The sequence below is a fragment of the Lagenorhynchus albirostris genome, chromosome 6 (genome assembly GCF_949774975.1).
Source record: "Lagenorhynchus albirostris chromosome 6, mLagAlb1.1, whole genome shotgun sequence".
NCBI lineage: Eukaryota > Metazoa > Chordata > Mammalia > Artiodactyla > Delphinidae > Lagenorhynchus > Lagenorhynchus albirostris.
In genome coordinates, this window is record NC_083100.1 from 84,504,592 (window position 1) to 84,576,680 (window position 72,089).

The window sequence follows — 72,089 nt, forward strand, 5'->3', positions numbered from 1 at the left end:
CTAAGTTTAGTCAGTCTACTGAAAACAACCCCAATTGTCTAACGGTTTATAGATGATTTAGTAAGGAAAAGTTCAGAAGAAAGATCTTAAATGTGACATAAGTTTTGTTGACAGCCTAGAATACCAATATGACAATTATATTAGTATAGAACTAGTCATAAATTCTAACATTTATGTCCTAAAACTTTTGTCTTTACATAAGATTTTAAATATATAGTCATAAAATACAAATAAAAAGTTTGGAATTTTAAAAAAGTATCTTAGATCTATTAAGTGCAAATGAATTTTAAAATGTACTTACAAGGTATAACAACACAGTGTCCCAAAATCATGATATCTATGTATACATAAAAGCCTTTTCAGTCGTTTTAAATAAACTTCAGGAATGTTTTCCAATTCTCAGCGAGGCAAGCATTCCAATTTTCTGCAATATTAGCAGGGGTAACTAATGATGCCTAATTTTTGCCTGTAGTATTTCCTTCAATCTGCTTGTGCACTTTCAGTTTCTCTGGCAGCAGAAGCATTTGTAAATTTTCTGGTCACTAAGCACTCAAGTACAATTGTAAGTGATCAGCTTGCAATTGGCCAGCAAGGAGAAAATATAGAAAAAAGAATGCTTGCACATATTTATAAATAAATGTCCATAAAAATCTTGAAAGCTGTATGTGCATGAAATGTTTGTTCTGTCTACTACCTTATTTTATCTAAAAAAGCTAGATGTTTATTGGAGAGAATATATTTCTTTAGTTTAGAAAAATAAAATCACAGATTTTGAAGGAGCTTTATTATATTCTGTGTTTGAGAAACATCTTACTCTCAATGATTGCCCCATTTCCCATTTATATTTATTTATTTTTGATAAAAAGTGCTATTTAAATTACAGTAAAATACAAAATGGTATCTTCTCATTATCTACCTTACAAGTCAAATATTTCAAATAATACATATCATAGATTAAAATGATCTTTCCAAACCTTGATATTTTTGTAATATATTTATCAACACAGCAGAGATGATATGAAAGTGAAGTTTTAATGAGAATACATCCAACATTTAGAACTTCAAGAAATTAAACGTTTACACAGAGAATATTTAGTAGAAGTAAAACTGTGCCATATTTTAAACTCAAGAAAAGCTGATATGAATTCATTTTAAACATCATAGTCACACCAAATTAAATCATTGCCTAGAACCTTCACAGTACCTTTTGGTTAGGCTGCACAGGGAAAGGTTCAATTCCACCAAGACAGCCTTGTCACAGGGCAACTGAGATATCATTCATAGAAACAAGCTTCCCAGAGAGTGGCTGTCATCATTCCCTGCACTGCATACCCAGTGCCGAAAAAAGTAGTAAAACATGCAGACTCAGGAACCTCAAACTGAAGGATCCCCTAAGATAGTCAAAGAGTTCGTGCTGTGAATGAATGAATGAGTGAATGAGAGATGTTGTTTCTGGATAATTCACAGATCAGCTTTTATCCAGACTCCTTAACACTTCAAAGATGACATACCATGTGCATGCTTAGCTCATGTGTGTGTTTGTCACTTGCATTTGAATCTTGTTCAACTGATAAATCGTGAGGGTGCATTATTCAGCTGAGAGGATCTCTAAACACATAGGGCTTTGGTGAAACTGAGGTGCCAAATTAGCTTTAAAAATATCTTACATTATCGCTTAATTTTATGTTTTCATTGAAGCCCAGTCGTGCTGGCTGCCATTCAATAGGCTACAGAAATCTGATAGATGATGAATACAGGGATATTACAAATGAATGAAAACTTGCCAACTAAAAGGAAACACGCTGGTTATTTTTACCTAAACAGAGTACAAATGTCCTTTTTAGCTTCCTGTTACTAAAAATCACACACCCTGATTCACAAACTCTTCTTTCATATTTTCAGGATATTTTAAATGATAATCTTAATGTGACAGAGACAAAACAGAGCCTCAGAGAGCATAGAATGTCCTTGGTGTTATTTAGAAAGAGTGTCTTCACTAGGCAGCAGAGAGACCCCTCTGGGAGCACAACTAGGCCAGCAGAAGGTGCCTTTAGAAGAAAATACATGTGCCACTTTCCTGAGTCAGGGGCTGTCCTGCTCCAAGATCTGGCAGGTGGAGCATGGTCTAGTATGGATTTCAAACCTCCTTTGCTCCCTCTGCCTGGAGAATTTTCTGCCACACAAAAGCTGCACAACTGTAAAAGGTGGTCCTAAATAAAAATAATTAACATCTTTGCAACTGCTTGCCAATTTCTGCCTTCTAATAATAATCTTTGTGGTGCCTAGTTCTGAGTCCTGAAAGAAAATTGGAAAGGTTAAATTGATTAACATTAGAAAGACAAGGTAAATCCAGGGAAAAAAGAGAAAGGGAAAAAATTTATCTTGAAGGAAAGGGCCCAAAGATATAAAAAGAGTGTGAGGGAAGAGAAAGGGGAGTAAGATGGAAAAACCATTGAGTCTCATCAAGAAACACATGACATCATCAAAGTGGGATAATTTGCCAAGGACTATGTGCAGAGGTGTGGTTGGAGTGTAGGGAAACCACAAGGAATCGATACAAGAATGCAGTGCTAACAGCCTCAGGGATGCTGTTTGCCCCTGGACCTGAGGGGAAGAAGTAGAGTTCAGAGTCCAGGACCTCAGGCTGCTTGAAGAAGGAGAGAAACTTCTGTCAATGGATCAGCCTTAGTGTTTATTCAAGGTGACCTTACAGGGAGGGAGCCAGGAAAGACAAAAATAACCTCACTCCCCTCCTGCCCACTGGTCACCTGAGATGCCTTCTCATTGGCCCAACCCAACAAAAGCCAGAGAACAAGGGATTCCCACCCGTTAGCCTTGTAAGTTAAGAGCAGGCTGGAGTAAGGCTGAAGTGGACAAATATCTCATGGGTCTAAAGCTTGTTTGTTTGTTTATTTTTTTTGTAAGAGGGTTGAAAGGTAGAGGGAGAATGGGGGCATTGCCATCCTGTGAGACATTGTGAGGAACTAAATGAAGAGACTTTTTAGGATCTATCACTGTCAGGTGTATGATTCTTCCCTTAGTTATCTACTGCTGCCTAACAAATTACCTCAAAACACAGCAGCTTAAAACAGCAGATGTTTAACTTTTTTCTCTTTCACTCTTTTTTTAATTGAAGTATAGTTGCTGTAAAATATTATATGTTAATAGGTGTGCAATATAGTGATGCACAATTTTTAAAGGTTATACTCCATTTATAGTTATTATAAAATACTGACTATATTGTATGTTGTACAGTATATCCTTGTAGCTTATTTTACACCTAGTATTTTATACCTTTTAATCTGCTACCCCATACTGCCCCTCTCCCCTTCCCTTTCCTCACTGGTACCACAAGTTTGTTCTCAGTATCTGTGAGTCGGCTTCTTTTTTGTTATATTCATTAGTTTGTTGTGTTTTTTAGATTCTACATGTAAGTGATATCATACAGTATTTTCCTTTTTCTCTCTAACTTATTTCACTTAGCATAATGCCCTCCAAGTCCATCCATGTTGCTGCAAATGGCAAAGTTTCATTCTTTTTTTATGGCTGAGTAGTATTCTGTTGTATGTATGTATATATATATGTGTATATATATATATATATATATATATATATATATATATATATATATATATATATATATATATATATCACATCTTCTTTATCCATGCATCTGTTGATGGACACTTAGGTTGCTTCCATATCTTGGCTATTGTAAATTATGTAACAGTAGATGTTTATTATCTTACAGTTTCTATGGCCACAAATTCTGCTTGGCTTATCTGGGTGCCTCTGCTTACTGTCTCTCACAAGGCTGCACTGAAGCATGGGCATGTGCTTCAGTTACCCCAAGACTTGACATCTGCTGTCTAGCTCACTCAGGTGGCTGTGGGCAGACCTCTGAAGATCCATTTCTAAGGTGACTCACGTAGCCATTCATGGGACTTAGGTTCTTGCTGGCTGTTGTCTGGAGACATCAATTTTTGATGGATGGAAGTTTCTAGAGGGCTACTCACAACATAGCAGCAGCTGGTGTCCCTCAGAGTAAGGGCTAAGAGAAAGGGACAGAGGGAGACAGCAAGAAACAGACAGATCAGGTCTTTTTGTAAGCTAATTTCATAGGTGACATTCCATTAGTTTTTTATGGAATTTTTTTATTGAGATAATTGTAGTCACGTGCAGTTGTAAGAAATTATATAGAAAGATCCCATGGGCCCTTTGTCCAGTTTCCCCCAGTGGTAACATCTTGCAAAACTACAGTAAAATATCACATCCTGGATATTGACATTGACATAATCCATAGATCTTACTCAGATTTCTCCAGTTTCACTTGTATTTTGTTGCATATGTAGTTAATTCCAGACAATTTTATGACATGTGTACGTTTGTGTAACCACCACCATAGCAAGATACTGAACAGTTTCATCCACACAATTATTTCTTATTTTGCTCTTTTATAATCATACCCACTTCTTTCTCCCCATTCTACTCTGCCCCTAGCTCCTGGCACCCACTAATCTGTTCTCCATTTCTGTAATTGTGTCATTTCAAAATTATTATATAAATGGAAGATTCAGTATGCAGCCTTTTGGGACTGACTTTTTTCACTCAATAAAATTCTCTGGAGATTCATCAAGCAGTATGTATCAATAGTTTGTTCCTGTTTCTTGCTGACTTGTATTCCAGGGAAGGTGTGTAACACTGTTTGTTTAATTATCAACCTTTTGAAGGACATGTAGGCTAATGTCAGATTTTTACTATTATGAATAAAGCTGCTACAAACGTTTGTGTACATGTTGTTGTGTGATAATAAGTTCTTATTTCTCTGGGATGCATGCCTAGTGGTGCAATTTCTGGTTAATTGCATGCTTAGTCTTATAAGAAATATCCCAACATTTTTGCAGTATTCTTTTTGTTAGAAGTGAGTTGCTAGATCTACCCACACTCAGAGGGAATTTATGACAAAAATGCATGCATAGCAGGAGGCACGGATCAGTGGGGGTCATTTTAGAGGTTGCCTAATACCTATCCTTGCTACCCCTTCAAGGTGTTTGAAGTTGTGTCTGTGTTTCTCTCATATATGAAACCTTTTTATAAAATAGCCTTAAGGTGAAATCAAGCAGACCCAGATCGATTCAGGTTTGTGAAAATGCTTTGGGGAATTCTCCAATATTTCTGAATTTGATACTTCAGCTTACTCTTCTGCCTTTTGATTAGCAAAAGACTTAATTTGGGTCTATTTAAATATGGGATAGGTCTGTGCCTGGCTAAAAAGATCACACACATTAAATTGCTATGAAAGCTTCAAGATGAGAGCTGGGCTTTGGGGAGAGACAAACTTACTTCCCTTTCTTAATCTGACTCCTCTTCCAACCTACACCAAGTCTTTCTGTCCAGGTTAGCAATTTGAATCACACCATCGCTCTGCAGCTGCCATCTGCCCCAGGCAGCATCTTCTGTCCCACCCTGGTCATCCTGGAGAGGACTTGAAACAGCGATTCCACACTTGTCTCCCACACCAATTTCTCTGATGATTTGGAGAACTTAAGTGCATAAGCACGGAGTGACGGTAAGGGCTTTTTTGTGCCTAATTCTGAATAAGGAAGATTAGTAAAAATTGAGTCAAATTGTTGTCACTCATAATGTGTACAACATAAATATTAATCTAAATATCACAATCAAAAATGTCCAAACAATATTATGCAATTGAGCCCAACATCTTAATAATATTCTTAACTTTTTAAAAGAGATACATTAAGAATAAATTTAGAAACAAATATTAACCTTAAATGTGAACATTCTATTCCAAACGAAGATGTGACTGGAAATAGTTATTTCTGTCTGTTAATTTCTCTCTTGCTTAACATCACTATTGGTAAGTTCTCTTCAACCCTCATCATTCCCCACTCTATTCCTCACAGTGAAGGTCCACTGCTAAATCTTCCATAGAATGCATCCTATAGCACATCCTATTCATTGATCTAATCCATCTTACTTTTATCACACTCTGATTTTTTATTTTTATTTTATATTGGAGTATAGTTGATTAACAATGTTGTGCTAGTTTCAGGTATCACATCTTGCTTTTGACTCCTGTTTCTCTGCTGATTAGCCTCAAAGTCACCTTATATTCAGACCATGGCCTCAGACATCAATGTAGTAAAAAATAGTGGAGTGGACATAACTCAAAATAAGGCAGGACAGGTAATCACAGCAAGTCCTGGGAAGTTAGAAAAAAGTCAGGTACAATCCCATTTACAGTTCAGACATCATGATTTTTATTTTCTCTAATCTACCATCCTTTTATGCTGCTAGGTCTTTATATACATGTTTCCTTCTGCTTAAATATTCTTCTGCCCATGTTCACTTTGCTAAGTCTTTTCTGGTCACTATTCAAACATACTTTCATGAGAAGCCATTCCTTGATCATCCAGACCAGGTTAGATACCTGGACATACACTTCCATAGCTCTTTGTCATGGCCGTTTGCAACATAAATCATCATTCTGAGCTCATGTCTAATGCCAGCTTCCCCACTAGCTTGTAAATCCTGGGGAGATAGGTAAAATATTGTTTTTATTTACTACTGTATCTCTACATTCAGCACAGTTACTGAATCATATTGAGTGTTCAATAAATAAATTTTAGGTGGTTAATCGTGTCTGAGTTATTCAGTGATAAAAGCCAATGAATTTCTCATAAAACAGGCAGAATTCCAAGCAAGAACCCTGTCAGGATGAGTAGATCTAAGAATGAGTAGCAGGAATCCAGTCACAAGCACTAAGATTCAAAAACATGTCTCTAAACACTAAGAAAATTGCACCAGGGAGAGAAAGATCTCTGTCACAGAGGGACCATGGCACTGGGTACCCCTGTGCAATGTACAAGGGTACATTGTATGTGTCAAGTTCCTAAAAAATGGAATGTAAGACATGAACTTAATTTCAAATAGTCTTAAGCCTAGTTAGAGGAACTGCATATTCCAAACAAAAATAAGGTTTGTTTGATGCTGAGACATCATATTTTTTTCCACCTATGAACCAGATTTATTCCAGAGACCAAGCCAGTTTTGTGACTGAAGTTGAGACGTTAGTGAGACAACTCTGGGGATTGAAAGATTGTGTGCAAAGACGTCTAAGCTCACCACGATCTTTCCTATTATAATCAATCATTCTTCAAGCCCCTCTTATTGCACAAAGAGATAACTAAGGAATAGCTTCTTGGAGAATCTCAAAACTTACCCTCCCTTGGGATTTAATGTCTACAATTCACTTTTCACTATATCTCCAAAATTTTTCAGTTATGTGTGCATCATACATAAACTTTAATGCTTTCTTTTTCATCTGAGAGTATAAATGTTCATCAAAGTTATTTTTTTTTAGTTTGTCAATCTCTCAGATAGGTGTATACAACCACCCATACATGAGACAGTGGTGCTAGATGAATTATGCAACTGTGTACGAAGGATAGCTTACTGGAGATGTTAAAGATAATGTGAAACAAATACTATTTTCCTATCTTTCGGGAGAAGGGTGTCCATTATAACTGGTACGAAGCATCTAAGCACTCCATGGAAGCCTCATTGACATTCCCCAACTAAACTACTTTAACTTCAAAGTTTTCTTGTTGTTAGAATCAACTACATTACCTTGATACATTTCATTTCCTTTTCCAAAGCATCTTAAGTTAAAAGAACAAAAAGAGGAAGTGAATTTCTATCTACCCGACTAGACCAATAGAGACTAGATAGAAGTTCAATAAAACCATTATGGTTTTTGTAATAAGATTAAATCAGCCCTTGATTTAAGTACACAAGGCACTTTTTGCCAAATTATATTAGGCCCTTGGCAATTGCCACCATATTAAAGGAAAGGTTATTATTGAAGGCTATTTTCCCATATTACAAACGCTACGCTTTGATGAACCCTAAGTGCTGCAAAATATCTCAATGGACGTCTTCGAGAAATGAGTCACTTTTCTGATGCTAGGATAGTTGGTTATCAATTTTCCTGTAAGTTTTATACATGGTTGCTAATTTTCCAAACTGCAACACTGACAAACTAACCCTATTCTAGCTACAATAATTTCCTAAATATTAGGCAGGCCCCTTTCCCTCAGAGTCCTCCATTAGCTGGGCATTACTCTTTTTTTCAAGCATTGTATCTATGTTCTGTGGAATCTAGATTTTTCCCCTAAATAAGAAAAATTTAATATTTATTACTATTTATTTAATAATAAATCTTCTTATATATGGAACATATATATTTTATCTACTAGTGTCTGTTCTTATTTCTATAAATAGAATCATTGTACTTTAAAATTGTGAACCATTACATTCACATCATCTGATGTATGATAAGTAAAAAATAAAATCCATGTTCATTGAAAACTTCATGTATATCAATAGCATTATGACTTTAATGAGGTAGTAGTATATTTTTTAAAAACCTTACTTTTATTTCTGGGGAAAAATAATACTAAGTTATTATTAGTATTGAATAGTTACTTCACTGTTTATTACCTGTTAATTACAATTTGCATATAGAATCAAACTTTTCAATGACAAAAATGTCTAATTTTAAAAGGAAAGATTTTGAAAAATTGGCTATCATAAAAATTTTATTTTTGATCAAATGTATATTTTCTCTATGTACCAATACCTCAAAATATTAATTAATCAATTAATATTAATTAATTGAACTGAAAACATATGCTGGTATGAATGACGTTTAAAGCAATACTATATTTTTAATGTTTCAGTTATTTTAATTAGTGTTCTGTGTTAGAAATTTAGGGCACCAATTTGTGAGGATAATCTTCATTTGTAAGAGAGAACACTGAACGCAGATAATCATGGAGCTGGGAACAGCTATGACTGTTGGCATACTTTGAGAGTCCAGAGCTTTCCGATGAATATTGCACTGCTCTGTAACCTGGTAATTTTTTCTCTGTGTCAAGAATCTCATCTTGGTGACTGGGCTTATGTAGCTCCTTCCTGAAGTAGGCATCAATGCAATGTTTGGGTATTTTCATTTCAATTTTGGTGGAGGGGGCAATGACAAATTTCTTTTGTGTTCAGCATAGAGAAACTAACCAGAGATTCAATTACAAGTAGGAAGCTGCTTCAGGAAAGCCACATTTTTGCTTCTGCGGTGACCAGTAGAGTTGATCTGTAAATGACACTATCTCTAAGTTTTCTCACATGGTAACAAAAGGGCTTTTTTCAGTGGCTCAACAGCTTTTCAGTCACCTCTTCAGTAGGATAATAACTAGATATATTGCCAAGTTTGAACACTTGGGTGCCACCATTCTTCTTACCAGCAACTGGCTTGTGACAGTAGCAAGAACCATCTCCTTTTGCCTCTCAATGTTGGATTTAACTGCCGAACTTTTCCTCTTGCACATGGCTTTCCTTGGATGGGGAATGCCTGCAGATACCTCTGACTAAGACAGAATTTCAGCTGTAGTGGGTTTCCCTTTCTTGGGCATTTTTGCCATGTGATTTTTCTTCTTAACCTTGCCACTGGCATCACCCTTCCTTTGCTTTTTCCTCCTTAATGTCTGGGTTTCCAGCTTTATTTTACCACCATCTTGCATGACAGGAGAGCACAATACAATTTTTAAGAGTCTTTTTCATCTTACAATTCTAAATAATTAGAATTTTAAATAGTAATATCGATACAATGGTTTCCATCTAGTTTTATTTTTCTTAGTAAAAAATAGAAGTTAAAAATATTTCATTTGGTGAAATCTTGACTCTTAGATCCATTCACTTTATATTATGTTACTGCTATGCAGTCAATCTCACATTTCCCCATATGGCTATACCTATACATATGACAAAATCCAATGTAAGGAAAGGAAAGAGTGAAAAAAAGGGGGGGCGGTGGGAGAGTCTAAAAACTAGAACCAGAGATTTTTCATCACCTTTAGTTAATGCTAATGCATTTCTTACAATTCAAATCATTAAAATTCCTAACAGTGTTTTCTGGAACCAACAGTTGTGAGCGTACTGTCAGCACTGCAAGCAAACATTCAATGTGAGTTTCTATTTTAATAGAAATCTTGATATGCTCTGTATCATAAACATGCTACATAAAATAAATGGGATTTTCTAGAGTTCCTTTTTTCTCTCTATAATAAACAGGAGTACCAATGAATGATGGAGTTGAATACCCTGCTATTTATTTCTATGTTGCAGAAAACATAGAAAGGGCATCAAAAATAACTAGTGTTTATAGTACTTGGAAAGTTTGTGATGGAATTACACATTGTAAAATTAGCTAATTGACAAAGTTGTTATAACACTGAGTTTGCATTTTATATATTTTAAGTACAAACACAAAAATGAAACTACATATATGAGATAGTCATGAGAATGGTATTTATACCTGCTATTTAATATAACTGAATGTCTTTTTTCTCCATATGTGGTATTTTTAATGCTCTTTACTAGTATATATTCATAAGGTTTCAGGTACAGAACTATATAATTAGTATTTTAGCTAACTGAGAAATATTACACAGGTACTTTATTAATCATTTTAAGCAAACCGAGGATAAGACATTTGTCATTCATTGTTGCATTGATATGTATACTAAACCTTCACACACATATGTGAATAAATAACTGCTTTTCAAAGAATTAAAGTAAATATTAAAAAATTCTTAACACCAAAAATATAAAAAATAAAGGTTGGTATTTATCTTATGATTCAGAAGATTCTACTAAATTTCAATTTTAGGCAAATACATGATATCATGGGAAAGGTATTTCAAAAAATTCTTGTTATCAACTCGTTTATATGGTATTTGCTTCTTTCTTGAGACTCTAGGATTCAAAAATTATTCCAGTTTTAATTTAGTTTAAGAGTCATGAGGGAAAGGGCAGTCATTTTTATTTTGGATTCCCAGTTCTGTAAACTTTACCTCTAATGCAATCCAAAAGATCCTCAAAGATGTCATCTGGTTCATTTATTGATAAGGCTTGTAAGGTACAGAGGCCTGTAACCCATAGACCCTGAAGAAAGACAACATGGCACAATGAAAAGAGCTGGGACCTTTAAGCATAGGTGCAAATCTTTGCCCTGACACTTATTAGGCATGTGAATTTGTGCAGGTTATTCAACCATAAAGGTGCCAAATCAGCCTCATCCCTGACCCATTTTGTTCCGGATGGTTATACAGAATGATAGAATGTGTGCAAACATCTCCACTTAGTGCTAAGCTCATTGTTGTCAAGCCCAAGTCTTATTCATTTTTCCATAAGCCATATTTCTTACTCAAGGGATGTGTGGATATTATAGAAGAGATGAAGTGGAATTCACCAGTTGTAAAAGGAGATCACTGTAGAAAAATGACAATGAAGAAGAGTCAGTAGATAATACTTAGACTACTTCATGAAGAGCAAACAACTCAGAAGTATGGGCTAGTGGTGCTAGCTTTATAGTCTCCCTGGGCCAAATGAATCACACCCTCATGAGATAGATTTCTCCTGGGAAACATTTTTAGTGACACATCATGCTCCACCTTAAATTTATTCTGTTAAAAAAGAAATCTCATATCTAACACATCTAGTTTAAGGTTTGAGCTCTGCAGCATATATTTTAAACAGAGAAAGCCATTCTCCAAAGTCCTAACACAGTTTTCATCATTAAAAAGGCACATCTTCAGGGCTTCCCTGGTGGCGCAGTGGTTGAGAGTCCATCTGCCGATGCAGGGGACACAGGTTCGTGCCCCGGTCCGGGAAGATCCCACGTGCCTCGGAGCGGTTAGGCCCGTTAGCCATGGCCGCTGAGCCTGCGCGTCTGGAGCCTGTGCTCCGCAACGGGAGAAGCCACAACAGTGAGAGGCCCGCGTACAGGAAAAAAAAAAAAAAAAAGGCACATCTTCAGTAAAATTACAATAACAGTAGCAGTAGCCTTATCTGTTCTCTGCCAGGTAAACAGCAATAATATTCTAAAAGCAATCTCTTAAAAATAGTTCTAATCCTTGCTGACTTACATGACAAATATTTCTTTGAATGGAATTACAGTTTGGGGAATAGAGGCAGAATGAAGGAAAAAAATCCGCTCTAATATACTTATACAGACCTGAATCTCAGAAACAGTGGCTGACTGTGGCAAAAGTTTGACTCAAGAGTATTGCTATGTGCTTTCTTTTTTCCAAATGCTGCAAATAAGGCAAACGGCTTTCATACAGCAGAGCCAAAACTACAGAGTAAAATACAGCAGAGACCAAAAATTTATATTAAGTTCTTCATTCCATTCGTTGGGAAGTTGAAGCAGTAGTCAAAAAGACATTCTAGGATTTGTTCATCTCCTTATATGTGAGCTTAGTCTAGAAGTTAAGTCTAATCACAATTAAATTGGTGTAGACTTTCTATCTTGAAAATAATCTAGCAAGATGAAAGCAATAAAAATATACATTGGGTTTGCAGTTGGATTCTGCCCATGATAGAGTTATAAGACAGATTTATGTATTTAAGCCATTAATAACATGAGCTATCAATAAGAAAGTCACTGTATTGAACTCAAAGCATTATCATGTTTGACAGAAATGTTTTCTTAAATCTTAGGTGCATTATTTTTCAGGTCATTTGGTCCCTTTTAGAAAACTACAACTTATCACCACTATGTTTAACAATCGAGTGAATTGTCATATTTCTAAATAATGTACATATTTTAGGCATCATGCTGTCATTTTGATAAAGTCATTTTACTTGGGAAAAGAGTTACTATTTTTCATGCATCACAGTTTGCTTCCGAGGGTCATTTCAGTTTCTTTTAATTGTACTTAAATGTTTCTGCCCCTTTCCCCTTGGTGTTTGTTAGTTACTTTTAATGTGATTTCAGAATTGTAAATGGCTCAACATATTGGTAAGTGAATTTTTGAGGGTTTTTTTTTTCCCCCATCTAGATCAGTGAAGTAAACAGGGTGAAAGTAGAGAGTGGCATTTCTTCCTAACAGGTTTTCATTAAAGGAGGTAGTGAGTTAATGCAAATTTTTCCTGAGAGCATAGTTTATAGAATATGCATTTCATCAATACTATTAACTTATTTGTGCTTTAACTAATGTTTTCTTAAGATCCATGTAGGTTTTTCCAGCATGATGCTTTTACTACTATTATTTGCACTGCTATTAGGATCAGGGAAAGCTAGCTAAAGATTTCCATTACCATTTTATGGGTGGTAAACGCAAATGTTAACAGGGGCTAGGAAGGTATGTAAGGGGCAAAAATGGCTCACTGTCAAAGAATAAGAAATAATAGGGACTGAGAGAAGAAGTCTCATCCAAAGGGATCAGCTGTTACTCAGTCTTGACCTATAAGAGTCACCCATCAGGTCGACCAGAATATGTCTCTGGGCCAACTTCAGCCTGCAGGCTATCAATCTGTAACCGTTATTTTAGAGATCAATTTGTTGAGGGTTAAGTAACATAAACCGAACTAGGCTGGTGTTTGTGGGGAGGTCGAAGCTTAGGAAGATGAACTCTCGCATCGATGGCTGGCTTCATGGGTGCACAATCTGGGTCGTTGGAGGAAGCCCCACATATAGAGGGCCCATGCTTGGTTCAGTGGTCTGTTGTGTGGTCTTGAAATTCTTATTACTTTTGAACAAGGGGCACCCCAGATTCATTTAAAACAGGGTGCAGTAGATTACATGGTTGGTCCTGATCTTGTTCAAGGAAATATTTGAAGCACTTTTCTCCTGAATGAGTGACTATACCTCTCTGCAAACTTCATTAACTATTGGGGAGTGTTAGAAATGGAGGGATTACTATGCTATTGTCAATCTGCTCAGCTTATTTCTTTTGTGGATTTGAATATACTGGTTGCCTTCTCCCCATGACTCTCTGTATTCTGTATTACTTACCTGCAAAAAGAAGGCAAGTCGTCTGATTCATCACAGAAAGAGACTAAGGTAGAAAATCAGTAGTTCTAGCTTTAAAATTACTTGATTGGCTAAAAGGTTTAAGGATTTCCCAAAGATAGACCATCAGCTTCCTTTCTTTCTTTGAATTAAATATAAAAAAATTAAAAAGATTAAAAAAATATTTTAACCCCAATGATATTGACAAACATGGTTTTCACCCCTCTTAGTTGTTTCTTATTTGTATGTGGAATATATTATCACTTAAATTTGTCATTAGAATTGGCCATTACTAGTGATTTACACCTAATATCTGATTTTAGAGTCAGTCATCTCTCTGAAACAGAGTCAAGTACAGCACAGACTTCTCTGGCGTTCACTAAAAAGCCATCTAACCTTTTTGTAGATCCCTAGACACCTGTAATCCACCAATTTCCAGCTCATAGAAAAAAAAGGTATGAGCATTTAACTTTGAATCTTGGGAGCAGAACTCTTAGCTGGATTAATTTATTTTTCTTACCCATCAACGTTTTAGATTTATATCCACTTTCCTGTTATATTTGATGCCAACCCACATTCCTCTGTTGTGGTGCAGGTATGACTAAGTACTGTCTCGTTCCGCTGAATCGAGCTTCATTTGTCTTGGGTTCTACAGGCTGGCTGCATACATGACAGCACACAGTGACAGTAATTTGCACTGATCTGCCCCCACTGCTAGTCCTGCTGCTACAAATAGCAATTGATTATTATGCTGTAGTGTTATTGACTGTCACTATGAACACAAGATTTATTTCATTTTTAAAGTAACTTGCTGAAGATTTGTTTAGTATAAAAGCAAGACAAGGAAATATTCATTTCTAAGAATTATTTGCAGTCACAAATGTAACTTTAAATCCTGGTCATGAAACATTTACTTTAAATCATAGTAAACAAAAACTTTATTGTGGTATTTATTTTAGTGTAATGTAAATAAATAATTTCCAAAAGCCATGAGAAAATCAGTATAAAACTGAAATATTTTTCCTATCCCCAATTTCAGAAGAGATACACACAGAAAATGACTAGATACCTTTTCATCTTTTGTTTTTTTCCTTATCGGTAAATGCTTTCTCTGTTCAAAAAAAGTTGGAATCCTATTTCATACACATTTATTTCTTGACCTATCTGCTATTCTGAAGGTCTCAGTTCTTCCAGGACCCTATAGTATCTCACCCTTTTTACTCTTCTCTCCCCACAAACTGACCAGAAAAGGTTCTTGTGTTTACAACTACAATTATGCAGATTTGTGGAGTTAATATTTATTGAGTGCATTGGTGACCGATATATCTTAATTTGTAAATGTGTCCCTTCCTAAACTGCATATTAAACTTTCTCTATTCTTTGAAGCACATTATTAGGTAGCAAAACTGATTTCTTTTATTATGCTGTGGCATCATTAATCTTATGTCTTAACTACACCCGCAAGTATACTATTTCTGTCTGAAACTAAAAATTTGAGTTGTATGTAACACAAAGTTTAGAAAACAAAAATAGAAAGAGAACTACAGAAAACCTCAAAGACCTAACCGTCTAGTATCTCTCTGCTCTCTGAAAGGCACTCTGGGGCAAGTACAGTTCATTATTGAATGGGCCTGTGAGAACTTCAACATTCCTGAGTGGAATAACCAATGGATGGGTTCTTACAGTTTGGGATAATAGAAGAGTTTTAGAGATCCTGTCTTGCCATTTAATTTGAATTCCTTTGGTACTTTTTTCCCAAGTATTTTATTTTATTAAAAAATAAATAGAAATTCTTTTATCTGATCAGAGGTAACTGGAAAGAAATGCTTAAATTCAATATCTTTTTGAAAGGTAATCTATTCCCAGGTCTGAACTATACTGTTACTGGGGTGGCTTAGCTATTTGTGGTTAGAAAGTGATTTCACCTTCTATTTTGAGATTCCCCAGCATCCATAAATCTGCCAAATGCAATTTTAAAAGCATATTTGTGCTAAAATTGCTGTTATTGCTAGATAATTTAACTTTATACTAACAAAGGAAGAAAAGTACGTACAGGAATTACAGAACAGAAACAGGGATAGTCAGTCCTATGCTTTGTTTCAGATTTGGTTTAGATTTTAACATTTTTCCACATTCGACAGTACTCAAAACCTGTTTATGGGACTGGTGCAGTGGTTAAGCATCCGCCTGCCAATGCAGGGAACACGGGTTCGAGCCCTGGTCCAGGAAGATCCCACATGCTGCGGAGCAACTAAGCCTGTACGCCACAACTACTGAGGCTGTGCTCTGGAGCCCACGAGCCACAACTACTGAAGCCCGTGCGCCTAGAGCCCATGCTCCACAACAAGAGGAACCACGGCAATGAGAAGCCCACGCACTGCAACAAAGAGTAGCCCCTGCTAGCCTCAACTAGAGAAAGCCTGCGCACAGCAACGAAGACCCAACACAGCCAAAAATAAAATAAATAAATAATTAAACAAACAAAAAGAAAGAAATATCTTCTAAAAAAAAAAAAAACCTGCTTAGAAGTACGTAGATGTAAACCATAAATGGGTAGTACGAATTGTGTATTTTGGGTAAACTAAGGCTGTCAGATATTAGTAAAGGGAATTTCCACCAATATTTAAATAATTAGAACTCTCATTGGTTGAAGGAAAGTGGACAGCTTTTCCAAGGCAGCCACTGAGGCAACGGAAGTCTAGAATAGTTATCTTTCAAAAGTTATATATATATGTATATGTGTGTGTGTGTGTATATATATATATATATATATATATACATATATATATTCACGTGTGAAAAGCAAATGACAGTTACTATTCATTTCACAGCCATGACATAATTCAAATTAATGCTAAACAGCTATGTATTTATCAATTAGCATTATTTTCCCATCCCTCTCTGACTCCCTGTATTGTTGTAATTCCATCAAATAGTCATTTGCTTTTTTATGGTAATAATCCCTTCACATTCTTTCCTTTCATCTGTACCCTTGTGTGCTATTTGTGTTCTGCTAAATCCCTCTTATAGAGGCCTATGTGTTCCAAGAGCTTGATGAATAATTGGAAATGTTTTATCCCTGAGCTTCAAAAAAGTGCTAGAAATAATTATAAGCAAACATCTTCTGTAGTGTCCTGTATCAATCCAATCCCTGCTTTATGCTGTTTGTACTTTAGATAGAGAAGGAAACAGCGAGATCTTGGTTACCAGCTCTTGCAGCATAAAGGGGACAGATGTTTCAGTTTCCATCTTTTTTTCTTCTGTCTTCTCTGTTCTTTCTGGCAGCTTGGGCTGTTCACTACAATACGTTCCACAGTTAGTCAAGCCTGTAATCTCACAAGGTACAATTAATTATTGATCAATCAAAATGAAATTCATAATCCTTTTGGCAACTTGTGCTGTACTTGAACTTCTCTCATGCCCATAAAATAGCTTAATGGTCTACAGTATAATGAATATGAAGGATATGAACTGATGTTCAAAGAAGCAGGAAAATCCTACCTTTCTTGCTTGTGCCAATTCAGGATTATTCTTCACCACGTACTACATACTGCTAAGTTTTCTTCAACAAATCAGCTAAAGATTCAAGCCTTCCCCCATCCCCATCCTGACCTCAGATGGAGAGCTTTCATATCTTCTCCAAGAATTTGATTCCATTTAAGATATTTACTTAATGTTTGAATGTATATTTTCTATTCTTTAGTTTTTTCTACATAAACCAATTTAGTCAGATAATAAGGTAGCTCTCATGAGCCATACAGTTGTTTTCAGTACCACAATGTACTGTTTCCTCTGAACAGGCAGTTTACCTACATTAAAAATGAGGTACTTCATTTTCATCTGAAAATACAGATTAAAGGGGAAAAAATCCCCAAACCCTGGTAGCTTACATATGATGTATATGCAGAAGGATATTACAGCTGATTTCTAGCCACCTATTCATTCAAAACTTATTGAGAGCCTCCTATGTGCAAAAGGTCTTGCTCTGAGGGATACACAGAGAGTAAGATGGAGACTGGCCTAGAGACTGGCCTAGACTCCTAGAGAGTCTGGGAACTAAGCATTGTCATAGTACCTAATGACAAAGTCTTCAGTGGAAGGATTTTGGCTCTAGGGAGTAGAGGAGCTGAGGAGAAAAATATAATTTTTTAGTACATGGGTAACCAAGCTCATACATTTGCTATCAGAATGGTATCTTCCTCTAAGAAACACATTCATGCTACAACCCAGACAACCTTCAGTCCATCTGGGTATTGTGTGCTTAGTGCCCCACCAACCACTGTGTTTGCAGTACTGGCTTGCTACCTACCAAGATGAGCTTCCTTTCTACAGGCTTTGTATGATGTGAGGCTGGGTCGGTGAATGAAGATGACTGCTGTACCCACAGCTGATAGGTTCCTTTAACTTCCCAACTTTGCTTCCATCTGGGTAGCTCAGTTCTAGGGCTATCTCTTGTTTCCCATGAGATTTCAGTGTGCAGTTTTGCCTTGTTACAAACACTATTAAGTAAACAGAAACCCAAAAGATTTAAGAGAACCTGAGTAACATTCTAATCCTCATAGACAAGAGAGGCTAGTCCAGATATTCACTAAAGTAACCACACTTCTAGGTGAAAGTGTGTAGAGCCATAGAAAGATGTAAAGACATAATGCTTCAAATAGAAAGACCATTTGTGATTGGGGGAATCAGGGAAGGTTTTCATATTTCATGGCCAGTTGAGCTGGACCTCATAGGACAGGTCGTTTTCATCCAATGCAGATTGACTGGGGATAAGCAGTTGGTAAGCAAGATGGAAGGAACCCTTGAACAAAGGTCAGTGACAGGAAATATGGCCATGTTATTTAGTGTTTATTTGCTTTGATTGTATGTCTACCAGGCAACCTGTTCTTAAGGTTGTTGATGCACTTGATAAGTACACAAATTAAGTGAGTTTGAGACCGAACATTTCCAAGTGGTAAAACAGTTCACTTTCAGAGTGCTTCTCAGTTATTTTCTACAAGGTACCATATCCTCTCCACTCAGAACTGGATCCTTCATGTCCTGTTCCTGCCTCTGCTTCCCATGGACCTATGAGGGTGTTGCTGCCCCAGAGACACCCACTGAGATGTTGAGGGGGAATGCACAGCCCCTCTCTTCACCACACAACCTAAATGAAAAGCAGGCTCTCCCCTGGAATCGTCACAGAAAAACAGAAGTTAATTTGCCAGTCTTCCCAACTTTTCTCCTGGTTTGAAGATAACAATAGGGAAGAACAGCAGGATAACACTGCTTCCTTTTTGGTTGCCCTCACAGCTGTACCTTACATTCATCCTTGGGGATCTTTACATGGCATGAGTTTGCCCGGATCCCAGTCTTTCTCAAGGTCACAGAACAGCCCAGCACCTCAACCAGGAGACTTCTAGTGTATCTTAACCTTGGCATCTGGATGAGCTTCCAGAGACCCGATTGCCTCTCCAACAGTCTAGGACAAAACTTCAGTTTGATCTCAGCCTAGGATGCCTGAAATGCTCCTAGAGATACTCTTTATCTGCTGACAGAGGCATTTGCTCCCAGCGAGAAAATCAGGTTACAATGTCAATGTCCAACCTGAAATAGATTTACTATGAGCTAAGGAAACCTAAGATTTTAAGGCATCTTTCAAGACTTCCTACGTGATTTTATGCTTGTGGTTTTGTATCTTTTTTTCTTAAAGAATCCCCCCTCACAAATGGTATGAGTTTCAGGCACCACAAAACCTAGATCTGACTCTCCTTCCAATACTAGAGTTTTAGAGTTTTTCATCTGAAGTTACATCACCCGTGAGACCTTCCCAGTCCCAGGCTAGAGCAAGCTCCCAACTCTCACCCAACCCTTTTCCATGTCCCACCTCCATCCTGTGGTGAGACTCTTTTCTCATATCCTTTCTCCTGTAGAGTTGACCCTCCATATCTGTGGATGCAGAACCTGCAGACATGGAGGTCCAACTGTACTACATCCTTTTATATAAAGGACTTGAGCATCCATGGATTTTGGTCACCACGGAGGATCCCGGAACCAATCCCCTGCAGATACCAGGGACGACTGTACTGTTTTCAGTTTGTTATTACCTACAGGATGTGATCAACAAGAACATAGACACAGACACACCATACACACATCGCCAGGATCTCGTTGATGTATAACAAACTGTTTAAATGCACAGAGAAAATATTCTTTGGAAATAAATATTTATTGTTTTGGCAAGGTTGGTGAAAAGGGAAGTAACCTGATCAGAACAAAGTTTTAGCAAAATTAACCACAGCATACGTCATGTCAGGAGGGCAGATCAAGAACACATGCCCCAATTTTTTTTTCAGCCCAGATCCCTCTGGGCCCTTAAGAACAAGTTTCCATGACTTGGGGGGTCACGGAAACTCTTTACATGATATAGCAGCAGCATCTTCACTGATGACTTCAGCCCTAGGCTGTAGAAGGATGAGTGCTCTGAATCCGAATTCAGATTCTGGAAAATAAAAGCTGAACTTGGGGAACTTCTTCCCTCTCATGAATTGCAGTGGACATCTTTCCCCCAAGATTCCACACCCTGATGAACTGAAAAGCAGAACACACACTCTTTTCCTAATGTGTACTACTTAGATTTTCAATGGACTCATCAAAGCTCCTAGGGCTGTTCTGAAAGTGTCTGGGTCTCTCTGTTCCCAAATCCCTAGTGAAACTGGCCTCCAAGATGTATTTAAAGTCTGCATACCATGGAGATCTTTCTTCAGTGAGAAGTACCCGGTGTTGTGGAAAGACCTTGAGCTCTAGACTTGACACATCTGCCTTTGACTGAGGGTGACTAAACTCTTGGCCTCTGTCTCCTCATCTCCAACCCTCCTCACAGCATTGTTAGGGAGATTAACTGAAATGTTATACCTAAAACACTTGATACTCAGTAAATACTCACTAAATGGTGGCTACTTCTATTAAGTTCTAAAACAATTTGGAAAACGTCATGCCTGAGAATCTTTGCTTTAGTTCAACTGAGTTATAATTTTCTTGCTTGGGGTTCCCTGATTATAAATGTGAAAAAGTTTAAATGAGTATGTATGTGAAAATTACTGTGTTACAAACTGATTTTTACCTGATATCATATCATATCATTTCTCTCTAAATGTAGAAAAAGTCTCTACTCTATATAATATATTGACCAGGATCTGGAAAAAGCTCTTTAGGAATAATTAATTTTAAAATCTGTATTAAATATATTTGTGCACATGCTTATAAAAATCACAATTCAAAACATTAAATATGTATATAAATATATACTTTCTCTCTCTTCAGAGGCAACCACACAACTTTAACCATTTCATAAGAGTGAGGGAGTCATCACAGAAGATAGCAAAATGTACAGAACTACGTTTTCAGCATCTTAATATTTCCTGACATTGAGAACATTATACAGAAATGTAAGTAGAAATGACAGTCCGATACTTGTAACTTTAGAAATGAGATACAGAAAATACAATTATTATGAGAGAACAGGATGGTATTTTGGGGAGGAATTGCATTTCCCTCCAACTCGTCCCACATAAAATTTGTCATTTCACAATGAAAACCTGTTGCTCTAATACAGGGGTCTACAGACTTTTTCTGCAAAGGACCAGGTAGCAAATGTTTAGGTTTTGCCGGCCAGATGGTCTCTGCTACACAACAAAGCTGCCAGATTTGGCTCAGGGTCTTTAGTTTGCCAAGCACTTTTCTAAAGTAACATATGACAAAGGAAGAACACAAAGCAAGGATAAAAGAACCTGAAGGAGGAGATGATAAAGTTATAGACAGAGAGGTATTGCAAAAAAAGAGGACAGTGGTAGTACAGAATGGAGTTCATGCTCTTTATCCATTCATTCCTATCACTCTATGGCAGAAGACTTCCATCTCAGGGTATAACGCTGGGTATATTGATGCCAGGTAACTTGCTTTATTAGGAATTTACATTTCACGGGATAGAATATATTATTTCCAAACCCCAGGGTTTTGATACTTAAAGTAGTCTGAAGTTATTCAAATTGCCTCATCTACTCCTAGGAGTTTCAGTTCAACCCTGACTACCAAGATCCCAGCAACTGACCTCTGAGAAAATTCCATGTTTCAGAGGAGAGATAAATAAGCATTTTATCCCAGCCCCTTTCCCAGTCAGCATAACGACACCACCACAAACTCCATGAATCTAGCATAAAGAGACACATTTGCTGCTTAATGCTACTTAGTTTGTGTTATTTAAATCTGGAGCCTGAGCTTTGTGAACTCATGATGGAACAACTTTGGCAAATAGAAAAGTAAACTTTGCTTCAGTGGAAGATTAGTCCGGAGGCCCAGTGGACATTTCACAGCAGTAAAATCCATGCAAAATGAATTTGGGCAAGAATAGTCTGTCTAAGATATCAATTTGCCCAAAAAATATATTTATAGACTATTATTACATCTAGGGGAAAAAAGCACTAGATTGAAAGTGTAAAATTTCATTGATAAAAATGATCCATTCTCAAATGTCAACCAACATTAACAGGGAGAATTTGACACTTTTAAATAAAAAATGATGCGTAAATTACACAAGGAATCTATGGAGACACCTTCAGTTCTTATTTTCTCCTCTATCCTGCTCTAAAACATGCAATAAATCTTTTTCAATTGGAGAGGTTTAATCTGTATATATAAGGAGACTTAAGAGGCACTGCCTTTTCTTCCTGGGCGCCTGTGTGCAGGGCTTTTTTCAGATATTGATTTTGAAAGTGATACCACACCAGAAGGTACATTGATATGGTGTCAGGTAAAAGAAAACGGCCAAGAATACTTGCAGTCTAATCAAACCTCTGTCCAAGCCCCACACTCTGATGAAATCCAATCAATAAAGACGATTAAATGACACATACAGAGTCACCAATATTAAATACACTCCATTTCCTGTACAAGAGATTGATGACACAAAGTGGACAAGATAAAACTTGACTCTGCAGGTTTATTTACATGGTCTGTGCTGTATATAAATGTGAGTATGAAATTTTGACTCAGTCACTATTTGCCTTACAAATTAAGGTGCCAACTGGGCATCTACAAACCACCTGTGTTGGATAGACTATGAAGGGCAGCAAATCATAGAGGGTATGATTCGACAATAATCATTTGGAGGAGACTAGTATTTATTTTAACATCTGGTATTTGGTTTTATGATGGAAGAGACACAGGAGACAAGGAAATAATAAGACTAACAATAAAAATAGGTATGATTTATTGAGAGTTTGCTATGAGCCAGCCAATATGCTAATTGCTTTACAATTATTATCTCATCTACAAATATCATCTCACTATATTTTCAGGGTTGAGGAAACTAAGATTAAGATGCGTTCAGTGGTAGAGAAGTGGGAGGGAGAGATGAAAATTGAACTCAGCATTGCCTGACTCCAAAGGCAGCCTCTCCAACAGCATGACCCAAATCCATTGCTAATTGTGACTATGATCTTGGGAAACCTATCTATGTCCGTTTCACTGTAGTCTTCTTCTTCTGTAAAGTGGGAGTCTTGAACTAACTAACCTAAAGTGTCTCTCTTGATCTAAATGTCTAAGAATTGGTGGTTGCACCATGCCTGACTGCTAGGTATTTATAAATTGTGAATAATATCACCTAATCAAAATTGCTCATTTATTGCTCATTGTTAAGAAAGGGTATGTTTTCAAGGGTCGCAAATTTTTTGCTCCTTATTTTAAGAGGGATGACACACTAAGAAAGTAAGAAAAAATATTTGGAGACAAGGCTTAGTTCACTGGATTCAGTAGTATTTTTGAACTTTCTGCCAAGGGAACCCTTTAGTGGCTTGGCATGGTGGAGATTACGGGAGAAGCTGGCTAGTTCCAACTACCAAGTACTTCTCCTTAGACTCAGGCAGTGGGCCTCAGCATTTTTTCTCATCAGATTATATCGCTTTTGAAAAACAAAATCATTGTGCTCTCAATTTAATCAAGCTCTGAAAAGTAAATTAAATATACACACGTCATCATTTTAAAATATTTTACAAAACACATATATGGCTTACCATGTGCCAGATACTATTTGAAATGCTTTATAAATATTAATGTATTTCTCGCTCATAACAACCCATGGGGTAGGTACTTTTACATTACCCCCATTTGTTTGTTTGTTTGTTTGGCCGCATCACGAGGCTTGTAAAATCTTAGTTCCCCCACCAGGGATTAAACCCCACCAGACATTGAACCTGGGCCCTCAGCAGTGAAAGCTCAGAGTCCTAACTACTGGACCGCCAGGGAATTCCCAACATTATCCCCATTTTGTAGATGCAGAAATTAAGGCAGGGAGAAGTCAGTAGCCCATGTAAAGGCATCCAGATGAATGGACGTACAGAACCAGGATTTGAACTGAGGCATCCGACTCTAGAGAACTTACCCGTAGCCATTAGGCTCAGCTGTTCGTGCTGTGCTTAGGAAGAAGTTTTATAAAGAAGGTAAACATTTTTAAAGGTGTTTACAAGAAGTAAAATAAAAAGCCTTTTATGCTATTGAAAGGTATGGTAGGAAGGCAGTAAACCTATAGAAAGTATTTCCCTTGAAGAAGGTCAGACTAAATTCACTCTAGAGAAAGGACAGGAACAGATATGGCCACAAATTCAATTCACGCAAATCCCCAGACAGCTGACAGGCAATTATGAGTTTTGACTACTTTTACCACTACTGACATTTTTGACACATAAGCGAGTATTGGGAAGTATTTCACCAGAATTCAAAATATCAGGCAAAACTTCTGGACAGTGACTTCTTTAAGAAAAATCTTATTCACTGATCATTCTCAGAGTAATATATTTTTTATGTTTTTAAGAGCAAGAATAAGAATGAAAAATATCTGCTCGCTTAACTTAGTAACCTGATTCTATCAATAGTTAATTCCTGCCCTTTGCCTAAGAGGCATCATGGCCACCAGCCTCACCTATGTCATAGTTACTTTTTTGTCTGCCCTTTTTTTTGGTCTCTTTTCCCCCTGGAAGGTAATCTCACTGATTTCCTTTGTCTAGTTATGCAAAATAGCAAATGTCAAAGCTTGGAAACTGGTAATTTGGCAATTTTAGACAATCACCTCATAACCACGTTTTAGTACACCTTTGAAGCAGGAGAAGTTCAAAGGCTTTGAAAAGACAACTTTTGCTTTGCCTGTTACTATGAGTCATTTGAAGTAATTGGTCTTGTCTGATGTATGTTTTGAACTGAGGAAGTAGAGCTTTATTACCACAATCAGATACAGGTTTTTAGCCGAGGAAGTGGAGTTTTCCTCACAGATGTAGATGAATGCTTGATAAGGCAGAAAACAGACAGATGTGCCTCTATGCACAAGGGAAGAGGTGTGGAGAAGGAACCAAATAAAACAGTTGAGAAAATTCCATGAAGCTACGGTAAAGTGCTTTTGGAAGCCGTCCCAGTTAGGAAATTTCTCACAAGCAAGCAACTCATAATTTAGACGCAGACTTTAGACTTTAATTTTGATACCTACCCAAACCTACCTATTATCCTCATTATGTTAAAAGTGGGTCAGTGATTTGCACATAAGTAAACTGGGTAAAGGAAAATCATCTTCTTAAAAGAATATTAACTAATCTTTTTACTTCTCTTTTACAAATATGGCTCCCAAAGTCAGCTTTGCTTCATTAGGTTTTTTTACAGTGAAGACTGATGTTTCAGAAGCTATCTCATGAAAAATAAATGGCAAAATGTTCAACTCCAGAGAATATACCCATTTATGTTAATTTCTTTTGGCACCTTCCTTCAATAACATTTGTTAATGGTTTTCCATGTGTGTATATGTGTGTAAATAAAGGAAGAAGACCAAAAATAAAACAAACAAAAAAAAAAAACTGAAGCAAATATACATACACACAAACATTTCAAACAGAAAGAAAAGAAAGTTTAGTTATCTTTTTAAATATTTCTCATAAAACATTAGGTCAACAAATATTTATTGAATGCTTACAGTGGGTCAGACACTGGGCCAGAAAATAGAATACATAGATTATCACAATCCCTTTCTCAAGGAGTTTACAATCTAGCAGGCAAAAGGACAAAATGGCATGTATAATAATAAGCAAAAGTCATCAAAGGGAAGCATGCACAGGAGAGAGCAGACTATGGCTTCCTGAAAAAAGTTAGTTAACTACTTGGATCTTAATGAAGTCAGTGCCGCGGCATGGACTTTCCAGGAAAAGGAAATAGTCTATGCTAAGGTACAGAAACATGAAAGGGTATAATCTATTTCCAAACCACCCACACTTAGTGTAGCTGGAATTTGGGAGAGAATCAATGAGAGGATGGGGACTTCCCTGGTGGTTCAGTGGTTAAGAATCCGCCTGCCAACGCAGGGGACACGGGTTCGAGCCCTGGTCTGGGAAGATCCCACATGCCGCGGAGCCCATGCGCAACAACTACTGAGCCTGCGCTCTAGAGCCCGCAAGCCACAACTACTGAGCCTGCGTACCACAACTACTGCAGCCCACGCACCTAGAGCCCAAGCTCTGCAACAAGAGGAGCCACCACAATGAGAAGCCCATGCACCGCAAGGAAGAGTAGCCTCCACTCACCACAACTAGAGAAAGCCTGCGCAGCAACGAAGACCCAATGCAACCAAAAATAAATAATTTTTTTTTTTTAAAAGAGAGGATGAAGAGTGAAAGGGGAGGGAAAATTGGTAAGAAAGGAGGTGGACACAACTGGAATCACAGAGGTGAATAAGGTGACATCTTAGGACAAGTGAGAGACAGCAGAATTTGAGCAAGATGAATAGGAATGGTCACAGAATTGATGAGACACACTAGAGTGATTTTTCAAACATTCAGTGATAGAATAGAAAGTGAAATGTACGGAAGAGAAGAAGAAGAGGAAAGAGTCCTAGAAGACGCCCCCCCCCTTTCAAAAACATTTGTCATTTTGTTTATGTACATTCATTAAGTCCTTATTTGGTTAAGATCTGCCCACTTCTCCCCAGATTGACAGCTCTTCAATTTATCTCCTGGTTCATCAAACTCTCTGGCAACTCAGTATTAGTTGAGCAACTGATTAAAAATATAAAAGATAAAATTCTAAATTTATTGAGATAGCGCAAATTATTTTGAGCTACTTCTTTGACACTGAGTTCTGACATTTCACTTATAAAAAATAAATATTTGGCAGAAAGTCAACAGTTTAACAATGCTATTTGTCACTCACACCTTAATAGGAATAAGGAGTATCAGAATTGGTCTTAAGATGGAGAAAGAGGAGAATTGAAGAGAGCTATCAAAAAAGAAGAGCAGAGATTGCCTTATAAAGGAGGTGGATACAAAAGAGATAAGGGAAAATTTTGTGAAGGGCCAGTTAGAGCTGAAGGAGGACAGTAAGGAACTATGAAAGGGCATAGTATTCAGGGAGTCACAAAAAAGTCAACGCTACTGACACAGGTGCTTCCTCTTCCTGTTAATGGTCTTCTTATTTATTAACCAACTTTGGTAACATTTGTTTTAAATTAAGACAACATTTATATACAATGAAATGTGCACATTTAAGTGTATAATTCAATGATTTTTAACTAATATATACAACCCTGTACCCAACGCAGAGAACATTTCCATCATACCAAAAATTTCCTTTATGCTGCCCTACAATCATTCTCAGGACTCATAGGCAGCTACTGCTCTGATTTCAATCAATATATACAACTTTTACCTTGTATTTGAAGTGTTTACAAATTGTATCATATGGCATGTACTCTATTGTGTCTGGATTCTTTTATTCAACCAAATGTTTTGCTGTTTTTGTTGTTGCTTAATTCTTCAGTGTTATTCATTATACAGTGCCATATTCTATTATAAATGCTGAGTAGAATTCCATCATATGAATATATCAGAATATATCCTTTTTTCTCTTAAGGATATTTGCGTTTTAGCAGTTTGGGGCTACTATGAATTGCTATAAACATTTTGGCACACTGCTGTTTGTGAACATATGCTTCATTTCTCTTGTAAATACTTAAGAGTGGAATTTCTGGGCAATGGGTTGATGGGGTATGTTTAACTTTGTAAGAAACAGCCAAACAGTTTTCCAAAGGGGTGTACTGCTTTGTACCCCCACCAGTAACATATGAAAGTTCTAGTTCCTCCAAATCATCACATTTAGTGTTATCAGTCTTTAATTTAGTTCTTTAAATAAGCATGAAGTGGTTTTTATTTAACCCAAGTGGAGAACGGTTCAGTGGGCTTTTGGCTTGCCATATCTTTTGATAAGTGGCTGTTCAATTATCTAGCCTGTTTATATTGGCTAGTTAACATTTTATTAATGATTTGTAGAAATTATTTATGTATTCTGGATGCAAATCCTCTGTCAGATATATGGATTATGAATATTTTCTCTAGCCTATGACTTGCATTTTTATTTTCATAATGGTATCTTTTGGTGGACACTTTAAAAAAAATCACTTTGGTGAAATTCATTTTAATATTTAATCTTCTTTATGTCTATTGCTTTTTTTTTCCTTGCCAAGAAATATTCACATAACTCAAGGTCATAAAGGTATTCTCACATTTTTTTTTTAAGATTATTGCTTTAGATTTTACTTTCAGGTATATGATCCATTCCTAATGTTTGTGCATATTGCAAAGTAGACATGGTAAATTTCATTCCATGTGTTTATACAGATGCTATAGACCATTTGTTGAAAAAGAATTTCCTTTATGAAATAAGATTAGTGATTGCCTGATGGTGGGAGTAGGAGCAGGGATTGACAGCAGACTTTTGGGGATGATAGAAATATGCTAAAATGATGGTGGTGATGGTTGCCCAACCATAAAAAAAAAGAAAGAATATGCTCTCTCCATTGAATTGCCTTCACACCTTTGTCTAAAATCAATTGACATTTATGTGTAGATCTATTTCTAGACTGTCTAGTCTGTTCAGCTGAGTTGTGACTCTATTCTTATGCAAATTCCACCCAATCTTGATTAGGTTGGCTTTAAAATAATTCTTAAAATCAGATAATATGAAATTTGCAATTTTGTTCTTCAAGATTGTTTCTTCATAATTTTCAAGATTGTTTCAACTAATCTAGATACATCATTTGTATTTCCATACAAGATTTAGAATCATCTTATTAATTTCTACAAAATAGCCCACTGTGATTTTAATTTGGATTGAAGTGAATCTACAAATTATTGGAGGAAAAGTGACATCTTAACAACAATGAGTTTTCCAATCCAGTAACACAATATATCTCTCAATATTTTATATCCTTTTAAATTTATCTCAGCAACATTTTGGAGATTTTGAGGTACAGGTTTTACTTGTCTTTGGTTAATTTTATTCCAAAGTTTTAAATAATTATTAATACAAATTATATTTTACTTTTTAATTAATAAAATCGGTTTTAGTGAATTTTATTCTTGAACTTGCTAAAATCACATTATTTTTAGTAAAATTTTGTAGACTCCTTAGGACTTACTACAATACAATCACATAATCTGCAAAGAAACAGTTTTATTCTTCCTTTCCAGTCATCACACTTTCTATTATTTTCTTGCCTTATGACACTTGTTCTGACCTCTAATAAAACATTGATAGAAGTAGTTAAAGTAAGATTGTTTTATTGTTCCTGATCTTAGTAGAAAATATTCAATATTTTACCAATAAAAATGATGTTGATTTTTATGTGTATGCTCTTTATCAGATTGAAGATGTTTCTTTCTATTCCTAGTTTCCTATGTTTTTATTTTTCCTTCATGAATGAGTATGGAATTAGATCAAAGCCTATTTCTGCATCTGTTGAAAGGGCCATATGTTTTTATTTTTGTTTTTTCTGTTAATATGGTGAAATGATTTGATTGATTTTTGGCTATTGAACCAACCTTGCATTTCTGTGATAAAGTCCAGTTGCTCCTGATGGATATATAGATATAGATATAGATCTATAGCAGTATTATTCACAATAACCAAAAGATGGAAACAACCTGTATTTTCATGGACAGATGTGATACAGATGTGACACATAAAAAAATATGTCACATACATACAATGGAATATTATTCAGCCTCAGAAAGGAATGAAATTCGGATACATGGTACAACATGGGTGAACCTTGAAAATATTATGCTAAGTTAAATAAACCAGACACAAAAGGAAAAATATTGTATGACTCCACTTATATAAGGTACCTAGAATAGTCAAATTGATTAAGACAGAGAGCAGAAGAGTGGTTACCAGGGGTTAGGAGAAGAGGGTAATGCAGAGTAGTTCTTTAATGGTACAGAGTTTTAGTTTGGATGATAAAAAAATTTCTGGAGATGCATAGTAGTAATTGTTGCACAACAGTATAAATGTATGAAATGCTACATTTATAGCATATTTGTACTACGCAAATAAGTTGTACACTTGAAAATGGTTAAATTTTATATTGCATATATTTTTCTACAAGGAAAATAATACTAAAAATAGTAAAATATTTGAAAATTATAATAATAAAACATTTTTAAAGATGGTAGCATTCCTGATGGAATGACTTAATGAATGACTGTGATAACAGATCTCTTACTAAACCTCTACCTCCTTCTGACCTGCAGAGTCTGTGTAGGGTGGTAACTACAGCATCTACCAGCTGGTAAAACCTGCTGGAGAAAATCTCACGAGGAGGCACACTGATTCTTTGACAAGTGTATTCGTATTAGCTAGTCCCTAAGTCCTTCTTGATCATCTTTTTATTTCATCTTTCTTTGCCATTTTCCAGAAACTATGCTCAAATTTTACCACTTTCTCTAAATTTCAGACCCCATGCCTGCCTTCCTCATTTTCAGAAGAGAACTTTTCTTCTCATTTATTGAGGAAGTAGAGGGTTTCTAAGAAATTTTTCTAATTCCCTCCCTTATCTTTCACAATTCAGTTACTACTTTGCCCGACTTACTCTTCAATCTCAAACAAAATGTTACCTCCCTTCCTTCACAAAAATAGCTGTTACTTCTATTGCACTTACTATATGCTTGGGATGCATACGGGCACAACACATGACCCCAGCCACCTGTGGTAGGTCCTAATATTAGCCCAATTTTACAGATGTGGAAACTGAGGCACAGAGAGCTTCAGCAATATGCCCATGGCTACAACTAGGAAATGCTGGAGATAAGATACAAACTCAGTCAGGATGCTCTTAATTGCCTCTTTTATAATGAGTCTATTATATCTTCCTTTAGGAAACTCATTCAATTCAATATGTCTTGAAATTTAGATGTATACATTCTCTTTTCCATTACATTATATTCACATATTACAAACAAGTTTTCATTCCCCCATATATTTTGGGTGTACACACAGACACACAGACACACATACAGACACACACACACAAACACACACACACACACAATTCCAGCCTCCTTTCAAAGCTATCACTTCCCCTTTCTTCTTCATTTTTCCTGTTAGAAGAGTTGTTTATAATTCACTTCATAAATAGGTTTTAACCACTGGCTACAAACCAACTTCTTGTTCCAAGTCTACCCCAAGACCAACTGAACAAAGGTCAATATTGTCCTAATGGCACAATCAATGGGGATCTGTTTTCACTATTCTTTCTGCTGATCTCTTTACCACTATTACCTACTTTCACCTATTCTTCTACATTTTTAGAACATTCCTTCTTTTTTTAAATTAGAGTATAATTGCTTTAAAACTTTGTGTTAGTATCTGCTATACAATGAAGTGAATCAGCTACATGTATACCTATATCCCTTCCCTCTAGGACTTCCTTCCCACCCCCCCATCCCACCCATCTAGGTCTTCACAGAGCACCAAGCTGAGATTCCTGTGCTTTATGGCATGTTCCCACTAGCTATCTGTTTTACTCATGATAGTGTATATATGTCAATCCTAATCTCCCAATTCGTCCCACCTTCCCCTTCCCCTGCTGTGTCCACATGTCCATTCTCTACATCTACATCTCTATTTCTGCCCTGCAGATATGTTCATCTGTACCATTTCTCTAGATTCCCCATATATGCGTTAATATATGACATTTGTTTTTCTCTTTCTGGCTTACTTCACTCTGTATGACAAATTCTAGGCAAATCCACATCTCACAAATGACCCTTTTTATAGCTGAGTAATATTCCATTGTATATATGTATCACATCTTCTTTATCCATTAATATGTCATTGGACATTTAGGTTGTTTCCATGTCCTGGCTATTGTAACTAGTGCTGCAAAGAACACTGGGATACATGTGTCCTTTTGAATTATGGTTTTCTCAGGGTATATGTCCAGTAGTGGGATTTCTGGGCCATATGGTAGTGCTATTTTTAGTTTTCTAAGGAACCTCCATACTGTTCTTCATAGTGGTTATATCAATTTATATTCCCACCAGCAGAAGCAGGAAAAATTACAATTCTGCAGCCTGTAGAATGAAAACCACATTCACAGAAAGATAGACAAAATGAAAAGGCAGAGGATTATGTACCAGATGAAAGAAAAAGATAAAACCCCAAACAACTAAATGAAGTGGAGATAGGCAACCTTCCAGAAAAAGAATTCAGAATAATGATAGTGAAGATAATCCAGGACCTCAGATAAAGAATGGAGGCAAAGATCGAGAAGATTCAAGAAATGTTTAACAAAGACCTAGAAGAATTAAAGAACAAAAACCTAGAAGAATTAAAGAACAAACAAACAGAGATGAACAATACAAATACTGAAATGAAAAATACACTAGAAGGAATCAATACTGAAGCGGAAGAACAGATAAGTGACCCAGAAGACAGAATGGTGGAATTCACTGCCAAAGAACAGAATAAAGAATGTGCAGATGACATGATACTATACATAGATAATCCTAAAGATGCCACCAGAAAACTACTAGAGCTAACCAACGAATTTGGTAAAGTTGCAGGATACAAAATTAATGCGCAGAAATCTCTTGCATTCCTATACACTAACAATGAAAGATCAGAAAGAGAAATTAAGGAAACAATCCCATTCACCATTGCAACAAAAAGAATAAAATACCTAGGTATAAATCTACCTAAGGAGGTAAAAGACCTGTACTCAGAAAACTATAAGACACTGATGAAAGAAATCAAAGATGACACAGACAGATGGAGAGATATACCATTTTCTAGGATTGGAAGAATCAATATTGTGAAAATGACTATACTACCCGATGCAATCTAAAGATTCAGTGCAATCCCTATCAAATTACCAATGGCATTTTTTACAGAACTAGAACAAAAAAATCTTAAAATTTGTATGGAGACACAAAAGACCCTGAATAGTCAAAGCAATCTTGAGGGAAAAAAATGGAGCTGGAGGAATCAGACTCCCTGACTTCAGACTATACTACAAAGCTACAGTCATCAAAACAATATGGTTCTGGCACAAAAACAGAAATATAGATCAATGGACAGGATAGAAAGCCCAGAGATAAACCCACTCACCTATGGTCAACTAATCTATGACAAAGGAGGCAAAAATACACAATAGAGAAAAGACACTCTCTTCAATAAGTGGTGCTGGGAAAACTGGACAGCTAGATGTACAAGGATGAAATTAGAACAGTCCCTAACACCATAAACATAAACTCAAAATGGATTAAAAACCTAAATGTAGGACCAGACACTATAAAACTCTTAGAGGAAAACATAGGAAGAATGCTCTTTGACATAAATCACAGCAAGGTCTGTTTTGACCCACCTCCTAGAGTAATGGAAATAAAAACAAAAATAAACAAATGGGACCTAATGAAACTTAAAAGCTTTTGCACAGCAAAGGAAACTATAAACAAGATGAAAAGACAGCCCTCAGAATGGTAAAAAAAATATTTGCAAACGAATCAATGGACAAAGGATTAATCTCCAAAATATATAAACAGCTCATGCAGCTCAATATGAAGAAAACCAACAACCCAATCAAAAAATGGGCAGAAGACCTAAATAGACATCTCTCCAAAGAAAACATACAGATGGCCAAGATGCACATGAAAAGCTGCTCAACATTACTAATTATTAGAGAAATGCAAATCTAAACTACAATGAGGTATCACCTCACACCAATTAGAATGGGCATCATCAGAAAATCTACAAACAACAAATGCTGGAGAGGGTGTGGACAAAAGGGAACCCTCTTGCTCTGTTGGTGGGAATGTAAATTGATACAACCACTATGGAGAACAGTATGGAGGTTCCTTAAAAAATTAAAAATAGAATTGCCACATGACCTAGCAATCCCACTACTGGGCATATACCCAGAGAAAACCATAATTCAAAAGGACACATGCACCCCAATGTTCATTGCAGGACTGTTTACAATAGCTAGGTCATGGAAGCAACCTAAATGCCCATTGACAGATGAATGGATGAAGAAAATGTGGTACATATATACAATGGAATATTACTCAGCCATAAAAAGGAACCAAATTGGGTCATTTGTAGAGACGTGGACCTAGAGACTGTCATACAGAGTGAAGTAAGTCAGAAAGAGAAAAACAAATATTATATATTAACACATATATGTGGAATCTAGAAAAATGGTACAGATAAACCAGTTTGCAAGGCAGAAATAGACACAGATGTAGAGAACAAACATACGGACACCAGTGGGGGATAGCATGGGGGTGGTGGTGGGATGAATTAGGAGTTTGGGATTGACCTATGTACACTAATATGTATAAAATAGATAACTAATAAGAACCTGCTGTATAAAAATAAATTAAAAAAATAAAAATCTAAAAAAAAATTATGTACATTCCCACCAACAGTGCAAGAGGGTTCCCTTTTCTCCACACCCTCTCCAGCACTTTTTGTCTGTAGAGTTTTTGATAGCATTCCTTCTGATGGCCTAGTTTTATTGCCCCTCTTTCTTTTCTTAAATATTGATGTTCTCAAGAATCCTGTTTTTTTCATTCTCTTTCTTTCAAGTAGCTCTCCCAATATCTGCAACTTCCTTAACCTACGAATACTTCATTAATACACACATATTAGAAGAGTGGTGTTTACCTTCTTTCCCACTTGCAAAGGGATGGATGAAACAAATTTTGGTAGACTACCTCTAAGACTAAACTTAATCCCTGCTCTAATCCGACAATTTTAGATACAATTAGCCCTTATTTGTTCATTAGTATGTTCCAGGCACTGTTCTAAGGGCTACGTAGGTTTTAATTCATTTCCTTCTCACAATTATCACATGCGGTAGATACTATTATTATCCCTACATGAGAGGTGAGAAATCTGAGACACAGAGAAGTTAAGTGAGTCACCCAAGGATTCCCACCTGGAAAATAGTAGAGCCAGGGTTCAAAATAAAACAGTGTAGTTCCAGAACCATTCTCTTACCAACCATGCCTCATAATGTTTTAACCACTGAATAATGTTATTGGCAGGACCATGGCACTAAACAACTCCTGGGCCTCTTTCCCATGGATCCTGCAGAGTCCCTGACAAACAGAAAGGTGATCTCTCTTGTTTATCCACTCTCACACAGGTAAGAGAGAGACAATGACATTCTGAACTAAATTTTGTAATCTCAAATGTCATAAAACTATTGCTTGTCCACTGTCCTATAGATAAGAGAAAAGCAATGGCATTCTAATTAAGCAATGGATTTGGAATAAGGAAAGAAAGTAAAACTAATAATCTGCCCCTGTCCTCTCAGACATAATATGGAGCTGTAAGATACATTTTCACTTCCTAGAGTACAGACTAGATGGAGAGATGCATTCAACAACCAAATAGATTCTGTTTTAATGTAAATCATATCATATCACTCCTCTGTATCTTACCCTTCAATGGCTTTCCACTACATTTTGAATAAATATTAAGTGTATTAATGTACACATACATTTCAGCATCACCAGACTCCCACGAATTTCTCCAATCTCTGTGTTCACCTCTCTCCCTAGTTTACTATGTTCCTTTCACCCTAGTCTCTGTTCTCTCTGCGTGGGACACTCATCTTCCCATTCTTGGCAAAGCCAGCTCCTTTTTATCCTTCAGGTCTCAGCTTAAATGTTACTTCCTTAAAGAAGCCTTCCTTGGACACGGAATATAATTAGGTTGCCCTCCGCTCCCAATTACTGTCTAGCATCTCACTTTGTTTACTTCCTATCAGGATCAAAAATTGATAAATTAATTGCTAATAATTAAATTTTAAATGATTAATTCTTTGCCTACCCTACTAGTATGTAAGCTCCTAATTTCAACACTACATTAATGATTAGCACAAAGCACAGAATATAAGCAGAACCTAAGATATTTATTATACTGAGAAATACAAAGTGACATATTGCATGGAATTGCCCCCCCCCGCAAATTCCTTTGTCTGAAAACTCATATAAGCCTTATCTTCCCATGTATATTTACTTGAAAGAGCATGCACTTCAGAGTTGGACAGAAGTGGATTCATATCTACCTCTGTTACTTACAAACTGCATGATCTTGGGCATAGTTATTTTGAAATTTTCCCTCATTCGATAAGGAAAAAAATAATATTTACCTCATGGAGTTGGTGTGATTATTCAGTGTAATAGTAAAATGACTAAGTCTATTCCTGGCACTTAGCCAACAGGTAATAAATGTTTATTTTCTCTCTTCACTCCATTCCTACCCACAGTGACACTCCCTTGCAAGGCCATGGATCACCCCAAACATATGAGAAAATAAAAGTCAACAAAAGCAATCTTTTTCAAGTTTCAAATGTCTAAACCACATTCAGCCTTGTCTTTAAAATCCCAGAAAATTTAATGAGGAGGAGAAGGATTATACAGAGGCAGAAGAGGAGAAGCAGGAAGCACAGGGGAAAAGGTGAAGAAAAAATTAAGGAAGAAAAAATTAAAGGGTTTCCCTCTTGAGAGAGTACCAACAGAGCATTTCAGTCTTGGCCGCATATCCACTGAAGACACACACAGAACATGGAGGCAGCTCTGAAAATAGGAAAGCTTTTTTTTTTTTTTAACATCTTTATTGGAATATAATTGCTTTACAATGGTGTGTTAGTTTCTGCTGTATAACACAGTGAATCAGCTACACATATACATATATCCTCATAATTCCTTCCTCTTGCGTCTTGCTCCCACCCTCCCTATCCCACCCCTCTAGGTGGTCACAGAGCACAGACCTGATCTTAGGTTTTCAAGGAGGTTTCTTGTTGACTCCATTGACACAATACCTCCTGCCAGGCCCTCTGTGCCTCAACATTCTTCAGAAATGAGCAGCTCTGTTCCAACAGGTTTGGCCAATGTGACCATTTCACAGATGCTGTATGTTGAGGGAACATCTAGTCCCTTACTTTTTTCTTCCTTTGAGTTGATAGTAATCATGGATAGTTAAAGGCAAAACAACTCAATACTTAGAATTTTACAACTTGGTTACATTCCAGCATTTGTTTACTTATTAAAACAATTTATTGGCAGTTTGGGAGGAAGATTTTTTCCTATAGAAAAAGCCTCTGAGGTATTTCTGGAGGCATATTTCAGATTCTCAAGGAGGACTTAGTAGGAAATAGTTTTTGCTACAATGTTTGACATGAGTCCAGGCTATGCCTGGAACTCTCTTTATATAGAGACAACATACACAGATATCTCCAGAGGTTCCCAGTAGGTTTAAAATGAATCTTAAATGTTCCCACTTCACAAGGGCAGGGCTTCTAGTCTTAGGTGGGGACATCAGCCATTTTATCAATATTTCTCCTCAGTGTCTCTAGTCTGTCCGCACTGGTATGTTTATAACAGAAGTAGCCTTGTGTGCCCTAAAAGATGAGACCCTTGGGTAATAATTGCCAGGTGATGGGGTGGATCCAGGATAGATGGCATTGCAGGTAAAAATAAGGATTCGGGATGCAAAATGAGATCACATAATATCTTGCTTTTAAATGACCTTTAGCTCACCTACATACATAATGGTTTGCAAAATAAGTAAAAACTGTTACCAAGTTGCTCAGCAGTGCTATCTTAAAATATCTCTAAGAGGGATAGTTTTAAACTGGAAGAGTTTTTAACAATCTTCCTATGAGTTCAAATCAGATTTGATGAGGAGCAATGCAGAAAAGTCCTGAATCTTCAGAAATGTGCATCTGTTCTTAAGTTTAGGAATCATCGATCTGAAGTGCAGCTGAATGGGATAGATTCAGCAGCAATTTGAAGAATTTGAGTTTGTCAAAGTCAGATTTCACACATGGGGACTCACCTTATCCAGCAGGGCTTTTAGCACTGGTTCTTCCTGCAGTCCCTCTGTCAGGCACCCTGTATGACCTACTAAGACAGTCCCCTTCTGGCAGCTTTGCTTCATCTATGCCTGTGAGGAACCCTGCAACGTCATCTTGCTTCTCCTCAACCTCACTTTGACTTTAAGAAGACTGGCTGTAGTACATTTTCAGAACTGGTCCCAAAGCCCAAATCATGGAAAGATGGGATGATTTTCTCCATCTTATTAAAAACTTAGACAATACATCATTTTTCTTTTTTACTGTGGGAAAATGTGTAACAAAACTGTTCATGCACTAGTGCTTTAATAGGAAGCCCAATGGATGCCTTTTACTATTAAGTGTGGGTCTGGCATGTTCATAGGTTTGTGTTAATTCTCTTAACTGAGGGCTCTAGAATCCTGTGGCTTGGCTATCATGATGTTGAAGAACAAAAAAAGCCCTAGTAGAAACACCAGAATCCTATTTGCACAGGAATTTGGTGGGGAACTCATGGCCTATTTCATTTCTACCTAGCCATGGCCCTCACGAATCCTGCTACTGCTGACCAAATCAGGTGTGTTTATAAGGCCTTCCTTTTTAACTTGAACCCCTACTGGTTTTCTTTCTTTCTTTCTTTCTTTCTTTCTTTCTTTCTTTCTTTCTTTCTTTCTTTCTTTCTTTCTTTCTTTCTTCCTTCCTTCCTTCCTTCCTTCCTTCCTTCCTTCCTTCCTTCCTTCCTTCCTTCCTTCCTTCCTTCCTTTCTTCCTTTCTTTCTTTCTTTCTTTCTTTCTTTTCTTTCTTTCTTTCTTTCTTTCTTTCTTTTCTTTCTTTTCTTTCTTTCTTTCTGTGGAGGGGAGGCTTATTTTTTTTTTTCCCCACACATTTAGCTGGACTCAAGCTTGAGTCCAAACAAGACTACTCTGAGCAGATTCCACTGCTCTGTTACTCAGCTGGATGGGTCCCCTTGTGATGGCATTCCCAAGGACCCACTGGCTGGGATCCATAGCATTCCACCATTAGAACTGCTGACAAAGGTTTTTTTTTTTTTTTTTTTTAATGCGTTTTAATCTAATGCTTAAGGAAGGGACGGATGTTTACTTGTATGAACCTTAGTTTATGGTGGGCTTACGTAAGATTCCCAGGACATTTGGAAAGCATGGGATTTAACGCTCTACATGCTCTGAAGGTAAAACAAAACAAAACAATAGACTTATTTCCCTTTTGTATCTTCCTTTCTAACTCCTCCCCCCACCACCCTTTGGGAAAACATCACTCTTTCCAAATGGAAGCCTCTCTTCAGAAAAGGAGAAATCAAGTGACTAACATTCTTTCTTTTACAAGAGAAATAAAAATAACACACAAAGAAAGAACATTAAGTGATTTCCTTTCCAGTGATCTTTGACATGTTTTTATGAACCTACCTCCAGACTTCCCTCCTCCCAATACACAGCTTCTCACATCAGAGTTGCATTAAGAATAATAAAATTAATTAATTAGTGAATAAAAATGAGTCAGAAATTATACATTGTTAAGTTTTCTTTAAAATGTAGAACATTTTACATCCTTCTAAAAAGGAATGGCTTTCTGTTTTATCTAACACAGATGCTATTTACAATAGGACGGAGTGAGAGAACACAGATAAAATGGGACTTAACCAATTGGTGGACCCATTAAGAAGAATATTAATATCATTTTCTTATCATTATCACCAAAAACTATAACAAGTGACATTTATTGAGCCTGTTCCATATGCCTGACATCCTACCAACTTCTTTACACAAATAAAAAATTTAATAATTTAATCTTTAAAATAATTCTTTGATATAATTTAAGGGTTGGAAACTTATCTATAAAGGGCCAGATATCGAATATTTTAGGCTTTGCAGTCACATAGGGTCTCTTAGATCGTCTTCATTGCCTTTGTTGTTGTTTTATTTTGTTTTTACAACTCATCACAAATATAAACACCATCTTTACCTTCTTGTCTACTCCAAAATAGGCCGCATATCGGATTTGACCTGTGGGCTATAGTTTGCTGACCCCTGATTTCATCAAAATAAAACTTATATCAGTTCCACTTACAGAGAAGGAAATGTAGACTTGGAGAAATTAAGTAAATCTGCCAAAGTTATATACTTAATAAGTGGCAGAGGAGTTCAGTTAACCCTGTAGACACTGTTAAGAGTAAACTAACTACAGTTAAATCTGAGAACCCATGTAAACAAGAGATAAATACAGAGCATTTCTAATAAACCCTAAATAGTTAACTATAATTAGAAATGTCACTAGTGTCAGCTAGCTTGGAAATACCTTATTGGATATACCCATAGATATATGCTATTTCCACCTATAATACTAGCACAGATAATATCAAATGGAGACTATTTCATGGTCACAAGCTAATAGAAAAATTTTACTTTATTTTCCTTTTAGGACACTATGATATATCTTCCAGCCTTAACTAACATAATTCTGATTTTAATTTTTACTATTCCTCACCATCTCCCTTCCTTACTTCAGAGACAACTGAAGTAAATAGATATTCAAAGTTTTAAAAGTACAACTTAGCTTTGCTGAAAATGAAAAAACAAAGTGGACCTAAGAGTATTTCTTTATTATATTCCTGAATCCAAAACTTGAATGTCAATCATTCTAAATTTCTACTGATTATCCAAATTGTAAAAAAAAGAAAAATATAATGAAACATCTACTAAATGTAAGTTTTTTCAATAAAATTTGATAAATCAATTTTGTGATTTGAATATTAGTCATTTTGAATTAAAGCAATAGAAATCAGTGTACTTGAGGTTAAAAATTACTAATAGTGTATATATATATATATATATATATATACGTGGTACTTACTGGCACTAAGGCAGCTTTCCCTCTCAGAATTAAAATTACATTGACTATTAAAGAATTGACCCAAAATCTCTACTGTAACTTTTAAACACTCATTGTTCATTACTGGGTATTTTATTACAAATTTTTTTCTAGATAATAATGTTAATTCCAAACATAATAGCAGGGATCAGCTGTGGAATCTGAGGAATTTAAATGGTAGACATATCTAAAATTAGGGGAAAAAGAATATGTCCAACAATTAAAGATCCTTTTTTAAAAATATTTTTTATGTGTTTTTAAAACAGACTCAACTGACCAGTAAAACTGATGGAGTAACATATTTTTTAAAAATCCCTAATTATATAATTTTCCCAGTAGACTGAAATAACTCCTTTTATTCTCTTGGGTGTATAATATATGCTTTTAAAAACTTCCTGCCTGTATATTTATCTAATATCCAGGGTGCTATCAATAAATAATACACATTATTTACTTAAAAACATTTTTTTAAATTTTCCTTTGGAATAAAACTAAGCAAAAGGAAACTTGCGTCTATACACAAACTGGCTGCGACCAACAAAACAACAGGAAACTGGACACATCATAGAAAGAGAAAGAATTCAAGATTTCCATCACAGTTCATTTATCTACGTGTAACACTGCAGTGTATTGTCAAGCACAGGAGGGCCCGGGGTGCTTAGAAGAACAGATGGCAGCTGGGTTAGGCCAGACAGGAGAGAAAAGAAGGTGGGGCTGCCCAGGAAGTGCTGGTAAATTATGCAGCTTGCTCTTCTCGCCTTCAGATGAAAAAAAAAAAAAATACTGAGGAAGGTTTGTGCCAATGGCCAGCACTTCAGACAGTTCTCTGCATGTACATGATGCAAAGTACAGAAAACCAGGAGAACGGTCGAGGTGTGTCTCATGGGACATGAGGAGATGGTAATGCAGCAGTACAGCAACCACCCTGGGACAAGCAGTGTCCTTGAAATCAAAACAAAACCCAGTTAAGTCTGCAGATGCAGTTTTTCCTTCAAGAACCTAGTGCTATTTGAAGGATAGGTGAGATACAGGATTCTTCAGCAGTATGAACAGACACACAGCCGTGGAGAGCAGCTGTTCTCGCTTCTGACCATGGAGTGATCAAGAAAAATTAAATAGACTTCCAGAGAAGCAAGAGGAACAGAGCTGAGACTCATGGATGCAAGACCTGTGAAACTCTGGGAAATGGTAAAGAGGGAGATTATGGAATCACCTACAGGATTATCTTTGAAAGCCACAAATCATTATATAAGCATTATCAAGACCTGGCTATTTTATTTGTGGAAGAAAATGAATGTGAGGAAATGTCAGATCAAAGACTACTAATATGCCAAAGTAATTACCTTCACTCCTTGCACCAAACAGCAAAATGATGTCTATTTCCTGTATACCCTGCTTGTGTTATTTCTGTTTTGTGTATGAGCACACTCTGCTTGTATCAGTTCAATTTTCTTAAGCATATTGCCCAACTTTTAAACAGCATTTAAAAAATACTCTTACAGTGCCTAAGTCAGTGTCCTGCACACAGTAAAGAGGCATCCACACACAAGAAAGGGAAGGTCATGAAGTTTGAGTTCATAGTTCCTGCACCCACAGATGTGACACCTGTTATATAGCTCTACCCATCCATCCCCAGTTGCTATTGAGCGGTAAAGTAGTGTGGAGGGAAAAGGTGGAAGCAGAAACAGTTGCAGGCACAATGAGCAACATAAGAAAAAGATCAAAGGTTGGGAGGGGGAAGGAGAGGGAGAGAGGACAACAGGAAGAGTTTCAGGAAGTGAAAATAATTCGCCAATGGCTGAAGGGCACGGGGAGTGGGGAGGGCCAGAGGAGGCAGAAAAATGTGAGGCTGCTGAGCCCACCCTGGACGCTTTTCTAATCCAGGTGAGGCATTGGGTTTGGGCTTTCTCCGAGGGCAATGGAGAGCCATCAAAGGGTTTTAAGCAGGGAAATCCTAGATCAGAGATGAATTCAGAAATGCTCTTTTTGGGTGCAGTGGGAACAGAGGTTGGAGAGAAGATAGTCTTGAGGTCCACAGGTCAGTTTGGAGGCTTTTGCAGAATCTAGAAAAGAGATGATGGTAAATGGCAACAAGATAGAAGAATGGAGTAAAATGAACTGGGACTAGGAGATTGGAGTGGATGTGGGGAAAAGAGAGAAAAAAAGAGAAAGGGCGATGGCCACGTTTGTGGTTTCAACTAGAGACTACAGAAATTCATGTAGGTTTAGGGAAAAGAAAAACTGTGTATCTTCTGAACTGTAGTTTCTGTTTTGGATCTGTCTGAATTTATGGCTACCAGGATCCTCCATCTCCCCTCCATTAATTATTAGAGGATTCTGCATAGAGATTGGTTATTTGTATTAAAATTGAAGTGTGCAAAATACAAAATACCCTAAATTATCACAATCAGTAACTGTAATTGGTATCAATTACGACCCCGAATTCTTCCTTCCTTAAAATTAATCTTTGTCTTTCAGAAAATATTTCTGTAGCAATATGCAAACCATTACCATCTTTTAAGCTTGTAAGATATTGAAGTGTTTACTAAAGCATTTTCTTTTTAAATCATGCCTTCTACTAAGTGATTCCTTTCTTTATCTGATATTTTGTGTTAATCAAATAATATAGACATTTACACGTACAACATGCACATACAGATATAGGTAAAATTCATAGCTTTCCAAAATTGCAAATTCAATATTTTTGTACCAGTTCCAAACTTTTTATTCACTTTAAAAGCTTTCCTGCAAGACACAAAAATCCATTGTGCAATTTTTTTTTTTTACCAGACTGCAAGAGTGCAAAAGTATACACTGTTTCCTTCAAAAATGGAATCATCATTCACAGATGTAGATGTGTACTTGTGATGCCAAGATGAGACAGATGTGGTTCTATTCACTCAGGGACAGGTGCTGCGGAAAAAGAGATAAAACATTTGTAGAAAGTGTAAGCAACTGCATCACTGTTGCTAAATAAATAAACTCTCTGCCAAAAAACTTTATTTGCTTATTTCCCTTACTTCTTCTGAATGTTTATTTTAAGATCTGGTAGAGCTAAGCTCTATTCAGTTTTTACTTTCCTGTATTGGTCAAAAATGTATAGCATGTAATATGTGTTTCAATATGTTCCGTAAGAATGAATTGCGCAGACAGCCCCACATGCTGTTTTATGCAAATATTAATTAATATCAAGCAAGCTTACCCCCGACATGCACACCCACAATCTGACACACTTAACTTTTGAACAAGATCATGTTCACAGTCCTTATCAAAGAAATCAGGTTAAAATGAGGGCCACAAAAGCACTAGAAGTTTTGGAAGGAAAAACATCTTCGTATTATTTTTCTGAGAAACACTTTGGTGAGCTGCAGACGGAGCACAGTATGGGGAGTAGAAATCTGCAGCTGCTGGTCTAGGGCAAGGATTTTAAATATTCGTATTAATTCTGACTCCAAAAGAAGGATCGGGTGGGAATCAGCAGCTGGGAGAGGAAAAGCGAGTGGAAAAGATGATTTTGATTTTAAATGTGTTTAATCACAATGCAAAGTGGAGAAAGAAGGAGAGAGATCTGCAGCTGGGCCAAGGAAGGCGGAGGGCTAAGTTGGAATATTGTCTTCCTTTTAAACACATAGCTTTGGGTTTACTGGGACCCAGGGGGACCAGGAAACTCGTGAATACCCAGAAAGATTCCACAGCTTGAAGGGGTTGTAAATAGAAAACTCTGCCTGCCCATGTTGATATTTTTTCAAAATGACAATAAGGATAGTTAGTAACTATAATGAGATTCCTCCCAAGATTGAAAAAGCAGCAGAAAACACAGGAAAGTGTTGGCTGGCCGTAGGGTGCTCCAATAAAAACAAACATTCTGATTATCAGATAGTTATCTTACATATAAAAGATTTGTATTATCATTCTTTAAGAATAGGAAACCAAAAATACACTGACCATTGAAATTAGAGTGAATATAATGCACTTTTTTGGTTGGTGATTTTGAGGACAACTTAGGCGCTCAGAACCTCAGAGAATTATGTCAGGAGTATAGTTAGGGCTTGGTCAGTGTTTGTGGAATGAAAATAAAAATTAATTAATAAACAATCATTAACCCATATTTGAGATACGGAAGGGCTAAAATTGAGCCTGTTGTAATCTCTGAAAATTACTTTGTTTATTGGCTTCATATTTTGTTATTTGTCTTATAAAACACAGTGTCAAGGAAACACAATTGAAGTTATTTTTTTTTGTATTGTGAGAAATGTGAGCTCAAAGTGTGAATCTGCCACGGCACATTGATGGTATTTAAGATACTATTTAAGAAGCCCAACATATATATGTAAGTGTATGGTGATAATGCTCATAATGGGAGAAAATGTTCAAGGGAATAACCTCAGCTAAGGAATCATTTTATTTTAATATTAAAATGTAAGTATAAAATAAATTTCCTACTACCAAACTAAGGGAATCTTCATTTTGCTTAGGGCTTTTCACTATTTTGAGATTTTTTTTTTTAAACAAAAAGAGATTTATTTTTAGTCTCAGTCCTATTTCCATAATGAAAAGCCCCTGGATACGATACATAGCTTGTCAATAACTGGTCATATCTCATTTCTTCCCAAATGAAAACTTTAATTCAGGACAATGTTAAAAATTGTTAAATGTTAAATGTATGTTTAGACATACACAGAATTATCAACACTTAGAAATAGGTGGTGGCAGTGGTGGTGACTAAGTTGCAGAGTGGGAGGAGCTTTGCACAAGAATCTCTCTTTAATTTTTTTTAAGTCAATTCCACTCATCAGGTGGGGGCTTTATCCATGCTTTTCAAAGCTTGACCAATGAATCCAACTTAATATAAATATTTCCCTTTGTAGGAAAAATAGTCAAAGCCTTAACTGATCAAAATCCAAGTAAGAGATTTTACTCTGTCTGAATGCCAGACAGCGTACAAAAAACAATTATCAAGGGCGTAAAATTCATCTTTATATCCATCACAAGGCACTGAGTAGCAATGGGTATCAATTGTTCAATGTCATTCTGTGCATTCTTAGCAGTTCTCTAATTCTGAATATGCTATTTTATTTTATTTTATTTTTGACAATTTCTGTCAATATAAGCCCTGAAAGTAGGTTGTATTTTTCCCTTTTAGTGAAGCTAGAAGAAACAAGTATATAAAAAATACTGTTACTTCCTTACATTTATATTTTGTACAGCCCAGCATTGATTTGCTCCTTATTTAAGCAACATTTTCTTGATAAATTAAAAAAGCAGCAATAGCCATTACTGCAGGCTATATACAGCCTCTAATATCACTTAAGCATATTACAGAATATAATATCTGGTACTTAACGACTAACTTGCATATGAAAGCTCACATAATGTCTCATAAAATCCTTAGAATGGCGTCAGTTTAAGAGTCTCTTTAAAAAAAAAACACCTTCAGGGAATATTGTAAATGAAGTAGCACTCCAGCCTTGGAAAAAAAATTCACACACTTGCAGAAATTTTTAATATAAATTGAACACATTAAAAATTAATTTTGCATGACCATTTCGCATTGCGGTGCCAATGCATAGTTAAGATAAGGCCTTAACTCTTCTTTGTTTAAAGTAACATGGAAGCTCTTTGCTTTCTCTCTTTGCTTTCATCTGTACATAATTATTATTTTCATTAATCAGAAAATGGACCCCCATTTTCCTATTCTGACAGCCTCAGCTGGAGTTGATGGAAACCCTACCTGAGTCACCAGGGTAACTTAACCATAAACTTCTAGGAAACTCATTAAAGAAAGGTGTGAGCTGACAATTAACCAAGGCAGTTTCCATCATCCTTCCCTTTTTTAAACTGAGGGGCTTTGGAGGAAAAGCTTACTCATCAGAAAAGTAGCTTTGCCCTGAGAAGTAAACCTGAACTGGCTTTGTCTATCACTCTTCTCTTTCCAGACCCATGATTTGCTTTTTCTCACTTGGTTTCAACTGAATCAGTTGTCTCCTTGAAGATGTGTGTGCTTTTTAGCACTAGCTTTAAATAAGTAACACATGTACATTTTCTGTTAAGATATTTATTCTCTGATGGAAATAAAAAAGGGGAAAAATAACAACCGAATGCCCCTTTTTGTATATGTGCAGATTTTTTTTATTAGTCTCATGACCACAATTTTACAACAAAAAATTCCCAAGGAGGGCATCAGTTGCAATAAGACATTGACGAATGTCTTTCTCCGCAGAGAGCTGACGTTGCGTAGACCTGACATGCTGTAGTTTTCTGTGGTTCTGACATGAGCGGCCAGTGTGCGATGCCAGTGGGAGCTTGGAGGAAGTCACGGGGGGTGATTCATAGATTACATCTCAAGTGATCAATTTTAAAAAGGTGGGGAAGGACCTGACCTAAGAAAGTGTCCTAGACCTTGGGTCAAAGGTGCTATATAAATCTAGCAAATGAACAAAGAAATAAACCCAGAGCACATTTTCCTTAAAGAAGCTTGCATCCTATTCTTTCATTGTTCAAATCAGATATTTTACTATGCAAATCTGAAAAGCTGAAAATAAAATGAGAAACCTCAGGTTTAGTTCAGAATCTATGGCTTAATTTACTGAGAAGGGGATAGAAAGTTTTGGGTCAGGGGGACAAGTTTTACAAGAGTATTTTCTCAGCTTTCTAAGGCTTCCAGAAGACCTTGTGAAATACTACAAAATCTATTCCCTAGTTTTCTCCTAATTCTTGCACTCCATGTTAATACAACTTACATAAGCTGCAACAATAAGACAGACTCCGACGTGCACTGCTGACAGCCAAAACAAGTATGACTGTGGTGTTGTCCTATCTTAAAAAAATCATTCAAGCTGTAAAAATTCATTCAAACTGTAGTGAAGCCAAATCTGTCTGGCAGAATTGGAAAGAACTGTCCAACTGCTTGCTGACACATACACACCTTCTAATGTCCTCACCTAACACAGTCATTATGTTACCCACCAAGCATCAGGTACTGTGGATTTACTTCCAGAAACCTTACTTTGCATTGAAGTGTTTCCAGTTAGTCAGATTTCAACCATCAGTTTACGGCAAAGCAAGAAGCAACCCCCTATACTGTAACTACATTCATGTGAGTACAGTATGCTTTCTTTTTTCTTTTTTCCTTTTTATGGGAAGGGTATGACCAGGGTAAAGACTGTTTATAGTCCTGGGTAGACCCAGAGTAGTGAAAGATCCCCAAATGTACCAAACTTAGATATGTGCAAAAGCAAGCAAAAGAATCTATAGGGAAGCAACCTCCTCTGTGGTTTTAGCAATTCTCAAAAACAGCCATGTGAAATTAGTTTTTCTCTCATTCTCTTTCTTCATCTCTCTCTCTCTTTCTATCTCATACACACACACACATACACACACTTCAGTGGTTCTCTAACTTTGAAGCTCTGTTAGGTAACTGCCAGGGACAAACCAGTGGCAAATTTGTTCCAGAAAAGGGAAGAAAGAATTATACTAGTTTGATAAAAGATTGATGGAATATTGCTTAACTTTAATCTTAAATATATTATTCACTTTGGAAATAGTGTCACCAACATTACTATACCATAAATATTAAATCTTTGTCATTCTATCACTTACATCTACTTATGAATTTATTTTTTCAGCTCTTCAGAATTACAGAAGATAAACCTTTATGAAAACAACTTTTCACATTTTTATTTCATGGCAGCATTTGAACCACCAACTTAATTCAATGATCTTAACAACCTTAAATAGAATATCTATTTTTTTTCTTATTCAAAGCCTTTGAGTCTCTATGTGCCAAAAAACAGAACCACGAACATCTAAACTGAAGGAAAGCATTAATGCATTCATCCTACATGAAACCAGCCCAAACGAGAACTCATCAATGACCCACCTCACCTGAAGACCTGTCCTCAATGGTTGTTTATACATAGTTAAAATAGAAATGTCTTCCATAAGTGAATTATGAACCCTCCCAAAATATGTCATCCACTTGAGTTTCAAAACTTGCAATCTGAAAGAACAATGATTACTTGATTAATCTCTCACCTTGACTATCTTTCTTTTTCTTTAAGTGAATTTGACAAGTTCCATTCAAACAGGAATCCCAAAATTTTAGATATTTTCCCAAAAATGTGCTTTTCACATCACTGAAAATCAGGATTGCCCACACTGTGAACAGCCCACACACTGTAATTTGTAGGGTAAAAGGAATGGTAAACTATACCACTTCTGATCAAAAGGACAGAGACTGTGCTTTATTTTAGACTGGGAGGCTATGGAGAATGCATCTTCATTTCTTCTCACTGCAAGCACTCACTGAAAGAAACATTTCTGGTTGAATTGCTTGGTGGAAAATAGCATCAAAACAAATATCTGCCTTCCTCTATGTCCTTGTGAGATTTGGCCATTGGGAGAGGGGTAAAACAATAGTAGTAAAAGTAGATTCAAAGTACTTATAATTCATAAGAAAACCTCCGTTAAGAGTGTCTTCTTATTTCCAACAATTGTTTTATTCCCTTCCCTCCTTCCTTTTGCTAAGTGCAATATATTCATCAGCTTCAATTAGTGGTTCTCAACCTTGGCTACATATTACAATTACCTGGGGAATTAAAAAAAAATAAAATAGGGCTAAGTAGGGTGGGGCTTAGGTCTGGGTAGCTTTAAAAGGGCCTCAGGTTGTTCAAATGTTCAGCCAGGGAGTAGAACAGCTGTATTAAATCAATGGTTTCCAGACTTTGCTGATAACCAGAAATACCTGGGAACTTTGTAAAACTATGGTTCCCTGTGCTACTCTACCCCACCCTTGTTCTTATCTATGAAATTGAATTGGAATTTTCAAAGTATCCCAGTTTGTGTTTATTAGCAGCTCCTCTATTATTTTGATGAATCACCACCTTTGGGAATTATTGACTACACATTATAATTCAACCAAAAAAAGTAGTTGTGATCAAATCTATCTGTTTATATTGCTTCAGAATGACATATCATTTGATCTACATTTCATGGTGAAATTGTCTATATTCTTACAAATGCATTCAATAAGCATGGTGTTTCAACCATGTGCTGAACCCCTACACAGGCTTCATGAGTCCTCTTTTGAGGACCTTTCTGTACCCTCTCCACACTGAGTTGGTTGCTCTCTTCTCTCTGTCCCATTTGCTAACTCTGTTATAGAATACATCGCCATGGATTATTTACAAGTCCAATCTGTATAAATTCCTGAAAAGAGGTCCTCTGCCCTATGCATAAGAACAGCTTACTATGGAAAGGACCCTAAAATGAGTGTTTTGTATGCATTATCTCAGTGATTTTTTTTCAGAGCCTTAATTTCCACATACATAAAATGGGCAGAGGGATATCTCTTTATGCCAATATAAACAAGTGAGTTCCAAACTTTTCTGCCAACACTAAAGTGTTATCAATAAACTGAGGCCCTGGAATCTCTAAGGTTGGGGGATGTGAAAATAAGAAAACAATGGGTTAAATCACTCAAGGGTCTCTTGTTCTCTGCAACCTTGGCAAAAGTCTAACCACTGCATATCAGATAAAAAGAGTAAGGGAAGAATTTTACTGACTTAAAGCAGAAGGGTTCCCACTTTTTCTCAAACTCAGCTAGAATTCATACTATGGTTACATGTCTTGGAATTTGGGACCAACCCTGAGTTGTTCATAAGTGAACTATTCAAGGTAGCCAACGAGCCAGTTAATTCAAGAGAAAGAGTTCACTTAGAGAATTTGTTTTCTCATGGATATATCTAATTTACTCATAATTTTATTATTCATGCACACTTATCACCTTTTCTATAAAATGTCCATTTAGAAATACTGCTTTGATCACAGGCTCACAAGTCATGGAACAATAGTATTCAGATTCCTTGTATGATTCTTTGATTGTAGTATCTTCTTCACAACTAGAACCAGTTTTCAGAAAAACTTAGTTTTCCAGAGCACCTGTCTCCACTTCCAGCTCAGTTGCTTAAGATGCAGCACTTTTGAATCTGCGTATAATACTGTTGCTGGATGTGTTACACTAAACCACAAGGACCCCATGGAAAAGCATTTAGCCATTTGGGCACTTTACTTTCCTGGGTATTAAGTCTTATAAGAATATAAAGACCCAGGGCTTATTCTCTGAAATTCTGATTAGGCCTATGATTTTCAGTTGAGGATGGGATATGTGTTGGCTGGAGAAAGGACAGGAGAGTGGAGTTTGGCAATTAGGAAAATACTCAATCACTGGGGAAAAGGTCACAAGCCAAAGTTCTCAAAAAGTAAGATTTCCAGTCCCCTAAAACTTTAAGAAAAAGTGGGAAAACTTATCTATATGAGCCCAGTTTTATCAAAAAGATTCTAAGAAAACATGGCTTACAGAGGCTTACTGTTAATTCCTTAATTGCATGGAACCATCTGGGCACTTGCATTTCTGACTCACCTAATTCTAAAAGAATCCCCGAATCTTTTTTACCACAACAGGGCAACGTCGAAGCTAGTGATTGTCAAAGTGGGGTGCCTGGAGCGACAGCTTCAGCATCACCTGGGAATTTTTTAGAAATGAAAATTCCCAAGCCCATACCAGACCTACTGAAACAGAATCTCTGTGGCGGGTGGGGGTGGGGCAACCATTTGTTTTTTAACAAGCCCTGCCGCTGTTTCCCATTCCTGAATTTCGAGAAACTGCTGTAAGCTACTCCGGGCAGATAACATCTTTCCCAGCTTAATAGAAATTTAGCAGAAGAGAAAGGCATCACTTCCTTCCCATGGTGCATGCATTTTTAGCACCCAACTCAGAGCTTTTCTGCTTCCTTAATCAGAAAGGATCAGAGAGGAACATGAGGTAAGAAGCCACCACTAGGCTATTGCAGCAAGCCCAGCAGGACTCCAGCCCACAACTACCTGAGGGTCGGCTCTCCCGACAGGTGCATTCAATATGCATGGAAACATCAGACTCCTTATGACTAATCTCAATCCTCTTTCTGCAAATTAAGCTTTTCTCTTTGTTTAATTTGCAGTGGAAAAGAACAGCTGGTGGGTAAAATTAGTATGAAAAATTTTATGTACTTAATGTCCATGATTTAAGTCAATCCTGTTTTTTCCTCAAACTAAAAAACATTCTCCTCTTATTTTCAGTCTTTCTCTTGAATGATTATCCTACTACTTAAGTTAGGAAAATCTAGATTAATTATTTTTAAAATCCAGAATTCATGTTGAAAGAGTAAAACCATTAAGTCTTGCCATTCATAAAAATATTGCTGCATACTCAGGAGATAAACACAGACAGAAACTCTTCAAGGGAACCAAGATGACTTCCAAAATATGCCTACTTTTCACCAATTCCCACTGTATCATTAACATTATATCAAGGTTATAGTTTAATACACTCTTTTATTTTTATTTTTCTAAATTTTGCTCATGTTTAGGAAAAAAGGAAAAATGCATATTCTTGGAATATCCTGCTGGCATCCACTTTGTTGGAAAAGCACCCCAATTTCTGTGCTATTAACACTTCATAATTTTCACTCTTGTGCTGTCAGTGGTGTTGCCTGCAGCCCTATTCCAGGTGTGGACTGTAATTCAGACTGGCCAATCAGATTGCTGACTCCTCCTACCCATGCTGCTTGGATCAGGGATAAGCACTTGATTTAATTGAGGCGAAACGGAGACAAGGAGACAGTAAGATTAGATTCTCAGATTCTGTAAAACTTTTGAGGAAGAGGCACATTTTTTCAGCTGGAATTGCTGAGAGAATGGACCATGAGTCTAGAGCTGTCAGGAACCATCTGACTACCCTAACTGGAGAACCTACCAGAAGTAGAAACAAGACAGAAGCAGAGCTAAGAGATGGAAAGACTCCGGAGAATGTAAGCCATAGAGTCAGTTGGGACTGACCTTTTCAGGAAAATGAGCCAATGTTTTTCCTTTCTTAATCATTTTTCTTAAGCAAGTTTATATTGTATTTTCATTCACTTTAACCTAATGTGCAGGACATTGTGACTATTGGTTTATGAAAAAGAAAAGAGATGGAGAAATCAACAGTGAGTCTAGGTTTTTGAAATGGGCAGCTGGGTAGATGGTGTTTTTCTCTGAGATTTTGAAAAAACTAAGCAGAAGAACAGGTTTGGTGAATGTTGTATAGGGCTGGATGGTATGTTTGGTTTTGAACATTTTTATTTAACTATGTCTATGAAACATTTAAAAGAAAATATCTCATAGGTCATTGATTATGCAGGTCTGTATCTCTTGCAAGGAGTCTAGGCTTGAAGTGAGTGTTGAGCCATTGGGATATAGATGGAATCTGGCGTAAGAAAACACCGAAGAGTGTAAAGGGTGCCCAACATTTATTAAGCCATTATTTTACCTCCATAACATCAAATGGCTCAGATAAAGTAAGATAATTACAGAAAACCTTGACTTGAAAACTAGGTTTTCAAGGCACCGACAAAACAAAGCAGCTGTGTGTAGTGAAGTGAAACAGATAAAGAAGCAAAGAAGAACATAGATTATTCTTTCAAGGATCTTGGTTATAATGGAAAGAATTAGCACGCTTTACCTAAATGTGTTTGAATAACGATGAAACAGGATCACTATTTTATTCATAACTTTTTGTATGAGTTCAAGGTTGCAATTACCATTTTTACGTTTGCTGCTGAAATTGTCTGTTGCCATTTTAATTTTACATTACTTATTAGAACGTGGGAGTAGTGTCCAAGCAGATGGTTGTCAGTAAACTGATGACTACAGTTATGGATTAGTGTCCAAATACAATTCTTAAAACTTGGTACACTACATAGTTTCCTGAATGTGACTGCCAAAATAAATCTGGCCTGGAAAATAATTTTGAGGACTTTTCCCTCTCACTTAAGTTTTCTTCAGTATTTTAAACTAAAGATAGCCTTTAAAAGCTGAGGCCTTGCCCATATAGACAAACCACAATATACGTTTAATGCCTTTGGAAACTTTTCTTGATAAGCTTATTTAGGAGAAAATACTCCAATACAAGGTTCATATGAACTCCATCTATTCTATCCAACATGTTTTTCGCTTCCAGAAAAATAAAAGCTGAAACCACCGTAGCTGAAAATACTTCCTCACTGTATCTATTGGTCAAGTCTTAAAATGAATTCACGCTTGTATTAATTTTACTTTATTTGACAGTGTTTGTACTCAATGACTAAAATAGGCACTAGAGTATTTCCAGTCTGTCCCTTCTTCCCTAATCATAGCTACTCCTTTGGTTCACCTCTTAGCAGAAGACAAGCTGTCTTTTATTTGGGAAAAACTATCACTGGGTCCTCAGTTCCTACCCTATTCCTGCTCCCTGGAAAAACAAGTGGGATCACAATAAATTGGCCGTGCCCCGAGTATTTTCAAGCAAGTACAATCTCTAATATGCTGCTGTCTTAAATCTGTCAAAAGCTTGATATTTATGAAGGCTTACCTGAAAGATAAGCAGTCCCTCTAAATCCTCTAAATTTTTACTCAGGATTAAGTTAAACCAGCAGAGAGTTATTTCCTTAAATAATAGTCCTCCCCCCCATGCCTTTACCTAGTGGTATTTTCCTGGCATGATGTCACTGGACAGTATTGAGGGGCACTACAGGAAACAGCCTGATGTAGCTGAGCGCTGTGTCAGAGATAAAGGTGTCAGGATGATTTTCATCCTGTTACACAGTGTTCTTTTTATAAGGACTCTAGGGAGAAGATTTTTTTTTCTTCTGGCTTTAACACTAGCAAAAGTCATTCTCCTAAGCATTTGGCTTGTTCTTATCTTACAGACCGTCCCATTTTGGCTTTAAGCAAAACTAATATGTTGTTTAAGATACCTGGCAGCAAAGAGGTCAGAAGGAGGTCAGGCTGTCTTCTCTGTAGTGAATTAGCGACATTCATTCATTATCTCCCAAGTCCTCATTAAAACAGCTTTAATGTGGTGACCATTTGATGGTACACATACGCTTTAATCTTGTGGATATCAAACCCACCTGGGTTACATTTCCTGTTACGGACAGTTAGCAGAAGCAGGTTAACATGATATGTTAACTCCTTAATCTGCAGTTTGTGGAGGAACCAGGCTCACTAGTAGCCTGAATTTGAGCTCAAATGGTCTATATAGAGTAGTGCTAATTTATCAGGTTCTGTCTTCAAACCTCAGATTGCTTAAGACACTTTTAATCATCTGTTTAATTTTGCACCTTACCTTTCTTTGCTCTGACGTATTATTTTTCAGGTTATTCTTTGAGCCTGGATATGCCCTATTTTTCTTCCTCATCTGACCTACATTCAAATTTACACACTGTGAAATAGCTTAAAAATTCCCATTAAGGTTCTAAAAGGGGAAGCATCAACCAATGTATAAGTCATCAAATTCTCATGTAAAACTGAATGATCCTTGATATTAATAGCTTGGCAAATGTATGCCATAGGTTAGGATTTTTATGAAAAAAGATCTCAAGTCATTTGGCTGAGGGCAGCCCACCTACTCTAGAATAACTTGAGCATTTCTAAACGTTCCACATCACCTAGGGCAAATCTCCCTCTCTCAATCTTAAAATGTAATCTTTTCCCTGAAAGCCTGCCCATAGTTCTAACTTTACCTGTATTTACAGTGCAATGTTTCCTTTTGTGCCTTTTGTCTTTGAGGTTGGACATTAAAAGGGAAAGTTTCTGTTCGTGTTTGGGCTGGTGGAGTCTTGGGAAAGTGGAACAAGAAGCCCCATTGGGAGCTCTTTTTTTTTTTCCCTCTCCACAAGCAATAGAGAGTATTACAATGATTTACAGAGACACGTTGAAAGTAAATTATGTTGTAAACGCCTGTCCCTTGGGCCAGCTAAGAATCACAGGAAAAAAATGCAAAAAGTTTGAAATTCCCAACAGCAAAGGTTGACAGGAAAATATGGTTTTGTTTTTCTATGAGTAAAAGTAACTTTTATGTTGTGTTTTCTCATGAGAAATTATAAACTTTCAAAAGAATTTTAGCCTCGTGCATGCACATATAAGAGCAATTTATCTGGTACTGCCCCAGCGAAAACACTCTTAAGACTTTAAAGCTGTTAGAAGTGGGGCTAAATTTCTTTAAGACCGCTACTTCTTATTTGTCCTTGCTGTCTCCTCTTGTCAAAACATTTACTCAGATTTCGAAGAGTTGCAAGTTGGCAACATCTTAATAATATGAAAATGCATTTGTGCGGCCCATGTGGCTGCAATTTTTGAGTATATTCATCACTTATTTAATGAGTAATGGATCCTTTACGGTAGCTATGGCCACACAGAAGTATATGTAGCAAATTCAGTGAGAACTTGTCAATATAAGATACTACGAGTGTGGCGAGGTAGCTTTGTCTCCCTCTTCTGGATCCTCCCTGAGGCTCAAGTAGGATCCTCAGACCCCGACCTTCTTCCTTCCTCAAAGAATGTGCAACAGCTACAGAAATTCTACAGCTGGGTGGGTAGCTTAAATCACTCGGGTCCATTTTGTGGGTGTGGACATCTTTTATTCCTGAGAGACTTAAAGTGAAAGATATACATTTTCTTTCTCTGTCTCAACTTAATTAGAAATTATTCAGAATGTTCTTTATTAGCAACTCCATTTCTTTTTTTTAATGACATGATAAGAAAAATAAGTAAAAGATGTCCCCACACTGCTACTCAGCCTTCTCTGCAACTAAAACTCACATCATTAGATTTTTCAGCAGTGTTGTTCAGTATTGGCTTCTTTTGCTCCAGACATTCTTCATCTGACTCTTGTCCCTGCCCCCTCTCATAAGCTCTTCTTTGTCGAAGGTCCAAGTTTTCTCTAGTGCTTATAAACTTTTCCTTGTCAAAATACCAGATAGTCTGTTTCTCCCCTGGCAGGGAGATTTATCCAAGGGTTGTCATTTCAGGGACTACGAACAGACACAATAATTCTCCTCTCTCTACCTGTCATTTCAGCATTTGTATTGAAACTCGGATGTATTCCATCCAACAGAGCACTCCAATTTTCAGGGATTTCATTCCCTTTAGACCTCAGAATTGTTCTAAAGTTTCTATAAATGATGTCACAAAATCTAAGGTAAACTATAAACCTTCAAAAGTTCATGTGCATTATATTGAGTGAAAGAAACTACAACACCCAATTATCTCCACAACGTCAGTGATGAATAGAATGAAAACTAAACCAGTATCATTTTCTCATGCTCCGCCAGGCACACACAGAAAGCCTGCTGCTATGCATTGTTTCTTTCCCCACCCCTTCATTTTCTCTGCCTGTGATAGACATATCCTTATTTATGGATTAACAAGTACGAAGATCATGTCGCTTCCTGACATAAGTGATAATATACCTTTGCTCCCAGAGATGTATTTAAAGAAAAAATAAAACCCCATGAAAAGCCTCAGATAGAGTTGTTGGCTAAACCGAGCTACTTAATTAAAATATCACAGTGAGGGACTTCCCTGGTGGTGTAGTGGTTAAGAATCTGCTGTCAATGCAGGGGACACGGGTTCAAGCCCTGGCCTGGGAAGATCCCACATGCTGTGGAGCAACTAAGCCCATGCACCACAACTACAGAGCCTGTGCTCTAGAGCCTGTGAGCCACAACTACTGAGCCCACATGCCTAGAGCCTGTGCTCCTCAACAAAGACAAGCCACCACAATGAGAAGCCCCGCACTCCGCAACAAAGAATAGCCCCCACTCACTACAACTAGAGAAAGCCCGCGTGCAGCAACAAAGACCCAACGCAGTCAAAAATAAGTAAATAAATTTATAAAAAAGTAAAACAAATTTAAAAAAATCAGTGAAATGTTTTTTAGTGAAGAGAAAACTTAAAGCCCGTGCTTCATTTGCAAAAGAGAAGGGCAAGAAATTGCAAACAACTTCCAGTCCTGCAACTTAGATTCACTCCAGTGTGACCAATTATTTCTTAACTTAGCATAACTGAAGCCAAAAACTCAGCCTCTGTGCACCAATGCCGAATCGAATCTCAGAGACAGAATTTTGAGTCAAGTAGTAAAGAATAGCTTTATTGCTTTGCCAGGCAAAGGGGTCACAACAAGCTCCTGCCTCAAAAACTGTGTATCCCAACCTGGGAGGGTTTGATGTGAGTTTTATAGCAGAGGTTCAAGGAGGGTGGGGTTCCTGATAAGGATCAGGGTGTGCGCAGGGCCTGCACTCCTTTATTCTGGTCTCAGGTAGTCTCCTCCTAATGAGCTTCTCTGCTTCCTTTAATCTCAGGTGGCCTCAGGTGGTCTTCTCTGGAATGAAGAATGCTAATATCTTCCATTTGTTGTGGGTCTTAGTTCTTTATAATAAAACTGTAATCATAGGTGTAGTGCTTTCAGTGAGTCCTGAGTTGTTCTAGGAAATTATCAAACTTGAGGGGATTGTAGGAACCCCAGATTTATAGCTGGTGAGCCAGAAGTATAGGTGGCCCCGGAGACTTGTAGCTGTCATCTGAACCGAAGGTAGTCTTGTGGAGAACTGTGTCTTTAACTTGTGGAATCAGGTACAAGTAGTTAGCGTCAGAACTGAATTAAATTGAAGAACACCTGGTTGGTGTCAGAGTGGTGATTGATAGAACTCTTTCTCTAGTACTAGTTTCTTGTTTTTATTTACCTAATGGTTCAAGCTTTAAAATTAAAATAATCAAAAATTGGGGAAAAATAGCAAAACAGAGTAACAGCTAAGAAGGTATTCAGTTATTTCAAGTAATAAAATAGAAAAAACACTTAACGTGCTGAAATATAGGTTTCTCTAAAAATTTCATGACAAAATCTGGTTGAGAGCCAATTAAATTTATAGTTATCTTTATTACGTTATATATAATATAATACATATTGTATATTTATATTAATATCATTATTCATATTTATGCTAAGGTAAATAAACTTCAACTTCAGTTGAATTTTGAGACCCAAGAAGTATAGGGATTAATAAAAACATCAGCAAACAAATAACTCTAGGACCTTATGTGATGTTAGGATTTCTCTAGCATAATTGTTTACTTATACCAGTGCACCCTTAACTTCTTGGCAAATAAACTGCTTTCTAGCTTATTACTCTGAGTATTGGAGTGATCACTTTTTACTTTCCTCATCTCTTGAAATGGAAATAATACTACTTCCTAGTGTTTAAGGTCATTGTGAGTATAAAAGAAAGTGCTAGTTTTCAGATGCTTAGAACTCTGTTTACAAGTCTGCACTGTGCTGGGCAATGCCCTTAGTTGCCTCACCCAAGAGACGAATGCATTTCCTGACTCCATCTCTCTACCCCATCACCTCCTCTGAACTTCTGCTTGCCAATATTCCTTTTAAATGTCCTATCAATTACTGAACTCAAAGCTTCCGCTGTGTTCTTGAAACTGAGAGAAGCCCTGTGGGGCTCCCAGGCACGGAGGTCTTTTTTGTCCCATATTTCTTGTAGGTAAGACTACGACCTCCATGATCTTCCCTGAGTTCCAAAGGGCAGATTCAAACAGTTGGTAATCAAGGGATGAGCAACCAAGAAACCACCTGAGGCAAGATTAAAGGGACCAGAGAAGCTCATCTAGTTTAGCAGATAGACCACCTCAGACCAATTAAAGGAGTGGAAGTCCTGCACACATACTCTAGTCTTGTCAGAGATCCCAGCGTTGAACCATTGTTATGAACACCCCCATCAAATCCTCTGGGGTTGGGACACAGTTTCTCGAGGCAGGAGCCTTCTGTGTCCCCCTTCGCCTGGCAAAGTAATAAAGCTATCCTCTTCTACTTCACCCAAAACTCTGTCTGAGATTTGAGTTGGCACCGGTGTACAGAGAGGCCAAGCTTTTAGCATCATTCTGACCAATTCAGAGAAAACAATGTTGTCACTCTCATTCCTCAGAACAATATGTTTCTCCTAATCCTACCTTGCTTTCATTAACAATTTCTGAAAAATTCTATTTTACTGTTGATACATGGCAAGCTTGTGACAAGGAAATTTCCTCAATTCAGACCAATTCTTCTTTTTAAATCTAAATGCTGTCTTTACATTTACTTGTATTGCATTTCATTTCCATTGTTTCTGACTTGAATTCAACACTTTTAAGATAATCCTAAATTTATCAAACTTTTTTTTTTAGTATTTATTACATATGCATTTGGTAACGATGTGTTCTCAAAAGAGATAATGTGGTTAGAAAGAACACTGCATTTGCATTTAAAAGCAAACCAAAAAAACAAATAAATAAGACACTTGTGTTTAGATCTAGATCTACTAGTTATGCCATTTCAAGATAGTTTTGTAATTAAAATCTTTAATCTATAAAATTGAGATTATAATATCCCCCTCACTATAAAATAGAGCTTCTATAGGGACCAAATCAAATAAGGAAACCTATTATAAAATACTCTATAAGCTATAAAACAATGTTCAAGTATAATGGGGAACTAAACTATAAAACACTATTCAAGTGTATTGGGGAACTACAACTAATCAATCTTTTTAAATTAGTAAATTGGGATGAAAGAGTTCTTTAGCTCCTCACTGGAGACCTCTCTCCAAGTTCATTACCCTTTTCTCTTTGGTTTGCTTGTTCTCCAGAGAGCCCTGATATATACTTCCCCTATTCCACAAGAGTAATAAGAAGATGTTGCATTAATTATGTCTAAGACTCCATTCTAATGTAGTAATAATTTTATTTGACCCACTTCCTGCCAAGTACCCTTTGCTGAGTTTTGCAGCTTCAGATTTTAAAAATTGGGGGGTGGAATGTTAACTTGAGAAGTCAAATAATCTTGAGTAGGAATCCTCGGTCATTCCCTGGCTGGGTGACCTTGGGAAAGTCACTTGATAACTTTAAGTCTAGGGTTCTTCATCTGTTAAAATGTTCTTTCCCTGTAAGGAAAGTAACTTTCCTTATAAAATTGATGTAAAGTTTGTAATAGATAATATATATATAAAGCTACTTTCCTTACATATTAAAAAAATTTGAGCTGAAAGCAGATAAAAGGATAGGGAAATGACTGAATTTTAATCCCCACCTTATTTACTCCAAACTTTTTCCATATAAGGGTTATGTTAATTTCAAATCTGTGAGATAGTGTGCAATGTCAGCTTGAACTCAAGGAAAGATCTGTGTGGCATTTCCCTAACAATATCTCAAATGTAAATGAGGTGAATGGATCATAAAGCTTTGTTAGTGAATCCGCAAGAGCAAATCCACTCTTTTAACTGTCTTCTTAGAGACCTTCACCTGAGACAACAGTCACTATCTAAAAAGCCTAAGGAAACATTTCAACTCTGACAGTACAAATTCTTACAAATGAACTGAAATCACATGGTTTGGCTGCTGTGGAATCTTTGCTGTTTTACTCTTTATTTCCTTGAGTATGTTTGCCTTTGGAAAACAAGCTCAACCTTGGTTACCTTGGTACAGACATGGAAATCCCAAACAATGCTTTGTATTGTCATCAGACCTGGGATCCATATGCCCAGCTGAGATGGTTAATCTTATGCGTCAACTTGACTGGCTAAGGGATGCCTAGATAGTTGTGAAATATTTCTGTGTCTGTGAGGATGTTTCTGGAAAAGATTAGCATTTGAATTGGTGGACTTTGTAAAACAGATGGCCCTTTCCAATGCATGTGCGCATCATCCAAACTGTTAAGGACCTGCATAGAACAAAAAGGTGAAGAAAGTTTGAATTATCTGACTGATAGGGCAGGATAATTGACTGATGAGTCAATTATCAGTTGGGATGAGTTGGGACATCAATTTTCCTGCTCTTGGTGCTCCTGGTCTCAGGTCTTCAGACCTGGACTGGAATCTATACCATTGATTCTCTGGCCCTCAGGCCTTTGAACCATATCACCAGCTTTCCTGGGTCTCCAGCTTGCAATTGGCAGATCTTGGGACTTCTCAGCTTCCATAATTGTGTGAGCCAACATTGTATAATCTCTTGAGATAGCTGTTAAGATATCTACATCTCCTGTTGATTCTGCTTCTCTGGAGAACCCTCACTAATACAGCAACATTGTCCCTGGGAAACTGCTGGCTGCCCTCCCATCCTCCAGCTCCCTATTCAGAAAAGAGTAGACAGTTTCATATCAACCATTCTATAATTTCCAGAGTCAGCCCCCTTCTCCCTCTCCCAACCAGTAAGATACTTTATGTATTCTGTAGTCACAATTAAATCTACATTTGTTCCCTCAGGAAGAAACTACAATGGACCTAGAGATTAAAAATCAAATTTAAACAACTAGATGTCGGAATTTTCTCTCCTCACTTGCCCTGAAAATCCTCCTCAACTCTGTGATGTTTACTGTCCCCTAATGGATTTCTCACTGATCTCCTTGATGACATTAGGAGAAGGAAGATAAGTTAATAGTTATGTGTGATGGTTAATCTTGTGTTAAGGAAGGATACCCAGACAACTGGTAAAATGCTATTTGTGGGTGTGTCTGTGTGGGTGTTTCTGGAACATATTAGCATTTGATTCAGTAAACTGAGTAAAGCAATCTGTCCCCACCCATGTGGGCAGGCATCATCCAATCCATTGGAGCCTGAAACAGACAAGAAGATGAAGAGCAAATTCTGTCTTCTTAATCTGGGACATCCATCTTTTTCTGACCTTGGACATCAGAACTTCTGGTCTTTGGACTTAGAGTGAATTATACCAATAACACTATTGTCCTGAGATTTTTAAATAAACAAAATTGTATAATTTATTGAAAGAATGAACTATGAATCTAAAAACAAAGAATCTCAATAACTTTTAGAGCATTTTGTAATTCACTAACCATATTCACAATGTATTACATCCTTAGAAACATAGAAGTTTGAGAGAGTAGTTGAGTTCAAAATCACCAGCTGGGGCTTCCCTGGTGGCACAGTGGTTGAGAGTCCGCCTGCCGATGCAGGGGACACGGGTTCGTGCCCCGGTCCTGGAAGATCCCACATGACGCGGAGTGGCTGGGCCCGTGAGCCATGGCAGCTGAGCTTGCGCGTCTGGAGCCTGTGCTCCGCAACGGGAGAGGCCACAACAGTGAGAGGCCCGCGTACCACAAAAAAAAAAAAAAAAAAAAAAAATCACCAGCTGGTTTGTGATAGGTCAGAACGTTTTGATTTTATCATATTTCATCAAATAGAAAATCAGACCGGGATGTGATCTCAAAGTTCATTTCCACAAGCCCCTCATTTTACAAATAAGAAAATAGAGACAACCTAGCAACTGTGGCAGAAAGTCTGTTTCATTAGTCTTTCCTACCATATCACTTTGCATTCAGATTTAATGATATAGATTGTAGATATCTTTAAGCAATATGAAAATATATGTGCTATACAAAAACCATGTCTCCTAAAAAAAAAAAAGTGACATTAGACAGGAGAAGAGTTATTCTACTGATGATAACCTAATCAACAAGCATGAGCTTTTTGAACTTCCCTGAGAAACTTGTAGGCTGATAAACATCTCCATCAAAATGCCAATCACTAACACTTGAGCTGTTGCAACTCTTGTTCAGCAGTGTTCTCTGAAACTTTCATTCAGGTGCATAAAATCAGTTGCATTATCACAATCAGATTGCCATCTCCTTTGCAATCCTCAAAGATTCCTGTATGACACAAAAATATTATATATGGTTCCATGTCACAGTTATATTTATAAGTCCTAGATATTGTGATTGCTTCTTTTCATGAATTAAGTGAGAACATTTTCTTTCACAGTGCCACATATTGCCAGAAAGCACATTTACATATTGTTATGTTTAAACAATGTATTCTCAGATGTGTGCACTCCATATGATTAACTCATAACACTATCTAGAACAGTCTTTTGGTGCAACCTCAGGCCTAGGATGGAATCTAGTCATTGCTCTTACGTGATTTACAATCTGTGCCCTATCAGTTCCACAAAGATAAAATATAAATGCCAAGCCAGAATGACACAAATGGAGAAAAAGCCCATTCCCCCTCTTCAGTATGATTTGTGATATTTACTGACTAACCAAACACTAGCGTGGGATCAGACCCAAATAGCCTTTCAGGACTGGAGTGGTGACAATTGGCAGTGGTTAATGTGCTACCAAAGCATGTACAATATTTGCAGTGTCATAGAACAGGGCTGTTTCCGAAGGGGGAAAACAGCATTACTGCACAAAGGAGACTAGGAGATGATGTGGGCACAAGCCACTCTCCTGGGTATAGGAGGGAACCCAGAAATGTCATAAAATCTCTCTTCGAGCTGTTGTTGCTACTGTTGGTTGTATGGGAAATTAACATATTTAATTAACTGTCTGACCAAAGCAGCTGTTACCTTATATAAAACCTTGAACATTGGTGCCTGGCTTATCCCACTAGGTGCTTGAATGGGCCAGTGGCATAAGACTGATGATATTTTTATACTGCATGGCACAGCATGACTCCTCTTGCAATAGGCTCAAGATCTTCTTTAAATTCTTCATGGAGAATAATAATGCCCCAGCCCAAACTGCTTAATAACATCCTACGTCAGGCCAGCCAGCAGGAAGCTCCATGCACAACAAAGTGGACTCTGGCCAATCCAATCATTCCCAGCTTCCAAAAAGGCCCTTGCTGAATAGGGCCTGGCAAAGCCAGGCATGCGTCTTTCCTCTTCGTCATCAGGATGCTATTTTATTAATCCACATCACTTACTTATGACATTATTATTTGCCTTCTATATTTTTTCAAAGAAAAAATCCTTCCTTGACTTCAATATTTCCAAATGGAAAGAAATGCTTCGGAGTCAGAAGTTACTTTCCTTAGTTTGCTAAGTTGGTCCAAAGCTATTATGGAGATCGTGATTGGTTTGAAGGATTTCTGAGAGGAGGGGGTGAGGGACCGTAGAAGGTGGCTTTTTTGACCATTGGAAAAAAATGCTTCCTTTACTTGGTTTGTTATTTCACCCATTTGTGAGAGAGTAAGAATCAGACATTTTCTATTTTGGATGGTTTGAGCTGTGAAGTGATGAGTTTATCTCTAGCAAAGATGGAGGCCAGGGTTTTTCAATACCTTTCACGGTAATGTGGTAACACTGGTTATCTTGGTTGCCTGTGCTGCTCTTTTTATGAACTAATTTACTCTGCCATTGAATGTGTCTTCCTCATCATACCTTTACTACTGGATACACTTAATATTTCCTTTTGTGCGATTTCTGAAATTCTGGGAAAGTATTGCAAAGTCTGCAGTTTCGGCTAGTACCGTATGTAACTTATGAACAGTTTGCTAGTTCAGCAGTTGAAGGGCTCAAAATCCTGATTAGAGAGAGGCCTCCATAAAAACTATGGGGGAAAAAGTTAGCCAGCAAGGACTTTTCTTCATTGTTTACATTATTATATTTTAAACTTCTAATAATAAAATGCAATAATTAGGATATATTAACTTGGTATATGTGCATTACAAAAAGATCAATAATTTTTCCAAAAATATGAAACTGAAGGAATGTTGAATAAAAATAAAAATAGTCTGTACCTCATTCTGAATAAGCATATCCTGTATTGAATGTGCATTTGCCCACACAGACACGTGTTAGTTATTTGTTGCGTGTATCAGGAGAAAAAACTCCCAGGGTTTAATAAAAGCAAAATTGTGATTGGTTGGTCTATTCTTTTACTGACCCTTTATAAGTTAAATATGAATATGTATAAATATATAAACATACACATACCATGATATATATCTATCTATAATTACAAGATGGGGTAAGAAATGTTCTTCAGAAACACACAACCAAGACCAGGGCAACATCACATCCAAGGCCAGGAAGAGCAGCTTCAAGCCAATAGAACTCTACATATTAGAGACCCGAGAGGGCTATTTTATTGCTAAATTTAATTAGGAATAAATTGCTCAGGTAACTAGGTAATATTCACCCTGCTGCTTTATAACTGACTCTGACCACCTGACCCCTGATTGCTGTCCTCAGATGGAATTTACCCAAATCATTTTTCTTATTCAACAAATATGTGCCACACACTTGGCTTGGGCACTGTGGAGAAAGTAAGGAATGATAAGTGAGGTATTGTGTCCATTTCATGTTGCTTCTAGAATAGATATTTAGCAATGACCATAACTGAAGAGTTTCTTTGAGACTTTATGAATATACAAAAAGAAAAGATGAATATATATGTTACTATATAGCTAATATAAATATGAGAATTAACTATAGGTAATAGAGAGTGAGGTTCCAATAATAATTTCTAACCTATTTCTACCTTTCACTGAGTAAAGTATTCTGATGAGGGATTTATGCACATTCTGTCCTTCGTTCTTCATAATATGTGAGGTAGCTACTAATATTATCAACATTGAATAGATCAGAACATGAGGAGAGAACTTAATTGCTGTCACCCATAAGTGACAGAAGTTTGTCAGCCTAGGTTTCCCCACGTACAATTATTATGCACTGACCTCTTACATAATTTTGCCTGTCCAGTGAACTGGCAAAATCTCTAGAAGTCTATTCTGGTCTGCTTCAGATAGTGATTTCTTTCCTTCACAAATTCTGATCCTGAACTGACTTTGCTTTACTTACAGAAATGTTTTGCCTTGTTTTTTATTATTTGCAGAAAGTGCTTAAACTTTTGGTTTGCAATTGCTCACTCTTCTGTGTTTAATTATGTTTAAAGGAGCTTGTTTTACTCCAGTCGTCTTTACTAAATGCCTACTGCCAGGTACTCATTACCCCTGCAGTGCTTCCTCTTTCTATTTTTATGGCTCTGCAACTTTCCCTCCTCTTCCTGCCTCTGTGCTGGCTCAAGCTGTGAGGTAGTTTCATGGATTGGGGCAGGACCTAAGACTTAGAGGAGAAGAAGCCATATAAGTATTCAAATTCCCTCTTTATATATACATTTCCCCCACTGTACCACTTCCCAAGGAGGATGGCTCTCCATCTTTTCATCAATGTATGCTGCATGTCATGGATGGAATAGGCAATCAATAAAATTCATTGAATGTTAAGTGAATTGGAATAAATATGCTTACTTAAGTGAAGATGTTTAGTTAGCCATTCATTCCACTTTTCATAATATCCCAGGCTTCTCTGGTGGATTTTAACTCTCTACAATATGCTTGGAGACTTCAAACAGAAGTAATCTGTCCCCTCTTAGGCAAACGGTAGATTCCTGACTCAAATCAGGAAAATGTGTGTCTATCCCTCTGTTTCTCTGGGTGTCTCAGGATTTGAGTCTGGAAAAGAGGGACAAAATAGGGTGGGAATGGTCGGAGCTCATCCACTCCAGTGGAGACTTCCAAGTACATCTCTATGCCAATACCCAACTCTCATAATTAGGGCAGTTTTATAATGTCTTAAATCTGGTAGTCTTCCAACTTGGTCTACCTTGTAAAAGTTATTTTGGCTTTCTGAGGCCCTTTCTATCTCCATATAAATTTTAGAATCAATTTGTCAAGTTCTGTCAAAAGTAAGTATGCTACTTCCTGTTATTTTATGAGCCTGATTAGTTCTATACTTTTAAACAGCATTATTGAGATATAATTGATATACAATAAACTGCACATGTATATGTATATAATTTTTGAAGTTTGGACATATGTATAAACCCCCAAGAAACCATCATCACAATCAGTCAAGATAATGAGTATGTTACCCACAACATTTTTATTTTAGCCCTTCCTAATCCCTCCCTCTTATTTCTCAATCCCCTCATCCCCCCCGCCAAATCTGGCAAAAACTGGTCCACTTCTAGTTAGTATACATAACATCTCATTTCTTAAATTTTTTATACATGGTATTATAAATTAGGTGCTCTTTTTTATGTTCTGGATTCTTTCACTCCCCATAATTACTTTGAGATTCATCCATATTTCAATAGTTTACTTTTTTGTTGCTGAATAGTTTTCTACTTCTTATCTACTTACCTGTTGATGGATTTTTGGGTTGTTTTCAGGTTTTGTTTATTAGAAATAAAGCACATGTGAACATGCCTGTAAAACTTTGTGTGTGAACATGTGCTTGCTTTCTCTGGGGTAAATACTTGGGGTGGAATGTCTAGATCATATGGTAGATATGTGCTTAACTGTTTAAGACACTGCCAAGCTATTTTCCAAAATTGTTGTGTAATTTCAATTTTACATTAAAATCTGTTTCATTTTGAGTTAATTTTTTACATACAGTATAGTGCAATATACGTATTGAAGATTATTTTTTAGCATATGGATATCCAATATTTTAGATATCATTTTTCATAAAATATTTTCTTTACTATATTACCTTTATTCCTCTGTCAAAAATCAGTTGCCCATATATGTGTATGTCTATTTCTGGGCTCTCTATTCTGTTCTATAGATCCATTCTTCTAATTTATGCCAATACCCAACTCTCATAATTAGGGCGGTTTTATAATGTCTTAAATCTGGTAGTCTTAGTCTTCCAACTTGGTCTGCCTTGTAAAAGTTATTTTGGCTATCTGAGGCCCTTTCTATCTCCATATAAATTTTAGAATCAATTTGTCAAGTTCTGTCAAAAAAAAATGCCTACTAGAATGTTGTTTTCAATTGCACTAAAACTACACATCAATTTTAGGGAGAATTGACATCTTAATATTGGGACCTTTGCGTATCCATGATGGATCTCTCCATTTATTGAGCAATATCTTATGGAATTCAATATGCATGACTTTCACATCATCCGTCAGATTTATCCCTAAGTATTTCATTTTGTTATGCTATTATAAAGGTTTTTTCTTCCAACTTTACTTTGCAATTGTTCAATACTAGTATATAGAAATATAATTGATTTTTGTTAATTAGCTTGTATCCTGCAGTTTTCTAAAGTCATTTGTTAGTTTTAGGAGTTCTTATAGATTGCATTGGATAATATTCATAGAGGATGATGCCATCTGTGAATAAGCTGGTTTTATTTTTTCTCTTTAATCTGGTTGTCTTTTATTCCCCCTGTTGTGCTAGACAGGACCTTCAGTAAAATGTTGAATAGAAATAGTGAGAATGAATATCCTTGTCTTTTTTCTGATCTTATGGTGAAAAGCATTCATTTAAGAACTTTTTTCTAATGCTATAAATTTTCCCAGTACTGCTTTTGTAGTATCCCCAAAATTAGAATATGTTGCATATTCATTTTTGTTTAGATAAAATACTTTGTAATTTCTCTTTTGATTTCATCTATGACTTGTGTCATTTAACCACGTTTTGTTTTTTTTTTTTAAAGGGATGGTTTCTTTTTTTTTTAAAAGAAGATGTTGGGGCTAGGAGTTTATTAATTTATTTATTTTTGCTATGTTTGGTCTTTGTTTCCGTGCTAGGGCTTTCTCTAGTTGCGGCAAGCGGGGGCCACTCTTCATCGTGGTGCACGGGCCTCTCACTATCGCGGCCTATCTTGCTGCGGAGTACAAGCTCCAGACGCACAGGCTCAGTAGTTGTGGCTCACAGGCCTAGTTGCTCCGCGGCATGTGGGGTCCTCCCAGACCAGGACTCGAACCCGTGTCCCCTGCATTAGCAGGCAGATTCTCAACCACTGTGCCACCAGGGAAGCCCTAACCACGTGTTTTTGTTTACAAATATTGGGGATTTTTTGAGACATCTTTTATTGATTTCTTCATTGAGATGAGAGAGCATATTTTGTATGATGCAAATCCTGTTAAACATTATCAAAACTCGTTTTATGATGCAAAAAACAGTCTGTCTTTGTAAATGTTCTTTGCACACTTGGAAAAAAAATGTGTATTTTGCTGTTGTTGGGTGGAGTGTTCTCTAAATGGCAATTAGGTCAAGTTGGTTTATAGTGTTGTTCAAATCTTCTTTATTCATACTGATTTTTTTGTCTACATGGTCTATTTATTGTTGAGTGATGGCTATTAAAATATCTGACTATAATTATAGATTTATCTATTGTTTCTTATAGTTTTATCAGTTTTTGCTCCATGTTTTTTGAAGTTTTGTTATTAGGTGCGTAAATGATTGGGTTTGTATCTCTTAATGAATTGAGCCATTTATTATTAAATGATACATTATCTCAGCTTTTAAATCTACTTTTTCTGACATTTAACAGCTACTCTAGCTGTCTTATTAATGTTAGCATAGCTAACCTTTTATCATTTTACTTTTATCTAATATTCTCTATATGTGAAGTGTGATTCTTGTAGGCAACATTATATTGTTTTTATTTTTTTTCACCAATTAGATAATTTATACCTCTTGATTGGGAAATTAGGCCATTTACATTTAATATGATTATTGATATAAACATCTTGGTATGTGTTTTTTATCTCTCCTATCTGATTGTGGGGAAAATGTCCATAGCCTTTAAGAAGTGGCTGAAAGAATTCTATTCAATGCAGAATTTCAGATAAAATTCCTGACCTGGGCTGTTCATCCTCTCTCCATGTGTTGTCCTTTTCTTTTTCTTTTTTTCTCTTAGATCATGTTTTCTCTCATTGATTTATACAGAACATTCTATATTGTAGGCTGTGGTGTCGTTTTTGTTTTGTATCTGTTTTACAGAAATAAGTCTCCAGTTGAGGTAGATATATTAAAAAATAATGTTGGTTTAACAAAAAAATTGAATATTTTTTATGATTCCATTTTTATCTCCATAGTTGAATTATTAGCCATAACTGTTTTGCTGTTTTAATGGTTGTTTTAGGGTTTATAATATATATCTTTAAGTTACCATTCTTGGTACTCTTTAATCCTTTTTGTAGATGCAGATTTCATCTTGCTATCTGCATTTTCATTCAAATGAATGTGCTTTAATATTTTTTATAGTGTGAGTCTGTGTTTTTTTTTATGTCCTGAAATATCTTTATTTGCCTTTGTTTTTGAAAGATATTTTTGCTAGGTATAGAATTCTAGGTTGACAGGTTTTTTTTCTTTACATACTATAAACATGTCACTCCACCGTGTTCTAATTTGCCTTGTTTCTGATAAGAATATTGCTCCCATTCTTAATTTTGTTTATATTTTTCTTGTTTTTTTAAGTTTTTTTTTTTAATTATCAGCAGTTTTGTTGTGATGTGCCTGTTATAGTTTTCTTTCCTCCTGTGTGTGTGTATGTATGTAAGCATCTGTTGGTGTTCATTGAGCTTCTTGGAGCTATAGGTTACTGTCTTATTACCTTTGGAAAAATTTGGCCTATTTTTGTTCAAATATATTTTCTCCCCTATCCTCTTTGAGGGACACTAATTAAATATGTATTAGCTGTCTTGATACCACAGATACCTGATAATCTGTGCATGGTTAACTATTCTCTTTCTCTGTGCTTTATTTTGGATTGTTTCTATAGTTATATCTCCAAGTTTGCAACTTCTTAATATTTTTTTGCTATTTCTAACATATCAGTAATCCCATCCATTGTGTTTTACACCTCACACATTCTAGTTTTTATTTAGAAGACCAATTTGGGTCTTCTTTACATTTGCTATTCTTTTATGTCTCAATTCAACATTTTAAACATTTGGAATATACTTGTTATAGCAACAGTTTTAATGTCCTTGTCTGTTAATTTACCTTATGTGTCAGTTTTGGGTCAGTTTCAACTGACTGGTTTATCATCATATAAGCTGTATGTTCCTGTTTTTTTTTTTTTTTTTTTTTTGCATGCCTGGTCATTTTTATCAGATACCTTACATTGTAAATGTGAACTTGATGGGTGCTAGATATATTTTGTATTCTCATAAGTATTTTCAAGCTATGTTCTGAGACACAGTTAAGTTTCTTAGACAAGGTTTTATATTTTTGGATCTTACTTTGAAGGCATATTAAGTAGGACCAAGCAGCGCCCAGTGTAGGACTAATTATTCCCCAATGCTGAGGAAAGACTGTTCTCAGAAATCTACCTATACCCTGTGAAAGTATAACATTTCTTTGAATAAAATAAAAAATTTTATGACTTATTGGTTACAGAGCTTAAAGCAGCCAGAGGAGTCACAGATGACTAAGTTTTCAAGTCTGGCAGAATATAAATATACCAGTGATAAAACAGAAAAGGCACAAGTCGGAGTCAGGGTAAAGTGTGCAAAAAATAAGCTAAAGTCTTAAAATGAGTACCATTCGGTGTGCATGTCTTTTTGCATCTCACAAATGAGCTACAAGTATATGTTGCCTTCATCTGTCAGACTTAGGAGTCATTTTCTTTGCTTTTTTCCCTCTCTCTCTCTTTTTAATCTTAAATTCTTTTTGTCAAACATTCATTTAGCATGCGTTCTTCTGTCAAATACTGTTTCCACAGCCATGT

General features: G+C 36.6%; 1 pseudogene; it reads right to left on the reverse strand.

The window, feature by feature from the left end:
* Window positions 1-8,789: 8,789 nt before the first annotated feature.
* LOC132521546 (large ribosomal subunit protein eL6-like) lies at window positions 8,790-38,164 on the reverse strand (annotated as a pseudogene).
* Window positions 38,165-72,089: the final 33,925 nt, after the last annotated feature.